Raw genomic sequence first — 72,089 nt, forward strand, 5'->3', positions numbered from 1 at the left:
GTTGTCCATTCACTGAATTCATTATTTTGGATATTACATTTTTCATTTCTAGAATTTTCATTTGGTTCTCTTTATACCTTTTATTTCTTGATTTATTGTGTTTGCATTATTGTTTGAATCCTTGAAAATATTTATAATATCAGTTTCAGAGTATTTCTCTGCTGGGTCCATCATCACAGTGATGTCTGGGTTTATTCTAAGTAAGTGTGACATTTTATGTTTCTTTATCTATCTAGTAATTTTTACTGGATGCTGGACATTATTGACTATATGAATTTTACTGTCTTTCTTAACGAGCGTGAAAATTTGTTTCATCAGAAATCTAATTTCCTTGAGAATCGTCTTGATGATTTCAAGACTTGTTTTTAAATTTCTTTTGGTAAGTATAGAGCAATACTGTGCATGAATCTTCTTGAATCTCTACAGAATGCTCTTGATCAAGGGTACCCAACAGTTGGCCACTGATGCATATAGGACCATGGCCTGATAGGAACCAGGTTGCACAGGCAGAGGTGAGCAACAGGCCAGTGAGCCAAGCTTCATATGTAATTATAGCCCGTTCTATGGGGTGTGTTCCTGCCTGAGCTCCACCTCCTGTCAGATCAGCAGTGGCATTCGATTCTCACGGGCACTCGAACCCTACCATGCACCTCACAAACAAGGGATGCAGGTTGCGTATTCCTTTAAATATCCCAAAACACTCACACTAACCCACCATCACCACCACTGTCACCCTTCTTGCATGGGAAATTGTCTTCCAGAAAACCAGTCTGCTGTTAAAAATTTGAGGGACCACTGCCCTGGATGTTCAGTAAGATCTCTGCATTCTGACGAGTCAGAACTCATCCCTTTTTTGACTGTAGGAATTCTTGGTTTGAACCTTTTCCCTGGCAGTTATTCTTTCCCAGATATTTGTTCCTTGCTTGACCTCAGAGGGTCCCACCTTATACACCCTAGGACGTATTCAGTTAAGAACTACAGGAGACCCCTATGATTATTTCTGGATCTCTGTCTGGGTTTACTTTCCTTCTCCCTGGGACTCTTCACTACAGCTAGTGGCATTTGGACTTTCCAAACTCTTATCTCTGCTTATTCAACTTCTTAAGATTGGTATGTTTTGCTTGGGTTCACTTTCCCTGTGTCACATTCCAGAAAGTATCTCTAGACTGAAAGCTGTTGTATGACCGAAGTCATCACATTTGTTTGCCTTCTTTCATGGAGCATAGTTCCATCTCATTTTAGGATTGAGAACAGATGTATCAGATATGGTATTATATATAATTATGTGTGTATATATATGTATTATATGCATATATAATTCGTTTTGATCAATTATGGCTAGTGAATAACTTCATTGCCTGATATCAATTACAAATATTTTTATAACCAGTTACCAATTATAAATACTTCTATATTTTACCATAGAACAAAGCACATGGGACATTCCACACATCCATTTATACATTAAAATTTGACAAAGAGCTATTAAAGAACAAACAAGTTCCTCGTACTGTGCCTCAAGACAAAGCAAAACAGTAGATTCAGGTCTTGGTTCTTCATTTACTCACGTGGCAACAAGTTAATTTACTTGGTGCTGAGTCTCGGTTTCCTCACTCTTAGACCAAGATAATAATATGCTTACCTTGCAGGATTATTGTCAGTATTAAACATATTGTCTGTAAAACAACTAGCCAATGCTTGGCATGTAGCCTCGGCCTGATTGATTACAACGATTATTTTTATCAAATGTGCCCCTGGAAAAAATTGAAGGGACAATAAATCAATAAATCGTGATGAAAAATGTCTCCAGTGGAGTCCACTAATAACCCTATGTCTGGCAGAAAGGGATAAATTGGGTTACATCCAAGAGAAAAGAGGAACAATGAAAATTGAGAACTTAAAGAAATAAACTTTTCTCTCTTGGTTAGGTAAGGGAGAGTCCACAGTATGCAATATGGGAATTTCAGAATAAATACTACACAGACACTCTCCAGCACTGAAAGGCAGACCAGCAGCTACCAACTGAGGACTCGAATTCCTTAAAAACAGAAACTGGGGCAGCAGGAACAATGGGACCAGTCTGTGTGAGGAAAATCACCATGGAATAGATGAGGCATGCTGGAAAGCAACCACTCTCAGTCAGTCTCCATAAATCAGGTGGAGATTGCATGACACGAAGAAGATTTTGCCAATTCCATGGGTCAGATGTAAAATAGAAGTGTTGCAAGTTAATTAAACTGTGTAGCAAGAACTCTGAGTGTATGTCTTCTTTTTCAGAAATACTCAAGAGATCTGCACGAAGAAAATAATACAGTTGGAGAAAGAACAGTAAATCCTAACTCATAAATAATTCATACAACCAAGGAAGAGAGTTTGAAATGAAGGACTGAATGGTGGGGGTGTTAGACTTTAAATCAGGCCATTTCCCAACTCCCACGCAAACTTAGACTTAGTGCTTTCCATTCCAACACTATTTTTCAAAGTAGCCTCACCAGTGAAGTGTTTAAGTGAATTGACACTGTGTTAATTTCCTTCTATTCAGATTCATCCCTTTCACAGAATGAAAGTGCCTTGAATTTAGTCAATGGCTTATTTTCCTTTACAATACTGTATAAAATACATACTGAATCCATTAATGAGGCCAGGGTGAATGCTCAATAAATATTTTAAGCATAAAATTTTGAGTCAACCAATTAACAGAAAGCAATAAACACATTTGACACAATTAGCAAGAACAAACCAATGAGAAAGATGATCTTTTCTCACAGTTGGCCATTAACTATTAGAACTACAGTTCTCATTAAAGTTAGGGCACATTTTTGGATAAAGCTTTTAAACAAATCCACTCCCTCCCTCTGCCTAATTTATCCATAGAAAATACAGTTATATTTACTGTGAGAAGAATTCTCAGAGGCACCAAGAGCAGGAATAAACCAGGGCAACTTGTGGGATGAGAATTTAATGAAATTTGGGAAATTTTATGTAATATTCTCATTTTGGTTGCTTTTGATTTTATTATATTAAAATTCTTTAGAACAAATGACAAAGGAAACAAATAAATCAGAAAAAGTTTTTTATAAATAACAATCTCTAAGGGAAACTTACTGTGTGACTGTTTTTCTTTTTTTCAGAAAATTAAACAAATTTGCTTAGTGGCATTTCTTACTGCTTCTTAAAATGGACTCTGAGAGTGTCCATTATTAAACAGGATTGCATATTGTTTTCTATGTGACTAAATTTAAGGCAATTATATATGAAATACTAAATGTGACAGTGATAATTGAATTGAACTAAAAAGCTACAAAACTCAGAGCCAAAAACTCTGTCACCTCACCTGTTCTGAATTTGCATCCATTGTCCTTGTTCCACGGCATTTAAACACAAGATGGCTCTTTTGATACCAAGGTTTTTGTTATTCTTTGAGCAGATCTTTAATTCCCAGGGCCACTCAGTTTAAGTTCTAAATTTCTGTGGCTTGCACTCTGAGAGAGTAGGTGCCCTACAGAGACATCCTCTGATACATCTGTCACTATGTACTTACTGTCTGGGACCTGGAAACAGTGTCTTTCATCAGTCCTTCAGTATTGGCCACTCTCTATCTTACGTGCCTCAGTATTCCTGCAATAATTTTATTTGTGTCTAGAGTCAGTAAGTTCCCTGGAATACCTATATTATCATGCTAGGAAAAATGGTTTAAAAGCCTCTTCATGTGAGTACTTAGCTGGAAATCGAACTTTAAAATTTTGCATTTTCCAAGTTAGGCAAAAATAAATGAGTTGTTTAAAGATGGTATTTATAATTAATGCATACTATCAACTGTAAAATAGTATGAACTTTGACAAATCCATGTGTCTGTGTAACTGAACTCCTGTGAAAATATGGAGCCTATAAAGTTCTCTCACAGTCTTTCAGGAATCCTGGACATCAGGGATAGCCAGTCTAAGATATATTTTCAAACATAAACTAGTCTTTGTCTATTAACATTGAATGATACAGAATATACCATTTCCCCCACCGTTTTTCAGCTCAGCGTGGTGTTTGGGTTTAGTAAGTGTTTTGGAGATTCATCCATGAAATTCACTCAGTATTGTATAGTACTAAACTGTAGGAAAATAAAACAGCATGTTTCTTTTCACTTGTTCCTGGACAGCAAGTGTTCTTTTCAGTTTAGGACCGCCACAGGTATTCTCATGGAACATTTCTTTCATTTCTCTTGGAATGGACTTAAAACAGCCACGAGGAAAGTGGAACTGAACGGTGTAGGAGATTGCCAAACCTTTCTATACTGGCTTAGTGGATGCTGTCTAGATTTCCCCTCCAGAACTAAAATGCCCACTCTCTCATCTGCCTGAAGTCTTGGCAACAGGTCTCATGAAATCCTGCTTTAATCTGTGGGGCTTGCTCTCAGCTGAGCATAGCTATCTCACACAGAGGACACTCAGGCACAGTCAGAGTGAGGCAGGAGGGGCTTGGGCTGCAAACTCCCAGGAGCCATTTGGTCTGAGGTTTGACCAAGTATTTTTGCTTCTCTCTCTTGCCAATATAAATTCACAATTTCAGAATGTCTTGCCTTACAATCCTTACTAACTTGTTCTATTATCAGAAGTAAGGTTGCAAATTTTAGTTTTTGCCATGAATAATAACATTCCTGATCTGTAGAACATGATGCGAGTTATAAAAGCAATCTCATGTGAACAGCCCTCGTCATCCTTGTATGAAGCTTTGCAGGTAGAAAGAGACTTAATAGATAACGAAGATAATAAGCGACACTGTCAATAACGAAAAGAAAATTTAAGTCTAAGTCCTAAAGTGTCACGAGTAACAAGTTCAGTCATAACTACCTTCCTGATATGCTACAAGGTCCTTGCTGACAATATGAGTTTGTTTTTTTTTAAGGTGAGTGAATGGAAAATACATGACCATGATGTTACAACTTTCCCTCTGCCAAAATATGAGCCTGTGATGGAGTACACTGGCTTTGCTTTCACAAAGTATCGCTGGAAGCTGGGGATTCTGTAACACTTGAAAATCATTTTTCTCATTATATGTGATTCTGTTTCCTTACTTGGCACTACACTACTAATCAGTAGAACTAGGGCAGACGCCTGTACTTTAAATAAATGGACTAAGTCATTTTAGGAAAATCATATAACTTCTCTGGATTTCATTTTCCCCATCTGCAAAACTTGTTTTCAATAGTTGTGATTTCAGAGATTGTGTGTGTATGTGTATACCTGGGGAGAAAAATCCACCATACTATTTTTCATTGTTAATCTTTCATGTCACAAAGAACAGAACAAAAGACAATTCTTTAAAGTGAGTATATTCAGCTAATGAGATCAATGAAATTTCTTTGTAACCTAACCTGGCCTGAGGACTGGCCAATGGGAACCTCAGTCCCAGTGATCCCTAAGGTTTTTAATGTGTAAGACTATAAGTCTCCTCAAAGGCAATACAAGAGTGTTTGCAAAAAGCATTATCCCTTGGTGATAGCAGGTTAAAATGCTTCTGATTTTCTGGGGAAATTTCATTAAGTGGCTTGCCACTGGGAGCAGGATACCCACAGGACAGGCCTGACCTAACAAGGGCTGCAGACCGGTTTGATTGCCAGTTCATTTTGTTTGAGAACCGTCCACACAGAGTGGTAGCTGAGGTTTTAAGAGTCCCACGTATGACATATGCCCATAGCACTGCCTGCCCATCAAGGCCAGATGTGTCTGCTGCAGGTAACTCCTTTGTTTTTGAAGGGTACAGGAGAAAGCATACCTTTTGTTCCCAGTGGTCACCTTCAGTAACAGAAACCTGAAAGGATTCCTATAGAAATGAAAAAATAAAAGCTAGCAATTGTTGAACCCTCTCTGGCAACAAATCAATTCAACTTTACCTTCTGCGCTTGTGTTTTTTCTAATCTACAATTCTGAGAGTATGGTATAAGGATTGCAGGAATAGGTAAAACTTAGCTCTGCACTTCAGATGTGTAAACACTTTCATACAGTTTTCTCACTTAATTCTCATAGCAATCCATCAAAACATATATGTAGTCTTCCATCATATATATGGAGACGCTGGGGTACACATAGGGGGATCATTTGTACACCACCACATAGCTAGGGGCAGCAGAAATTCAATTATTCCCTTTCCATTACAATCATACTAGATTAAAATTTGCATCCATGCTCTCTTCTGTAGCACTAATCTCAGTTCTCAGCATATGAAAGATAGTAACTTTTTTGAGTGGCTAAATAAATGTGCGAATAAGAAGCCAGAATGTCAGATTAATTCTTGGTCTCAGGCATCTTTGGCTAGTCCTCATGAACTTCCCGAGTGCTTCTGGAATTGCAAACAGTTCCAGAGAAGTCATGATCTACTTCCTGTTTTTATTTGTTCAACACGTAGTCACTGAACCATGAGCAGCACACAAGGCATGGAGTTGAATCCATAGAGGGCTTACAGAGGGATAGACAGATCTAATCCACGTCTGGAAAACATGGTCCTAGTGGACAGAAAACCGTAATTTCCCCATCCCCTCCCCCTCTCCTTTCTCCCACCTCATCTGCTGCCTGCTTCCCACATCAATGAGGCTGGGAAATACAAGCATTAGCCTACAGAGGCCAGGCTCAGGTTTCCCGTTACTCATCCCAGACTTCTATGACTTTCGGATCAACTGTGAAATAACTCAAAGGTGCACCAAATTTTCCATTATGACCATGTTCCTGGTGAACTAAATATGTCTTATAAAGCAAGTGCTTTATGATACTGACTTCCAGTAAAATTGGAGACTTTTCACTTTCATTTTCATCTTTAGTTAGTAATACTTCCAACTCCAAATCTTAAATTAATAATTCCTTGAACACACTCACCAAGGGAGTCCTAAAAACATATAATGCAATTTCCTGACTTCACTCAAGAACCACTAAAACTGAATATCTTGGTTTCGTTTTCAAATGGCTTTTCCACAGAAGAGAACATCGGCAGCAGAATATATAGGTTTGCTAAATAGCAAGCAGAGAAGCAAGGGAGTGGATGGAGGAAGATGAGACACAAAGAAAGGATTGTTTTGGAAGATGAAATATGTAACACTACGCCTATGTCTTGATGGTAAGGAGAGGGAGACAGAGACAGAGACAGACAGAGAGAGACAGAGAATGAGAATAAAATAGAAGGGAATGCAATGATTAAGGATGAATCCTTCAGTGGGTGTAAGGAGATGGATCCAGCACAAAAGGAGAAGAGGTGTTTGTCAATAAGATGGTGGATGTCCTTCTACATCAGAGGAAAACAATCAGAGCATGTAAGATAACAGGCGTGGGGAGACTGCGCAGAAGTTCTATTTTTGATAAGTTGGGAAGCAAGGTCATGAAGAAAATTATGGTGGGTAGAAAGATTTCAGAAGAATGAAATTATTGCCTAGGAGAGGAGCATTGAGACTGAACTGGAAAAAATACAATACAAATATCATACAAATACCATATCACCAAATATAATATTACCAAACAAAAAGTTAATACAGATACCGTATCACCAAATCCCATATCATCAAAACAAGGAACTGCCTTTATGGCGTTCAGAGCCCAGTGATAGAGAAAACAAACAAATTAAACAAGGAACATTTTGTCTCATGTTAGAAAATTAATAGAGGAGGAAGGGCATAATGAGGGCAGGACATTCTCTGTAAAGGAATCAAGGAAAATCTCTTGATTAGTTGACCCCTGGAGAAAAACCTGAATGAACTATGGAAGCAAGATTGTAGGGTTATTCCAAGAAAAGAGAGCCCGAAGTGCTTTGTCTATAATAATACACACTTGATAATAATCAAGGGTTCAGGAACAAATGAATGCTCTGGAAAGGAGCAAGCAGCGGGAAAAATGGCAGGATGGAAAGGTAGAGAGCCCAACGCACAGACACAGATGGTTTTTGCAGAAGAAAGGCGGGGCTTTGAGTTTATTCTACATATTCAGGGAAACCACTGAAGAAGGATAAGCAGGCCATTCGTCACCTGAGTTCTCTTCTACCAGAATCCTCCACTGGTATACTAAGAATTCCAGGTGACAAGTACAGAAGCAGGAAAAACAATTATGAGTGGCTTCAGTAGCTCACTGGAGAGAGAATGGTGGCAGTGGAACAGTAGGAAGCGGTCAGATTCAGAACATTTTTGCAGACAAAACACAACAGGATTTGGAGATGATCGGATGCAAAGTCTGATAAGAGTCAATGATGACTCCAAGTGTGTTGCCTAAGTAATTAATCCATTTTCAGTGCCATTTATTGAGCTAGAGAGAATTAGAGAAAGGAAATCAGTAATTGAGTTTCAGTATTTTTCACATTTTATTTCTGTTATTAATATGTGTGACTATCATCCCATTAGACAATGTCATCAAGATAAGGATTATGCATTCCCAAGAGACCCAGCACCAAACTCAACTTGTGATAGGTGGCAGTTGGTCATTAAAATTAATTGAATAAATCTTGAGTGGTTAATTATTCACCAAAAGTTTATTATTAACATGTGTTCTCTCTAAATCATGGGCCCAAAATGTATTTATATTCCATGTGAGAGGTACTAAAACTGAAAAAAATAGACTTCTTTTAAAGAGGACTTATAAAATAGATGAACTGCTGGCAAGTTTTATTTATAACAGAGAGGATATGACAATAATAAAATAATAAAAATAAAATTATCTATAAATACTTTTTCTGAAAATCATGAGAGTATTGCCAATAATTTTATGTCAAGAAAATTTAAAATTTAAATAGATTGTTCAACAGCTTAGAAAAATACCACTTAAAACTGGGAAAGTGATATTCCTTTACAGTAATTTAATACAAATTAAATCAAAACACTGATTACAATGAAAAAGCAAACTATCTGTATTTTACAGATAACTTCTATCAAACTTAAAAAAAAAAATAGAACAAGGTACATATCATAGAACATCCCAGAGACTAAAAGCTTGAAAGGACCCACAGCTAATTTTTGAGAATGCAAATCCTGACCCATGTTATAGTTCAGATCTAAAATGTCCCTCAGAGATAAATATGCTGCTATGAATGTGGGGCTCCATGGGAGTGGGTCCCCGCTCTCTGCTTCCCAGGCTTCCCCCGCCCTCTGCTCCTTGGCCGCTGTGAGATAAGCATCTCTCCTCTGCCAGACCCCTCCACAAGGCTTTTCCTATCTTGGAGTTGGTCAAACATGGACTGAAACCGTGAGCTAAAAAAATAAACCTCAACTTCAAGTTGTGGGTTTTGTGTATTTTGTCACCATTATAAGAAAGTGACTAAAATAATTCAAAATCTAAAGAAGGATTTATAAGCAACACAGATTATAGATCATTGTTAATTATGAAGAGAAACATAAAAGTTATAAATATGCAAAATAATAGCCAGTGAATTTCAATGAGACGTTAAAAATACCACAACTAAGTGTGTTTAAGGTATATATAAACATATATGTTGACTCACTTTCATAACTCAATAATAGAAGAGTATTATTGAAATTAACAACAAAAATGAAAGCAAATATCACTTTTAATGGTGAATCATTAGACACAGTTCATTTCATTCTCTTCAACATTGTACTAAAGTTTCTAGGCAATGGAATTACAAGAAGAAAATATACCCCTGTATAAGGGTTACCAGGAAAAAGTCAGCCCATATTCACAAACAATGCACTTTTCTAGATAGAAAATAAAAACAAATCCTGGATAAATTTCTCAAAATATTAGGCGCATTCAGCAAGTGTCCTATATACTAAATCAAGAGGAAAAACAATATTATTCTTACCTTTCAGCCAAAAACAAATTTAAGATATAGCTTTTAAAATACAACTATAATAATAAAGATACAGACCTACAAATAAATTTCTAAATTACAGTTAATGTATTTTAGTCCAAAACAATATTAAAAATACTGTTTTTCACATATTATTAGAATAATAATAAAAGACATACAGACCTAGAAACAAAATAGCAAAATGTATTTAATATATTTTAGAGATAATTAATTAAGATCATTAAAGTATCCTCTTTCAAAGACTCAAATGAATTATGGTGTTCTATTTCTGGCAGAAAAGCTATGTAAAAATTATAATTCTCACTAAGTAATTTATATACTATAGTCCTTCAGGAATCTCTTTATTATGAAAATTCAAATAAGAATTTGCAAAACACTTAATAACCTGATTATAAAATACATACAAAATAATAAATGGCCCAAAATAAAAACCAAAAAAATTGAGAAGAAACAAAATGAAGTAGAATTTACCTCATATCAAGATTGGAATAGCATTATACATTGCAGTAGAGAACATACGTCCTAAGATACAAAGAAAATGCAAACTGCTAAATAAAGGATTAAGAAATTTTTCTACATTTAGATAAAAACCTCTGTATGTCAGAAGGTACCTATAAATGAGAACTCAAGCCACAGACTAGAAAAACATAGTCATATCTCATATAACTAACCAAGGGTTATTATTCAAAGTGTCTGATTTGTAGAACATAACAGTTCAACAGAAACGTAGGCAAAAGATGATCACTGGTTCATGGGGATCAAAAAGGCTTAATGGCAAACTTAGGAAAAGACACTTAGATACTAGGTAACAGAATCCAACTTGTTAAAATAAAAATCCAATTAAAATGACAAGATAGTAGCTTACCGTATTAAACTCAGGCAACACTAGCTGCTAATGTGGGTATACACGTGGAGAGAAGAATCTTAGTAAAATAAGGGTGAAAAGTCATACACTGTGTAAGCAGCAATCCCACTTCTAGATTTACATTCTAAAACAGTAGAAAAATCTCTCCCATATTCATAAAGAATCTTAGACGAAGATGTTTATTGCAGAACGTTTTGGAATTGTTACATAGAAGAAACTCAAGCTATTTGTTAGGGGCCCATTTGTCTCCTCCAAGTCATACACTGACATGCTAACCCTTAGCACTTCATAGTTTAACTGCATTTGGAAATGCTGTCTTTTTCTCTCCAGTGTTAAGGGTAACACGCAGGGCTGTATCTATGTTAGCCATAGCAACCTACCGCTGAGCTACCTCCCGGCCTTGGAAATGTGCTTTTCAAGAGGCAATCACGTAAAACAAGGCCAAATTGACCGGTGTTCTTACAAGAAGAGGAAACTTGAACACAAAGAAAGACACACTCAAAACGTATGCACACACAAAGATCATGTGAGGTTAGAGGAAGAAGGTAGGCATGGGCGAGCTAAGGAAAATGATCAGAAAGACAAGGAAAAGAGAGAGAGACAGACAGACACAGAGACAGACACAGAGACAGAGACAGAGAGAGAGAGAGAGAACCTACCAGGGTCTTGATTTTGGTCTTTCAGCCTCCATGTGAGAAAATAAATGGCAATTGTTCAAGCCCCCACTTTGGTGGTAGTATTCTGAAACCCCAGTTCTAGGAAACACATACACTGGAACAGTCTCCGTGCATTACCTCCTGAATGCCGCAGCAGCTCAGTGTGTGGATATTACTAGTTTTTCCATGTTTTGTGCGAGGAAATCAAGACTCAAAGAGATTATGAAAATTGCTCAATGTTATGCAGTTGGTTAATAGTAGACTCAGATTATGAGTCCAGAAAAGCTGATGAGTTTGGTGCCCTATAAGGAATTAAGGCATTTAAAAACATTAATAAACTGAATCAACATAGATCAACAGAGATAAGTACCCAAAATGTAACATAGAATATAGAAAGTTGCAAATGAGTATTTCCATATGATATCATTTCTGATTTTTTTTTTCTGTATCGGGGACTGAATCCATAGCCCCCCTACCCCTAAGCTACATCTCCACCCTATTTAATTTAATTTAATTTTTGAAATTTTGAAACAGGGTCTCACTAACTTTCCTAGAGGAAAATCAAACTTGCAATTCTCCTCTCTGAGACTCTGTGATAAATTTCAAAACATGGGAAATAGAAATTCATACCGGTGGCAAAGGACAGAAATAGAGCTGTGCTTAACTGTTTCTATCCTTTTTCATTTAGTGAAAAATATAAGCAAATATGGAAAAATATGTTTTTCAATCTTTCTTATGAATAATAGGTGTTGTGAGACTATTTCCTGTGCTTTTTATGTATAAAATGTTTCATAAATTTTAAAAAGGACCTATTTAAAAGCAAAGTATATTGCTTTAAACGTCTTTGTTTTGGAATTATGTTGAACAGTAAATTCCATATCCATACAAGAACAGTTAATTCTTAAATGTAGTGAAGAAAATTTGTGTGTGTGTGTGTGTGTGTGTGTGTGTGTTTCAGTTGGAAGATCAAATGGGACGTTTTCTTTAATATATTGACTGCCTTTCAGAATACTCTGGATCTCTTGGGAGTCAGGCTGCAGAGATGATCATATGGAGAAAAGATAAAGGAAATGATTAGTAAGAGATGTGACACTTCAAAAAAACTTCATTATCAAAAGCCAAAAAGGGACAGCAAAGAAAGAGGGCATGGCTGGAGTTACAGTGGACTCATGCCAGTTATCAACTTCAATTCATATGAAAATAGCAACTCATATAAAGATATCAACTTCAATTGAAAAATTAAAAGTCAATTTTGATTACTAAGTAAAAAAAATAGTTTTCAGGAGCTGAGATGTAGCTCAGTGGTAGAGCACTTGCTGAGCATATATAGAGCTCTAGACTTGATCTCTAGCACTGCCAAAAAATTAGAAGGAGGTATGATACACAAATATAGCATGTGCTTAAACTTTAAAATTTATTACATTAAAGACACTTTGCCACAATCCTCTCACTTTGAACACATTAATTCCATTGTACTCGCCACTTTCTGAAATGGCACGGAAGCTCTCTTTCATGAATGTCTTCAGCTGTGTTGTCATAGCTGCCTCAATAACCTGAATCTATTCAGAACCTTTACCTGTCATGACCATTTTGACTTTGGGAAAGAGACAGAAATGGTGAGGTTGCAGATCTGGTGAATAAAGATGATGAAGACCCACAATAATGTTTTCCTTTGGTAGAAACTGCCTTCAGTGTTTGAATCATCTCAAGACATGCCTGGCTGTTGGGTGGCACTTGACAGCAGCACGCACAGTGCTTTTGATCACATCTTATGAAGATACTTTTAAGGAGGAGTTAGAGGACTGCTTCAGAAAATAGTAAGGACAATGGTATAAGCGCATTTGAAACAAGGGGGAATATTCTGAGGGAGGGTTAGTGGCAATGTGTCTTTAGCTGTAATAAGTTTTTAAATTGATACTTTTGCCACATATTTTGATCATATTTCATTACACTTAACATTTTGTGTTAAAATCTTGATTTTTGCAGGGGCCTGAGGATTTAGCTCGGTGGCATAAGCATCTGCCTGGCAAGGGTGAAGTTGTGAGTTTGATCTCTGGTACCACCGAACAAATAAAAACTTTGGGAAATAAAATCTTGATTCTTGCTCTAATGTTTCAGCATTTTTGATCGTTTTGTTATAGTTTTGCTAAAACAAAAGAAGCATGTTGTTGTAAGTAAGATCAACTAAAAGTTGTGAAAATTAATAGGCAAAAGCTTGAGAAAAAACATGACTTCCATAAAATCAAATTGTCTTTCTTATAAAACTTATCAACTGCTAAGAAAAAACCAATAACTCTAGATAAAGAAATTTGATGAGCCAATATTACTAATAACTAATCTATATTACCATCAGTAAGTCAAATCAGCAATGTAATTTCTTTACTATGATGCATTAAGGAGAATGTAACATTATTTTTTAAATTCTTGATAAAATAAGGTGCAATCTCACTGCAATCATGAGAAAATAGCAGACACACCCAAACTGAAAGACAATCTAGAAAGTAGCTAATCCATATCCATCAAAGGTGTCAAATTCATGAAAGTCAAGGAAAGCCCCAGATTGGAGGAGACTAAGGAGATATAGCAACTAGATGTACTGCAAGGTCTTGGACAGAATCCTGGTACAAAGAGGGGAAACATTCATGTTAAAATGGGTGAAGTCAGAAAAAAAAGACCAAGTTGAAATTACCCATATTAATTTCCTATACTTGCTAATTAAACTACAGTTATTTAAGATGCTAACAATGGCAGCAGATTGAGGAATATAAAGGAAATCTTTGTATTATTCTTTCATCTACTTCATAAGTCTAAAATAAGTTCAAAATAAAACTCTGAAAAGTAAATTATGTTTCTTAGATTTAAGAGTTTTATGAAATACAATGATTAAGAGCAAGTTCTCTGTATTCAAAGCCCAGCTCTGTTACTTATTAACTGTATAATTTAGAGCAAGCTGAACTAACGCTGGGATCTCATTTCCTCATTGCACAAAAGCATATCATAATAATACCCAGTTTATAAAGTTTTTACAAAGATTAAATAAGGAAATCCTTGAGAAATGCAAGAACAGAGATTGCAAAAACATCCAGTAAATTGCTATGCCAGTCCAAACAAATTCACCAGTCATCCATCTGGAATGGAAACAGGAGGGTAGCAGGGCACAGGCATGGCCATCCAGGGCATGCACTGCTCTACAGGTCACCAGCTCAAATGCCAGCCAGGGCTGTGCCTGTGATCTCAGAGCATGGAATTGATCTGGATGGGACTGTGGTGAGCTGGAGAGTCCATGTCCACTTGGAGAGCATGGAGTTGATCTGGATGGGATTGTGGTGAGCTGGAGAGTCCATGTCCACTTGGAGAGCGTGGAGTTGATCTGGATGGGACTGTGGTGAGCTGGAGAGTCCATGTCCACTTGGAGAGCATGGAGTTGATCTGGATGGGACTGTGGTGAGCTGGAGAGTCCATGTCCACTTGGAGAGCATGGAGTTGATCTGGATGGGACTGTGGTGAGCTGGAGAGTCCATGTCCACTTGGAGAGCATGGAGTTGATCTGGATGGGACTGTGGTGAGCTGGAGAGTCCATGTCCACTTGGAGAGCATGGAGTTGATCTGGATGGGACTGTGGTGAGCTGGAGAGTCCATGTCCACTTGGAGAGCATGGAGTTGATCTGGATGGGATTGTGGTGAGCTGGAGAGTCCATGTCCACTTGGAGAGCGTGGAGTTGATCTGGATGGGACTGTGGCGAGCTGGAGAGCCCAAGGGGAACAGCTGGGCTCCTGCTGTCACCAGGACAAGCTGGCCTGGTATTGCTAGATCTTCCAGTTTTTCAAGAAAAGCATGAATCTTGGCTTTTTATAAGAAAACTCCCAACTTCTAAATGTTGGTAAATGATTCAAAAACATAAAAACACCCTGGGGCCAAAGCACATAGGCCAAATTCAACATAGAGTGAGCCAGCTGCAGCTGGTGGCCTCCACCTTGAATGGTTACCTTCTTAGAAGGTACAACTGGGGAGAGAGCCAGTGGGTGAGGCCTGGAGGTTAAAATACACTGGTGAAAATTCACTTTCCTGCTAATTAATGTTTCCTACACACACATACTTACACATTCACCCGGCCACACATGTAAGTCACCTCATCATATAAATTTGGTAAACTCAGAAGTAAAAATAAATAAACGTAATTTTAAAGTGGCAATTCACCCAACTTCACGTATGCTCGGCCACACTGAAAATTCAGTTAAAAAGCTGTGTCCCTTCCCCTTTGAGTTTCTTTGGCTGCCAGGCCATTTTCAGAGGAGCTACTCACAGGACAATTGCTCTGTGAAAATGCTCAGAGAATTTCAGATTTGATTTCTGGGTCTTCTCCTTAACCTGACCCTCCTTATTCCTGAGCTCAGCATCAAAATGAACTGTTTCTCTTTTTCCCATAGGGTTGGTTCATGATGAACCTTTCACAGGATTCTTTGTCCCTTGCCAAGGAATTTGGGGTACACAACATGCCCTGTACTTCAGCTGAGTAGGAAAAAAAGAGAGAAAGAAAGCCAGAGACCACATGGAACTGAAACAAGCTCCCAGACTCTGCCAGTTGGTTTTGATTGTTTACAAAGGAAAAGCTAAACAAAAAAGGAGGTGGAATTTATTTCAGTAAACAGCAGTCTCCACCAGGACAGGCTGCCTCAGCTTTGCTGCTGTTAGGATCAGAAAACATTTGCGAACAACCACTTGAATAAAGAAAACATGTTCAAACAACAGAACTGTGGGTTTCCTGAGGCTCTGAGGGTTTGGGTATGTGGGCATGTGTGTGTGTGTGTGTGTGTGTGTGTGTGTGTGTGTTGGAGGAAGGATACACTTGCATACATAATCAATTGTACTTTTAAAAGTATTCGATATCTCAAGAGAGGACAATAAGAAGTTTTTGCATAAAATGCATTTAAGCACTGAGAAATCCAACACCTTATCTTGACAAACATTCCTTAACCATCAAATGATGGAAACAAGTCCCAGAAGGCTGACTAAGTATTTTAAGGACTGGATTCAACCTCATTCCCTCTCCTCTGCTCCTTTCTGTCTCATGTTCTTTCTCCTTTATACCGCCTCTTACAGCATAGAAACATCTTAAGGAAAGGTTCATGAAGTCAATTCCAGTAACAGTAAGACAAACATGGGAAATGACATGGTGAAACTCAAGGTGAGAAGTTAAACTCTACAGCCACAAAATTGGATGGGTATCCAAATGCAGATCTAAGCTGAATATGCATTGTCCAGAGGCAGTGTAAACTGTGAGGATGGCAGTGAGCCTAATCATGAGCATTCATCGTGAGCTCTCTGCCTGGAGTTCTTCCTGTCCCCCTCCTTATTCCATCTCGATTATTCTTTCTGCAGGAAAGGTGGTCCCATCATGACTTTGGGAAAAAGAGAGGGTCTAGAGGCCTAAATACATTTTTGTTCAAGGCTCTGCAGTTCAATGTAGACATGGTGGACTGGCACCCAGATACACTGGACTCCAAACCCTGAGCTGTCCATTATACCAATGGGCAGACATCAGAGGAAGCAATTTATGCCATGTTTTCCTGAAAATAAGACCTAACTGCGAAATAATCAGTCTTGAAGCCAGAAGATTGCTTCCCAGGCAGTCTATCCTTGCCTTTCCCATCATCACTGTCCACCTTCTTGGTGGCTACTCTGGAAGATACTGTGGTATACAAGACTTGGTTGTGTTTAAAGGAAATGCTCGTTCCGGTCTGCTTTATGTCTATGATGTATCAGTCCCTGTGGCCAGCTGCTGATGAAAAAGACCTCATCTGGGCCTCTAAATTGGGGTGGGGCAGCTGAGGGAAGTGTCATCATCTGGGTCTTAGGAGGGCACATGGGGCCTGCCACACTCATGAGAGAGCTCCACAAGGGCATGTGGAATTCATGGCAATTGAGATGGCTTTGTAAAAGGGACAGACTTCTCCACAGGCAGAAGAAGAAAATGCTGTCCTAGACCCAGCTGAAGAAATGGAGAGCAGTAGAGGGTGCTGAGGGAAAGGCGGGTGCAGGGACGTGTCTTGAGAAGCAGAAGGAGAGAGACTTAGAAAATGTGAGGTCCTTGAGCTGCAGGCTGAGTGCTTTGAACTTTCCTTCATCAGTTATGAGAGTGAGGCAGAGCAGATTAAATTTAACCCCTTAACAGTTTGCCTTGACCAGCACTCAGGGAGCACTTTTGTATATACAATGAGTAACCCAAGGGTGGCTAGAGCAAGTATCATTTCATTCAGTTGATTCTTTGTTGAATAAATTTGATAAAATTGTCATTTTTATAATTAAATAAATACAAATGAATAATTTTAAAAATTGCACTTTTTGGTTATCTCATATATAAATAATTGGAGTGGAAACTGGTTAAGACGCAGGCTGGTAGAAATGATCTGCATGATACAAAGGTGAGCCAGGGAAGGATGTGGGTGACCAGAGGACAGTCCTTCAAAGCAGGCCAGTGTTAGGACTGCAGCTCTGCCACCCCGAGCTGTGTGACCCTAGGAAGCACTGGCCTCTTGTTCCTGACTTCCTTATTTGTAAATGAGAGTGATAATAGTAATAATCTGGTATACAAGATTGTTGTGAAGGTTTAAAAATTTCTGCAAAGCACCTTTGAAAGTGTCTTACACATGTGAACCATTATTCATGCGGTGGGTCCCAATTTGCATAATGTTGGGTTTGTCAGTGGTTTGGGCTAATCAAGGCCAAGGACTTCTCTCCTTTAAAGCTTTCCCCCTGGCTATGCTACACAGAGAAGTAGTGGCAGAATGCATAGGAACATTAGTTTTAGTGACTGGCAATCTCAGTTTCTGATTCTGACTCCACTCGTGGTCAGCAGAGCCCATTATGAATGACTGTGGCCAAATATGACCCCTCTCTAAGATCTGACCCTTTTCCACAATGCAGCTGAATGAGCTGATAAGCAGTAAATATTTGGGTTCATCTCTTTTTTCTTAGGTCTGCAATTGACTATTTCTGGAATCTCACTTAAGTAATCCAGGGCTCAGGTTTTTCATTAGAAAAATAGGAATAATAATTTTGACTGGACACTTTATGAGATTACTCTGAAGCTCAAATAGCAGTTGGGATAACGTAGAGTAATGCTTTGTAACTGGAGTCACTTTGCAAACATGTTGGATCATTCTTATGAGACCGGAAAGTGGTTCCTCTGAAATTCTGAGTCCCTGAGGCTAAAAGGAGCCAATATTTAGAGTGGCCACATGAGCTCCAAGGAAGAATAACAATGAAACTTTCATCTCCCAGCCCAATAATCGTGAATAACGATTTACCTTTATGAGCCTATTCATTGCTACCCTGTGAAAACAGAGCTAAATGCTATAAAACAAGGCCAATTAAATCTACACAGGCCTGCTTCCTGCCCCACATCAATTGCACCTTTTTCTCTTTCTTTCCCATGTAATAGCCTCCCCTTTCCCTTTCTTCACAGCGAAGTCTTAAATCTGTGAAGATCATAAAACATAGTACATATTGGGTAAAGTCGCCCCGGTATGTGCACACACACACACACACACACACACACACACACACACACAGCATGCCAGCCTACTTCTCCCACCCTAAAGTAGTATTTACAGGTGGAGTGGCACTGGTGGGACCACTGAGCAATGCTGGTGACATGACCATGCGTTTTTCCTGACTCTGTCCCTCGTGGAGACACACAGGTTCCGAGTGGATGTCCTAAACCCACGTGTCCTGTAGTTTAAGCAAAGTCAGGGTGCTTGTTCCCAGGACCTGTGAGAGTTCGTGGCTGGGGGACTTCCCTTGTGTTTCTTTTCCTGTTGTGGAGAGGAAGAAATATCCCCTACAGACCACCTGTGAATGTTTAATGTCCTGATGTGGAAATTATGTGTTTCTGTTTTTATTTTCACTTTGCTGTTTTGGAAACAGTACAGAAGACAAAGACTTGAGCCACAGTAGAAATGTGTACTGTAAAGTGTGGCCAGTGCAACTGAGCAACTGAGCACCTAGTTTCATTTAGTTTTACCTCATCTGAATCTGGATAGCCACGGGTGGCTGGCGGCTGCTGTGTTGGACAACACAGTTCTAAAATGAAGTCTCTTCATGTCTTGGAATCTGAGATCACTGGTCTGGAGCACATTCATGATCCTGCCACATCACAGGTTTTTTTTCAGATTTTCAGAATGAGAGAAGAACCAGGAAAGCCTGGTCCAGAAACTGTCTTAGTCATTTTCCTCATTACTGGAACAAAATACCAAACACTTAAGGAAGGAACAATTTATTTTGACATACGGTGCAGTTCGAAGTTGGCTGGCTCCAAGGCAGGATGGCGTGGCAGAGGTGCGTGGTGGAGGTGAGCAGCTTACCTCACGGAATCTAGGAATTAAAAAGAGTGAAGGGAGTAGAAAGGAAAGAGATGCAGGCCACATCCTAAAACTCACTTCCTCTGACCAGGCTCTGCCTTCCAACGTCACCTTTAGCTATCAACTCATGGGTAGACTAGCTCATCTATACCAATCCACTGATGAGGATAGGGCCCCATGATCCAAGCACCTCCCAAAGCCCTGCCCATGAGTGCATGGCATCTGGGGTGGCATCTGGATAGAAATCATAACACAAACATAACATAAACTTTGCATTTAATAAGGATGCTGAAAAGGTTAGTGGGTGCCAAAAATGTGAATCTTACCACAGTCCAAGCAAAATGCATGTTAAAAGTCTATGACTGGATTTTTCTCCGGAACTGATTCCTTATGATTGTTTAACTCATCCCAGTTTAACTTGCCTGCTGAAAATGACCTCAGGTAAAACAAAGGCTAAAGAATGTCCAGCTAGTCCAGCACTGTAGGTACCAAGATCCCTATTCCTCTCGGCTCTGCTTACCCTGACATTCTCTCCAACTAGGGGGGTAGCCAAATGCACAGCAAAATGATTTGCATCTGATATAGCCACAGATCTTTAGGAGCTGGACAAAAACATCTCTCCTTCAGGAGAACTTGAGCATCCTGTTCTGATTAATTTGGACTTAACTCATCCGGGAATACAGCCTGACCTGCAAGAAGTTTGAATTCATGCATCTTGTGGTCTCTTTCCCTAGAAACAGGAGTATGGGCTTGGACAACAGATAGACAAAGGCCCCTGAAGATGAGCAAGAGGGCAAGGATGGCAGTGCTAGGTCTGCAACCAAGACTTTACAAGTCCTGTGCATGTGCCTGGTCTGCCGGGGTGGATCGCCTTCCTGGGAAATAGGGGTTTCATGTATTGTGTGAATGTCAAACTAATTGAATTCAAGATAAAGATTAACTTTCTTCACTCACAGACTGCTCCCCTCTGATATCCTCTATGTTTGTAAGGGGCACTGCCACCTAAACAGACATCAGGAGATGCTGGCTCAGAAGACAGGAACTGCAGCCTCTACAAACCCCTTGGCTGTTGTCAACTTGCCTTGCAAACTCAGAAGCTTAGCACATTTTGTCTTCCTGTGACTCCCACTCATTGACCTTGTCAATAATTAAGACTTGGTTTTCTATGGCCCTAGGGTTGTTTATTCAAGAATCTCCTAAGAAGGTCATTTCTTTCTTAGAGCAAAGCCCACAGATGGCAGGGAACATCTTCTGTCCATAATAGCATTTTCCTAGTACAAAATAAGCATGACAAAGTGAAGCTCAGAGATCTTGACCTCGGTATCACTTCACTCCAGCACTACCACACAAGCTGTGATCCTCTATACTACTCTTCTTCACTAGGCTGCAAAGTATTGACTCATCTTTGAGTTAATATTGGCTCCAAGTTCACAGCTTGATATGAAAAAGAGAAAGTGGGTCTGAAAGAGGACATGAACTAGTAAATGAAGAATAAAAAACAGAGAAACTGATGAGGCATGCAGTGCACTGGGCAGCCCTTGCCAGCTCTAGGTATGCTCCTCTAGCTGAAGTCTAACCACATATACAGTCCCAGTCCAGGTAAGATGCAGGAAGAAAACTTCAGGAAGAGCTAATAGTGGAAATTTCTCACCACCCTGTAATTTTCTCTCAATCTCTCTCTTTCTCTCTCTCTCCTTCTTTTCAGTCTTCTCCTTCCACTATTGCATGATTACAGTAATGACTTCAAACACCAAGGTTTGCTATTCAGGTCACTGTGAAAATGTGTTTTTCCCATCAGTTCCAATGAAATAGTTTCCACTGTCTGTTTCCCTTGCAGATAGCCATCAAAATCCGGGTGCAACAATAAAAAAGAAAGCCCAAACTCTAGTCCTACATAGAATCTAAAATTTGTCCTTGGAAAGAGACACCCAAGGGAATATAATCACGAATGCTCTTGACTTGGCCCGGCGCACTGTTGTTGAATAGAGGGTGTGTAGAGTGATCTGTTTCTGGAAGTTGACTTCCGTGTTCTTCCCTCTCAGTCTTCCCAGAAGGCCAAAATAAGAGGCTTTTGAAGAATATTACTCCCTTAAGGTCTCTCGTGGGATCTCTGGGGTAATCGTTTCTCTTTAAATTTCAGTAGGCTTTCACTGCATGCTCTGGCTGGAGCTCCTCAGCTTTACCTGCACTGTTGCCTGAGCCCTGCATTCTCTCAGATTAGCTGACCTTTGCGTCACCAGGTTAAGACCTGGCCCAGTCACTTTGCAATTACATGACTGTGGATAGCTCTGTTACCTCTTGTCTATCTATAAAACAAGAATACTAAAACTCCGGGACACAGGGCACTTGGAAAATTATGCAGTGTAATAGACTTTCAATGGAAACTGGTCCTCAATGGAACTTGGTCCTCAGGACATGTATCATACACCTTTCTTGTCAATCTCAGCCTTCTCCAAATTCCTGTTGTATAGAACCAAACTAACACAGCTTTATAGCCAGAAAGAGCTTTGGAGGTTGTCAACTGAAAAGTTTCATTTCAAATACATAGTATATGGATGTGTATACACATGAACACATGTACACTATCTCTCTTCACACAAAAATACACAGCATTTGCACACTGTGAATACCACACTTGTACACTGCACACATACCACACTACATGCATGCATCACATATGATGCATCACAGACACACTCTCCCATTCACACAAGGAGCAAATACAAGCACACATGCACATACATAGCTGGGCATTTGGGCATCTGCCATTTTCACATTCCAAGGATGGCTTGTTCCTATTGCCCTTTGCTTGTGATTTGGCCTCTGTAACTAGGAAAACATCTCTGGTACTCAGCCTAAAGTGATTATGAGGAAATGCTGTAGGAAACATAAAAAAAGAATGTGTTGTTCTCCCAGGCCTTTTGATCTTTGATGAACTTAGTTCCTATTTCCCATGCCCTTGATGGTTATAAGTAACAAAACCAAGTGTTCACTGTGATTCAGACACCATGTTAGTTTTTTGTTGAATTTAAACTTTACAACATGTTTTGCACCCGCAGTTATTAGCTATTAAGCAGGCAGTGTGCAGGGGAATAATCACCCCCAGATCTCCTCTGCTACCTGAGATCCACCCAAAGGCTGTGCTCCTCTCTAGCTTTGCTCACAAGTGACTACACCAGCAATTGCACCTCAAGCTGGGAGTGACCTGTGATTAATTGGCAATGCAACACGGTCAGCTTTGCTGTGCTTCATGCATATGTGTTCCAAAAATACCCAAGGGTCAAAGCATCCAGGGATTGAGGCCACATGTTTACCATCTCATCTTGTGATAAACACAGCTAAATGTCTGTTGTGCTGACACTAGATAACCTCCCAAAGGTTCATCTTTATTCCGAGCCCTTGAGATGTTTGATGTTCTTGGTTCCACACTAGTGTCAGCAATACAGTTTTTATAAACTCAAAATGCAACGTGATTTCTGCAGAGACCACACCAGCTGCTCTCTGCCAGCCTATGATTGGCCATTTGATGCATAGAATTCAATCCAATAATCCATTTGCAATGTCACATGCAACCAGAGTAGAAGATAGCCATCCTAGGCCCAGAGGTTTATGGAGACACTGGGTTCCAAGAAGCCAAGCAACTAGAATTCCAGTGATACTATGTAGAAAGAAGGCTGCCTTCTTTGAGATAACTTAGCCAAGTAGATGGTAATTTTTTAAACAGCTCTTAATGCTTAAAATATCATAAACAAGGCATATGCATTTGTAAGACACTAAAGATCCTGAAGTTTCAAGTCAATCAAGGCACTGAAAGGAGCAGTCCTGGAAAGAATAAGCAACATAATTTTTTAGCATTTTCTATTCCTTGTTCCAGCTCAATGCTAGTTTAGATAACCTATGACTACCTCCCTCCCTTTGATCCATAATGTTGGCCGTTTCCAATGCACTTTCATTTTAATTGCTGTGTTGGCTTTTCACCATGACCTTGAGAGATGATCATTTTATTTGCCAGATACAGAAATTACGAATCAGACAGGACAAGTAACTTACCAAATATCACACAACCTAAGGTGGCACAGGCAGAATAACAGAGTTGTTGAATGTTTATGCCCCTGCATGGAGCTGCCTCCAGTCAGCCTGGCTTTATCTCCAGTCTGACTATATGCTTTCTGGGTTGACCTGAGGAATCCCTTTTAAGCAGGTACTCTAGAATTTGACACATGCTCTATGAGTGTTGTCCATTGATAAGTCTCAGATAGATGCATTCTCTCATGGTGGCCTTCCTCCAAGTTCCATCTGAGAAGAAGTTTGCCTTTTACATGCTCCACAGTATATAACAAGTCTATTTAATAATGCTGGGTTTATAACACACACTTTCTTCTTTGCTAAGCTCTAGACTCCATAAAGGCAGGGGCCACATTCAACTAGTACAATTCTCAGTATATAGAATGAAAGAGGCGATCATTCCCTTCCTCCTGAAAGTGCAGATAGGCTCAGAATGTCAGCCCAAAAGGAAACTGGCCAGAGGTAGCTAGAAGGAAGAAGTACAGAAATACACTCAACAAAAGATAAACATCAAGTCAAATTATGTTAGCTATTTGCCAGGTCTGTACTGGAGTTGGAAACCAGGGGCTGGACCCCAGGTGAGGGGCCTGGAGCTGCCATGTGCTGCAGGATGAGTCCCCCCAAGCCCCCATCCCAGGGCAGAGGGTGACGTCTCAGCAGCTGGTCCAAGAGAACAAGGCTCAAAGCTCCCTTTGGGGCTTTAGGCACAACCAAAGACTTGGTACTCTGACAAATGCTTTGTTTCTTCTGTTGCATCACGCAGCAGGGGAGAAGGAGCAATCATGAGATTCCCTCCCGACAGACTTTCAAGGGCAGAGATAAGTTAGAGGAAGGTATTCTGCTAGCTACATGGGGAAAAGCCACACTAGAATCAGCAAAAACAGCTAAAATGCCAATAGAAAAGAAGGAAGTAATGGCCATACAAATTAAAAACTGGAATGAAATGAGCAAAACTGAAATATATTATGAAAGTTTTCTTTGTTGGACTTGATAAACAACAGGAACTCTCTGCAAAACTGTTCTTGCCTGACTTGCTTTCTGATATTCAATACTTTTGTATCTTTAACAGTATGTCAGCCCCACAAAAGGCCTGCAAGTTAGAGGGATTAAAAGCAAGCTCAAGTTGTCTGCCCCAGTTACAGGGCTTAGGGTCTCTGGCCTGGGACTGGGTTGCTGGTCTCTGAGTTTTCCTAAGTATCAAGCCATGGTCCGGGTCAGGGTTTTCTTAAGAAATGGACTCACCTCCCTTTCCCCAGCATCACATAGCCTTTGATCTTGTTTATATATTCATTCAACAAACATTTATAGTCATGCATCTTCCAGAAGAGAGGCCCAGATATTCCCATTAGCTCTGGGAGTCTGATAAGAGCACTAACAGAATGCAATGCGTCACACCAGGCTCTGCTCACTGCCAGGCAGACAGTTTGTCATCTTTACTGGTTTTCCTGATTACTGAAGAAATTCCACAGTCATTGTAAAATAGCCAAGTAGAGATACTGAAAAGATTAAATGTGACGTAGAATAATAGAGTAAAATAGGGAACCCATGATAGTGGTCAGGCACTGGGGAAGACATCTTTACATGCAACTTCCCACTCACTGTTCACAGTGGTCTGCAGGAAGTACTGTTTCCGTCTTTATCCTAAGCTGGGGAAACTGAGTCACCCAGCAAGTACCTCTGCCAAGTGCACAGAGTAGAAAGTGGCAGGGGCAGAATTCGGGCCAGGCCCTGGTCCCAGAGCCCACACTCTTCACCACCGCGTGTCAGGCTGCCTTCCTGCACCAAACCTATTTAATGGCATCTGTTTCTTGAAGGAAACCAACCCTCTTTCTATCCCCTGACATGTGTCTTGCATTTTGTGAACTAGAGAAAAAGGGACAATCCAAAATTCATTTCTAAAGAATGGTCAGTTGGTCAAGCAAGCTTAAGCAGATCCTTTCCTGTCACAGCCGGAAACTCTGCCACCTGTGTGGACAGAGCATGATGGAAGTCAGGACGAGAGCGGGCTCTAGAGTGAGGTCTCTTTCCTGGCTGCAGCTGAAGTTGGTGAGCGGTCCTGGGCACGTGCCCTCGCTCTGCCTCTCAGCGTCTATCAGCACAGTCCAGGGCCCGGGCGGTCTCAGAGGACTTCATAGCTGTGACATGTCTGTCGCCAGGGACATCTTGCTATGTGGATGCGACTATTTTAGAAGACCATTTGCTAAAAATGAAGCCTCTGTATTCACAGTAGTATTCAAAATAAGAGAATTCTTGGGAAAACAGAGCACAGTTGTTAGTCTCCTATGGGTAATGTAGTAAATTATTGCAAATTTGGAGGATTAGAACAACAGAAATCAATCCTCTGTTTCAGGGCCAAAGTTTGAAATCAAGAAACAGGTGGGGCTCAGCTTCCTCCGGGTGCTTGTGAGGAAGAACAGCTCTGGCCCTTCCCAGACTGCTGGAGACCCCAAGCATTCTTGGCCTGTGTCTGTCTCTCTCCAGTCTGTGCATCTTGGCCATTTGGGGTTCTGTCTTCACTCTGTATTAAATATCCCCATGCTACTCTCATAAAGACATTTGTCACTAGATGTAGGCTCAACCTTGATTATCTTTGATCCCCCCACCTCTACACCTTCCATTTAACCCCACTGGTGGCAATCCATTTCCTGTTAAGGTAGGAGCCACAGGTCATAGGGTTGGGACTTGCTATCTTTGAGGTTTGTGACTGGGCCTAAGATGGAGGAATCCCCACCACTTGCTTCAAGACATGCTCCAGGGCGTCCTCACCGTAGGGCTATGCGGAAGTAGACACGAAGACACTGAGGGCATTTCCTGTGGGAGGGAAACAAAACAGAAAGAGAGGGTCAAGGAGGCAGATTACAGCATGACTGGGGCATAGCAAGATAATATGTACTGCCTGGTGACCTGGAAGGAAGCCACAAAGGACCAACCGTACCCTGGACAGCTGATGAGCACTGTCCATCCTGCTCCCTGATACACACTTAATTACCTCCTTTGAGAAACTCTGTGTGTGTGTGTGTGTGTGTGTGTGTGTGTGTGTGTGTGTGTCTATGTCTCTCTCTCTGTCTCTCTGTCTCTGTCTCTGTCTCTATCTCTCTCCATTCCTACCAGTACTCTGAATATGCTCCTTCAATTAGTGTGAGATTTTTTACCTGGCTTCCTATTTTGAAAATTCACTCATGGCAAGAAGCATTCTAAAAACTCAGGTCTAAGCAATAACTTAGGAAGCTAAAAGATTTCTACCTTCTTGGAGCTTCCTAGAAAGAAAACTGGACTTACACCTGCTTTCTGCCATGTGGGCTTGGTAAAGTCACAGCTTTCTCTCTCTGGGAGGTTAGCCTCTACTCATCACTTAATCTCTTCCCTGCTGTGGAAAATCATGAAAAATACCTTATTCCTGCTTCTATACTTTGAGCCTTCAGATAGCAAGGAAAAATGGCTCAGGGAAAGTGATAGCTATTTGCTGAGTTCTGTGTATTGTCTAGCACTCTGCAAAATTCCCATAAATCATGGAAATCATGAAGAAATTGGATGCTTAGAGAGGTGAGCTGATTGTACCAAAGCTGTGCAGATGTCAGGACTCACACCCAGCCTGAATCCCAAATCCATGCTCCTTTCTGTACATCCACACTGCCATCCTCATCTCCAGCACTAAGTACAGAATCTAGAACATGGGAGACCCTGGAGGAAGCAGTTGATGCACAAGAAGAAACTTAAATAGGAAATAAAAGAAAGGCTTGTTTACATGAAGCCTATGTTTAGATCCCAGAAAGACCTGAGGTGATCCTCAGTAAGCAAGTGGGGGCAGTACACAGGGTGGAGTCCCTCGCTCAGGAAGGAAGCAGCCCTCACAATGTCCTAGGCAGCTTCCCGGGCAGTACTGCACTCAATCCGAACAAAACTCCTAGAGGCATGAAGTGTAATGAAGCAGATGCTCAGCATCAGTAACAGAGATATGATTTAAGAGGTTCAGTGATTTAAGAGAACCAGTAGGACCAGGATTCAAGCCAGGTCAGAACACTTCTCATACACTGTTCTTCCTGTCATGCAGCACTGATGCCCTCTCCTTGGGCAATTTCCTGGCCTCTCATCCCTTACCAGTTTCCTGCTGAATGGCTCTGAGGCCAGCACCCACCCAGCAGCTCCCAGAATACACACACACGCGCACACACTTGCTCACACACACACACACACACACACACACACACACACACACACACCCCACACACTCACAGCATGCAGGCTTCCCTTTCTTCTCTGTTTACAGTCCCTAGGGGTTAAAACACAGGAATCGGGCCTGAAAATGGGTATGGAATACACAAAGGGCACAGAAGTCAGATTGAACGACATTGTCATTACAGCTTCTCAGGATGTCCTGAAGGTTTTTTCCTCCAATGGTTTCTACAAACAAACTGTATATGTGTAAATATTTTGGGGTGTGACTAAAGACATAACATAAGAGAAGCCATAGATCACTCAACAGAGGCATGCTAGATACTCTTTGAAATGCTCAAATGTCTGACCTGAGTGGGTACCTGGCTCCTCCTTCCACTTGCTATGAGACAAGAGGCCAATTACACCCCCACATGGAAAGGGGAATGCAGGGGGCTTCAAGGATAAAGGTGGTCATCAGAAACATGGCTGACACAGACCCAAGCAGACATCATGATTCCACTTACTCAGCTGACCAGAACTTTATATTAAAGTGGATACATGTGCATCTCTATCCTGTGAGCATAAAGTAACTCTGTACCAGTTCAGCATCTCTAGTTAAGTCATTTTACTAGTTTTAAAAGCTCCTACACATTCTATAGGAATATTTTATAGGAACAGAATAATTTTATTATTAAACAATCTATTCCCAATATACAATATCTGATATTCATCCTGAATTGTGGCCTGGTGGGCACAAACAGTGCCTTGGGCTGTGTGCAAATAAGAATATAAGCAATTACAACTTTTACCCATGGGTATGTGAAAGAGATCTTAGAAGAATCTTTTTGAGTGTAATTTCTAATTCAAAACCCATTTTCCTCAATTGTAGAACACATAAGGATGGCATGGCTTTTATCTAACCCCACAAAATCAAACTTACAATTTTACGTGCTGGATTTATGATTCTTAAATTAATGTGTACTCTACCAAATATATGATGGATCTATGTTTTGCCTGTTCAGCCTTTTTGGGAGTATCCACCAGATTTTCTCTGGGGATTCCCCTCCTCCAGTCTCAGTCTATGTCATTCAGGAAACTGAGCCCCTCTCTTGGTTCCAAGGTTAGAACTATGACCCAGATCTAAAGAGTGACCACCGTAACTACTGTAAATATTTTGGAAATGAGCACATATTAGGCAGCCCCAGGACTCTGACTGGGCTCTTGGAGGAGCAGAATTTGCCTTCCCGCCAGAGATCACCAGATGGGTAAGATGCATCTGGGGATGCCACTGGCCGGTGTATTGCCACAAGAACTTGCTTGAGAGTGAAGGCAGTTTAGAGGAAAGCAGCCAAGACAGGGAAGAGGCAGGTTCTTAAACAGCTCAATAATCATGGCTATTACATCAGCTAATAAATTCCCCCTTTGTTTTTTAAGCTAGTTTCATTGGGCTTTTTTCTCAAAGAGCCATATTTAATAAATGTATCACATAAAATGCACCAACAATTTAAGAAAAATTGATACAAAAAATATAAAATATCATCATTAATTTGTATTGCTCCATAGGATAAGGGTTCAATCATTCACTTTGGAAGAACAACTGGTGTTCGTTGAGCACAGTCAGTATTTATGAGCGCCTTCCTCGCGTTGGGCACTGGGTTGCCTCTGACACAAACATGCCTGTGATTGGCTCACAGGGCAACACACTGAAAAAAGCACCAGCAAATGGGGCAGGTGGGTTTTCCTTCAAAGGCCCATTAAGCTGTCTCTTCTTGAGTCTGGCGTAAAACATGCGAGTGACTCTGCTTGCTTTTATTAAAAAGTGAATGAAAGGTCAGAGGTGAGCTTCCCTTAGGTCTTAATTTCCTGTCGGCATGCGGAGGGCAGGGATGGGAGGCCACAATTTGTTCAACACCAGACGAAGATCCATGGTGGCTAAGAGAGCTGACCCAAGGCACCCAGCAAGCAGGTCTGGAGTCTGAATCTGGGGCTGTGAGAAGAGGTGGCGGGGCGGGTGTAGAAGGGTAAGACTGTCAGAAAAGGATAACGTTTGAAGGAGTGATCTTTTAAAGTCAGGCTTATTATTGAAGGAAATGCAGTGCAAGAGTGAGAAGCAGATGCTCAGATTTAATAAAACCTAAGAGAAGGAGGACAACTTCTGGCTTCGTTCTACTGCACCATGCTCAGCCGTCCTCTGAGGAGTCAAGTCGACTTGGGATGATGAAAGCTGTGATGCTGGTCACTCCTAAGTGATGCCTGGTGAAGGGCAAGCTCTCTGATCTTCATCATGCACATCCTAAAATCAGAGCACCGACCTCCTACTCTTGGTAGGAGAACTCTGTAAGGGTGCATGTGAAATGGCCTGAACAAAGCCTTGTGCATTCACATAACAAATGTAGGCTTCTTAGTTTCTTTCTTTTTCTTTCTTTCTTTCTTTCTTTCTTTCTTTCTCTCTCTCTCTCTCTCTCTCTCTCTCTCTCTCTCTCTCTCTCTCTCTCTCTCTCTTCTTTCTTTCTTTCTTTCCCTTCTCTGCTTCATCTCATTCAGCAAACACACTAGGATGTTCCAGTAGAGCAAGCTGATGCAACAGTACACACCAGTGCTGGCGAACCTTTTAGAGACGAGCGCCCAAACTGTAACGGAAACCTCACTTTTCTGTCACAAAGTGCCAACATGCAGTTAAACCTGAATTCTGAGATTTTAGTTTAGAAAAAAACAACTCACATGCTAATCTCTGAAAAGCAGACAAAATGCATACTGTAGGCTCACCACCACCGGTGTAGACACACGAGTTCAGACCCAGATGTCCGTGTTTCTCACACCTGTCGTTTACAGCCCAAGAGACAGTATAGGTTTCTTTCTTTTTTCCCTCCTCTTTCCTTCTTTCTCCCTTTTGTTTTTGGGGTGGCGTGGCTGAGGATTGACTGTAGGGTTTTGCACATACTAGACAAGCATGCTACCACTAAGCCACACTCCCAGCCCTAAATTACAAGTTTTCTTTTTACTTATTTTATTAAAAATATTGATAAGCAAATAAGAGAATGCTAATAATTTCTACTCTTTATATCATTGTCTTCAAAGTAGTTACTAAATACAAGACCTAAAGCAAAAAAGATTCTTACAAAAAAATAGATAATAACACAAACTTTCTCTTTAATGAACTAAGGTAACTTGTTCATATAAGTGAAACAAATTAGCATATACATTGAAATATTTTTAAAACAATGAATATGTAATTTGTGGAAGTAGTTGAACTTTTCCCTACATCCTATCTATTGTTCTTCTATTTTGTTTTCCCTATCATCTATCTATTATCTATCTTTCTATCTTTATATCATCTCATAGAAGAGAAATAATGAAATACTTTAGCTTGTGTGTCTGGCGTTTCACTGACCATTATATTCTTAAGTTGTACCCATTTATCTATGAATGTCTTGTTTACTTTTTTCATGACAAGATATACTACTCTGTTGTGTATAAGTACCAGATTTTCCGTATCCATTCATCTGTTGTTGAATGGTATTTCCAAGAACTAGGAATTATAAATTGTGCTGCTATAAACATGGGTATAAATTTACCACTGCACATAATGATTTTAAAACTTTTTGGGAGATACCTAGAAGGGATATAATGGGTCAAATGAAATTTCAACTTTTAGTGTTTTGAAGAATCTCAACACTGATTTCTACCTGTAGTTTTACTAGTTTACATTCCAGTCAACAGTGTAGTAGAGTTTCTTTTTCCCCATATCCTCATTAGCATTTGTTATTGCAGATGTTTTTGAAAACAGCCATTCTTTCTGGGCTAAAATGGCACCTCTCTGTAGTTTTAATTTGCATCTCTCTGATGGCCAGGGATGATGAGCATTTTGTCATGCATTTACTGGTCATGCACGTCTTCCACTGAGAAATGTCTATTCATTTTGGTTGCCTATTTTTTTTTAATTTTAAAGAGAATAACACAAAAGAGAACAGAACAAAGCAAACCTGAATAAAACAATGCAAGCAATACAGCACTTCACAATAAGACAACCAGATATCAACAGTAGCTACCATAATGTCTCTTTTCTTTAAAATAGTTGAGTACACCTTCATGCACAATAAAATCAAACATAACAAAATAGTATAAAACCATTAAGAAAATGAAAGTATCACAGGACATTCAAAACCAAATAACAGATAATGAACAATGGCTACTATAATATCTCATTTTCCTTAAAAAATTCGTTTATACTGTCACACATATTAAAATCCAATAAGACACAACATGGTAGAACCAATGGAAACAGAAGAACAAAAGCACGGTAGGGCTTAAAAGCAAGATGATATTAAATCAGCAATGGCTGCCACAAAGTCTTATTTTCTTCAAAGTAGCTGCTCATACCATCACACATAATAAAATCAAATAGAACAAAGCCATTCCAATCAATGAATAAAAACATTATAAGACTTCAAAACATTATAATGGGAAACCATGATTAGCATAAAATCTTACTTACTCTTACCTTTGTTACACTAGGGTGACTATACAGTATTTATACATGTGAGTTTGATTTATTTCACTTATGAGTATGGTCTCAAGTTGCGTCCATTTATTTATAAATATTTCAATGTGATCATTCTTTATAGCTGAGTACTACTTCATTGTATAAAAATACCACAGCTTTTTTGTCCATTCCTCAGTTGATGGACACTTAGGTTGTTTCCAAGATCTGGCGATTACAAATTGTGCTGCTATAAACATGAGTGCACATATATCACTGTGGTATGATGTAATGAGTTCTTCTGGGAATATGTCCAGAAGTGGAATAGCTTGGTCAAATGGGACTTCCAATCCAGCTTTTTGAGGTATCTCCAGACTCACCTCCACAGTCGTTTCACCAGTCTACACTCCCACCAACAGTGCAGGAGAGTTCCTTTTTTCCCATAGCTTCTCCAGCATTTGTTGTTGGTAGTTTTCTTATCCTGGCCATTCTTTCTGGAGTGAGATGGAATCACAGTGCTGTTTTAGTTTGCATTTCTCTAATGACTAATGATGATGAACATTTTTTCATGTATTTATTTGCCATTTGTATGTCGTCATCTGATAACTGTGTATTCATCTCAGATGCTCATTTTTTGGATTGGGTCTTTGAATTTTGGGGCTCTGATTTTTTTAAATTCTTTATATGTTTTAGACAGAAGTCCTCTGTCTGAGGGACAGTTCACTAAGATTTTTTCCCAAAATAAGAGAGAACAAAGCCAATTGAGACAATGCAGTGAAATTGGCGCAGAACTTCACAGTAGGATACTGGGATGGTAGGAATAGGTACTATGGTATATCTCGTTATCTTCACAATAGTTGTCCAGTCAATTAGGTACAGTGAAATCAAATCAACAACTGAACATTATAAAACCAATTAAAAGAGAGTATTGAATAGAGTGAAACAAACAAAACAAAACAGTGAAAACAACCTTTGCCTTCAAACAGAACATGGAAGGAAATAACCCATATTTGCTATATTGTATATGGTCATCCCCCCAAGAGATGGGGATGGGTGAGTGGTATTTGATTCTCAGCCCATGTGCTGGTAGGCTCACGAGAGCCATTGGTTCACCTCCTGGCCGTGCAAAAACTCTTTAACAGGACGTGATTCCAGTTATTCATTCTGGGAAGTATTTCCTGTGCAGTTTGATTCTTGTTCATGAACTCTTTGCCTACCCCTATGTCTTCAAGATTTGTACCTACTTGGTCTTCCAACACATTTGTGTTTTCTGATTTAATATTTAGATCTTTGATCCATTTAGATTTTAGTTTAGTACATGGTGATAGGCATGGGTCCAGTTTTAGTTCTCGGCATATGAAATGTCAATTTCTCCAGCACCATTTTTTAAAGAGACTACCTTGATTCCAGTGAACATGTTTTGCCCCATTATGAAAGATAAGGTGGCTGAGTGTGTTTGTAGTTGTAGCTGTATCTTCTAATCTGTTCCATTGATTTTTCAGGTCTGTTTTTATTCCACTACCATGTTGATTTTATTACAGTAGCTTTGTAGTATAACTTCAAGTCAGGGATTGTGATGTCTCCTGCTTTGCCTTTCTTGCTTAGAATTGTCTTTGCTCTTCTAGGCCTCTTCTGGTTCTAGATGAATTTTAGGAGTGATTTCTCTATGAGGTATGCTAGTGGCATTTTGATTTAGATTGCAGTAAATCTGTATAACAATGCTGGGAGAACGGCCATTTTCACAATATTTTTTCTTCCTATCCATGAACAAAGGATGTCTTTCCATTTTCTGAGGTCCTCTTTGATTTCTTTTTCAGGATATTATAATTTTCCCTGAATAGATCTTTTACTTCTTTCATTAGATTGATTCCTAAATATTTCAATTTTTTGGATGCTATTATGAAAGCTGTGGCTTCTCTTATTTCTCTATCAATGGTTTTGTTAGTGTATAGGAATGCTATTGATTTTTGAGTATTGACTTTGTATCCAGCTACATTACTAAATTTATTTATTATATCTAGGAGTCTTTCAAAGGAGTTTTGGGGGCCTTCTTTGTAGAGTATCATGTCATCTATAGATAATAATTTCACTTCTTTTTTTATCCTTACTCCTTTTATTTCTCTCTCTTGTTTAGTTGCTCTGGCTAGTATTTCCAGCACTATATTGAATAGGAATGGTAATAATTCACATCCTTATCTTGTGCCTGATTTTAGGATAAAGGCTTTCAGTTTTTGGCCATTTAATGTGATGCTGGCTGTTGGTTTGTTATTGATGGCCTTTATCATATTGAGGTAAAGACCATCTATTCCAATTCTCTGTAAGGTTCTTATCATGAATAAGTGTTGGATCTTATCAAAGCCTTTTTATGCATCTAGAGAAATGATCACATGATTCTTATTTTTGGCTCTACTGATATGGTGGATTACATTTATTGATATACATATGTTGAGCCATCCCTGCAATCCTGGGATGAATTCCACTTGGTTATGGTGTAGAATCTTCTTGATGATTTGCTGCATTCTGTTTGCCAATATTTTATTGTGAAATTTTGCATCTATGTTCATTAGGGAGATTGGCCTGTAGTTCTCTTTTTTAGTTGGGTCTTTCTCAGGTTTTGGTACTAGAGTAATATTTGCTTCCATGAATGAGGAAGAACTTCTCCCCTTTTCATTCTTCATTAAAGAGTCGGAGGAGTGTCAGCATTAATTCTTCTTTGAATTTCTGGTAGAATTCTGCAGTGAATCCATCAGGGCCTGGGCTCTTCTTTATTGGTAAGGATTTAATTAGATTTTCAACTGCATTAATAGAAATTGGGTTACTCAGCAGTTTTACATCTTGACCCAGCTTTGGTAGTTTATATATTTCTAGGAATTTGTCCATTTCTTCTGTGCTATTGAACCTATGAGAGTAGAGGTTTTGAAATAGGTGTTGAGAATCCTCTGTATTTCCACAGAGTATGTAGTGATTTCACCTTTTTCATTAATTATTGCATGAATTTGAGTTTCTTTCCTTTTTAAAATAAGGTTGGCTAGGGGCTTATCAATTTTATTTATTCCTTCAGAACCAATTCTTTGATTCATTGATTCTTTGTTTTCTTAGTCTCTATTGCATTAATTTCTGCTCTCATTTTTATAATTTCCTCCTTTCTTTTGGCTTTGGGCTTGACTATCTCTTCTTTTTCTATATATTTTAAGTGTAGAAACAGATTATTTATTTGTATTCGTTCAGTTTTCCTGATGTGGGAACTCAGTGCAATAAATTTTCCTCGGAGGACCACTTTATTGCATCCCACAGATTCCAGTAAGTTGTATTTGTATTTCCATTTGCTTGTACATATTAATTTCTTCTTTGATTTCCTCTGTGATCCACTGATTGTTCAGGAGTGTATTATTCAATTTCCATGTATTTGTTGGGTTTTTGCAGTTTTTTATCATTAATTTCTAGTTTCATGGTGGATCCCATGTTCTGATAACATGCATAGGATAATTTCAGTTCTTTTGTATTTACTTACTTATGTTCTGTGGGCTAATATATGGTCTATTTTAGAGAATGTCCTATTTACTGTTGAGAAGAATGTATATTCTGATGTTGTTGCGTGGAACACTCTGTATATGTCTATCAATTCCATTTTCTCACAGGTGTGATTCAATTCTTTTCTTTTTTAATTTTCTGTCTGGCTGATCTGTCACTTTGTGTCAATGACATGTTAAGGTCTCCAGTTATAATTGTGTTATTGCTTATTTGATTTTTCATTTCTGGCAATACTTATTTTATATAGCTGGGTGCTCCCAAATTTTGTGCATATATATTTAAGATTGTTACCTCTTCCTCTTGAAGTTTTCTCCTAACTAGTATATTGTGACCTTTTTTTTTTTTATCTCTTCAGATCATTCTTGGTTGGAAGTTCACATTGTCTGCCAACAACATAGCTACCCCTGCTTTTTTTTTTGAGTTCCTATTGCATGAAGTATTGTTTTCCATCCTTGGACTTTCAGTCTATGAGTTTCCCTTTGGGTCAGATGGGTTGACTGTAGACAGCATATGGTTGGATGTCATTCCTTAATCCATTCTACCAGTCTGTTTCTTTTAATTGGTGAATTGAGGCTATTTACATTAATGGTTATAACTGATACATACTGGTTTATTTTTTACATGTTATCTTTCTGCTGTTGCTTCTTTACCTTTTCACTCTGTTTCATTGTCTGCCTTGCTTAGTGGTTGTTTCCTATGTGTATCTAGAATGCCTTTCAGTATTCTTTGCAGGGTTGGCTTAGTGATCATGGAATTATTTAGCTCTCCTTTGCCATGGAAGTATCTTATTTCTCCATCCATTTTGAAGGACAATTTTGAAGGTACATCTGTCTGGGTTGGAAGGCATTTTCCTTTGGGATCTGAAATACTTCATTCCATGCTCTTCTTGACTTCATTGTTTGTGTTGAGAAGTCTGCTGTGATTCTGATAGGTTTTCATTTATAGGTGATCTGTTTCTTTTCTCTAACAGCTTTTAATATTCTGTTCTTATGTTGGATTTCTGTGATGTTGATTGTTATATGTCTGGGTATAGTTTTATTTTGGTTATGGCTATTTGGAGTTCTATATGCTTCACTGATCCATAAGTCAGTTTCCATTCTCATGTTTGGGAAATTTTCAGCTATTATTTCTGTAGATAGCCTCTTGATATCATTTGTGTTGCCCCCTTCTTTTTCATGTATCCTTATTAATCTTATGTTGTTTTTCTTTGCATCATCTTGCAGCTGTTGAATAGTTATTGCCTGATTCCTTGCTATTTTTAAAAGATCTTTCCTTTCCTGTTCACTAGCTGCAATCTTGTTGTTGAGGTCTGAAATTCTATCTTCACTTTCACTGAGTTGGTTTTGCCAGCTTTCAATGGAATTTTTGATTTCCTGTATATCTGTTTGAATCTGCTTCATGCATTCTGTTTGTTTCTTATTTTGTTCATTCAGGGCTTTCATCTTTTTGCATTGTTCCTCTAATTTTTTAACTATGTAGTCTTTAGACATCTAAAGCATTTCTTTCATTACATTTATCATTTCTTCTTTACCCTGGGGGAGACTATTTCTGATTTGAGTTCTTTTATAGCTTCCTGGAGTTATTGCTTTATTTCAGTTGTTATCATTTCAGCATTTCAAGTGTATGGCTTATATTTTCTTCTATGTACATGGCTCTTAGGCTTGCTTGGGATGGCCTGGAGGTTTGAGATTGCACTTTGGTCTTTTGTTTTGTCATTTTCCTGTATTTCCAGGTTTCAAGTGATGTTCCAAAGCTTCCCATGGACATGCTGGAAATCACCTTGCATACCCTCAGCTCCCCAGGACTCATTGGAGATTGCTGGGCATGGCCTCGTCAGGCCCACAGAGACCTCCTCTGCATCCTCTGGTGGTCTAGGATGCTGGGTAGGATCGTAACTACTGTTACAATCTCTCTCAGAAGGAGCACAAATGCACAGGAAATCACCTTGCACGCCCTCAGTTCCCAGGGCTCAGGGGAGGTGGCTAGGTGTGCCCCGTCAGGCCCCGTTGTCTATTTTTGATTGATCTTTTTATTTTAGCAGTTATAATTCTTTTAGAGTTCTTTATATATTCTGTCCATGAAATAGTTAGCAAATATTATGCTTTCTCTTCACTCTTCTGGTTGTTTCCTTTGCTGTGCAGAAGTTTTGAATTTCATCTGATTCTATTTATTGATTCTTGTTATTATTTCTTTTACCATTGGGATTCTATTCAGAAACTCTTGTCTATACCCATACCTTCAAGAGTTACCTATTTTATCTACCAGCAGATTGTTTTTATTTCAACATTTACATCTTTGGTCTGTTTAAATTTTTATGTAGTACATGGTAAGAAAATTTGAGTCTTGACTCAATTTCCTGCATGTACTTATCCATTTTTTTCCACATCATCTATTAATGAGGCTCTCTTTCCTCCCGTGTATTATTTTGGTCCCTTTATCAAATATTAAATAGTTATATGTGCCTGATATTTCTTCCTCTTTTTAATTTCTGTTCCAGTTGATCCATGTGCTTATTTTGAGGCCAGTACCATGCTGTTTTAGTCACTGTTTTCTTGCAGAATAACTTTAAATCTGAGATTGTGGTGCCACTTGTTTTGCTTTTGTTACCCCGGATTACTCTTGCTCTTCTATATCTCCTTCGATTGTATGTAAATTTTAAGATTGTTTTCTCTAGCTTTTTCAGAAATAACATTGGTATTTTGATTGAATTTATGTTAACTCTGTATATCAGTTTTCATAGTGTGAACATTTTGACTATGTTGTTTTTGCCTATCCAGGAACAGGGGACATTTTTCTACTTTCTGATATCTTCCTTGATCTCCTTTATATGTCCGATATAATTTTCACAGTAGAGGTCTTTCATTTCCTTAGTTATGATAATATCTCAGTATTTAATTTTTTATGTTATTGTGAATAGTATTTTTTCTGATTGCTTTTTCCATGAGTTCTTCTCTTGGGTGTTGGTCTCTGTTGTTCAGTCAAGTCATTATGTTGGTTGTCACCTCTGTTGCCCCATGCTGTAGCAAACCCAGGGACTGGAGGGGAGTCCACAGTCCCCAGGTCCTCCTGGCAGCAGTGTAGGGCCCTGAAGGTGGCTGCAGCTAGGTGTGGAGTGTGCAGTCCTCAGGTCTAGAATTTCTCATCATTAAAATGAGCATAATGACTATTCTTCTGTCTACTTCACAGCATTGTTTAAAAAAATGAATCGATAAATTGAAAACAGTTTTGTAAATTAATGTAAGTCATACATGCACACATAAACAGTACTGTGTATACACATCGCACTTAGTGTACACATATAGTCACATATATAAAGTGGTACATGTTGTAAAAGATGTGCTCACCATTTTACATACATTGAAAATAGATTAATTATCACAACCTGGAGTCTAACAATAGTAAATTCTTAGCTATGATACCAAAAACATGAGCAACAAAAGTGGGAAAAAATAGAAGGGACTTCATCCAAGTTGAAAACATTTTTCTGCCTCCAGACATTAAAAGGGAAACTGAAAAAAAAACCTTCAGTTTGGGAGACAGTGTCTGCAAATGACACATCTGAGAAAACCTAGTAGCATAAATATCTAAAGAATTCCCACAACTAAATGGTAAAAAGACAAAACAGCTATTTAAAGGTGAATAAAATAGACGGTTATGCCAGAGCCACCATGCATACGAGAAAATGATGAACATTATTCGTCATTAGAGAAATGTAAATCAAAGCCACATGAGACTCCACTTCACAGCCATTATGAAAATGCTGCTAATTTCATTTTTAAAAAGAAACAGCAGCAGAGAGGTGGAGAAACTGGAATTCTTATCCATTGCTGTTTGGAAGGTAAAATGTTTCCTGCTGTGAAACGTAGTTTAACAGTTCCTCAAACAGCAAAACACAAAATTACCATGTGCTTCCCAATTCTGCTTTTACATCTATACCCCCCAAAATTGAAAACAGACATGTAAACAAGCACATGGACATACATTCCTATTAGCACCATCCATGAGAACTGACAGGTGGAAACATTCCAAATAACATAGGAAGGGGTAAACAAATTGTAGTATAAATCTTCAAGTGGATGATTATTCTGTCCTAACATGAATGGTACTGATGCATGCCACAAGATGGCTAGACCTCAAAACCATACCGTGAATCTGGGCATGATAGCGCTTACCTGTAATTTCAACATGCTGGAGACTCAGGTAGGTGGACTGCAGGTTTGAGCCCAGCCTGGACAACTTGTGAGATCCTGTTTCAAAAAAAAAAGTTTTTGCAGCTCACCGTGAGGGCCCTGGGTTCAATTTGCTGTATTGCAAAAACAAACAACAACAGCAACAACACAAAGCCATGCACTATGAAAGAGGCCAAACAGAAAATATTCCATACCATGTGAATGCAATTTCCTGAAATATCTAGAATAGATAAATTTAGAGAAATAACTGGTGACTGCCAAGGGCTAGTGAAGAGAGGAATGAGGAGCGTGTTTTTCTTTGGAGTGATGAGAGCATTTAGGAATTAGATAGATAACGGGTTTTATTCAACACTGTGAATATAAAAAATTCCTTCAATTGTTTACTTTACAATGTTCAATTCATTATTTAAATTTCATCTGAATAAATTATTTTAAATAGATTAATAACAAATAATACAGTATTTTATTCTGTACAGACGGTCATCAAATAATTATTCTATAAATGTTTTTTAAAATAAAGTTAAGTACATCAACAAATCAATTAATAATAGCATCTTGGAAAAATAGGCTATTGCAAGAAACAGAGAAACCTCCAAATAAATTTTGAAGCAACATAGTAAGATCCTTGCCAATGGTGTTACTGTTTTATATAAAACTATTACTAAATGAAACAAAAAAAATTAAAACTATCCACAAATTTGCCAAGATAGCATGCAATACTATGACATAATGGCAAGGTTTTCCAAAGTATGTTAGTTGTTTATTTTATTTTTGATGACTCTTATCACTCTCTCTGCTGAAGAATGTTTTCTCTTCAAATTCAAACTAGCTAAACACCATTTAAAAGAACATTTAATGACAACATTTATTTCAACTATGAAGTTTAGTCAGCTGAAAAAATAGTTGAAAACATTTATATTTAATCTTGCTATTGCTAAATAGATGCCATCCTAAGTTTATTTATAATTTTGAATTACTTTATATTGATGAGATACTTTCTTTTTATTTTATGTTTAAAGTTTCGAAGTTTACATGAAAACATTACATAGTTTAAAGAAATTCTATTTGATAATCAATACAACTTGGCCTGCATGTTTATCTACCAGTCAGGATACAACCTGTTCAAAAGAACTGCCCCAACTGTCTAAAGCAGAAAAATTTAATATAATAAACTGATTACATGGATGAGGGAAGGACGAGAAGTCAGGAGACCACAAGGTGTCCCAGAGGCTGGCAGTGGCAGGCAGGAGCGAGATGCCTGAGTCAAGCATGGTTGGTGGAAACTGCAGCCAGAGGCCATGGAAGATTCTGAGCTACTACTTGGCTCATAGAAAAAACAAAAGTTCTGTGCTTTCCCTGCCCACCACTTCCGGTCTCTCTCTGGCATATCTCCCTGGGGAAACTGAGCAAGAAAGCAGCTGGATGACATAGGAACCTAGCTAACAGAGACTTCTGGGGCAACATCTCTCAACAGAAAGGCAAGCAAGAAAAAGGTAGAGATGGGTATGAGAGCAGGAGGGACAAGTCTCAACAGCGAAGGAAAAATTAACCATGCAAGGATGAGCACAATAGCATATGAATTAGAGACATATGGCAATTTATATTTGGTCTCTGTCTTCAGTAATTTGACATCTTCTTTGGAAATAGGCCAGGGGATAATTAGCTTATTCGTATATAGCTCATTACTAAATATTTCCACAGATAACAAAAATAACACTTTACAACTTTACAAAGCAATTTCACACGTGCTTTTTTGTTTGTTTGTTTCTTCTTCTTTTCTGAGATGAAAAAGTTAATGCTTGGAGAGATGCCGTGAACTTGAAATTGTTATGATCCTTGATCCCACCACCACCCCGTCAAACCTCCTCATTCACACCGTCACGGAGTCTTATTTTTCTATTTAATTTTCAAATCCATCCACTTTCCATCCAACATCCTTTACTCTGAAGCTACTTTTGGCTACAAATAATTCCCGTCTCCTCCTCCCATTTTTTAACAATCTCGTTTGAAAGCACTCTAATTTTTTCCTATTGCTCTCAAGTTAAAGACCAAAACACTTAACATAACCTAAATCTCCTTGAAAATTCTGGCCTGTGCCCAGCTCTTCATCTCCTTCTCCTGCCATGGTTACATAAAATCCAATCAGACAAGCTTTGTATGTCAGTTTTTCCAAAGTAGAGAGCTCCTCTTACCCCTGGGACTTTGCATGTGTAGGTCTTTATGTCTGGAACAGAGTCCTTATGTCCCTTGGCCTCACCCTATAATCCAAGTTAACTTCTACTCATCCTTCAAGATCTCAGGCCAAATATCTCTTTTACAGGGAATGCTTCCCTGACTCTCCCTCCCTCTTCATAAAGGAAAGTCTCCTTGCTATACAATCTCAATTCACAGCTCTTTTCACAGTTTATAATTATACATTTATTATACTAATTATTGGATTGCTTCTCTCTCTCATATAAGATTTATGAGGCAAATTCTATGTCTTTTTGCTCACTACTATATCTCTATTACTTTTCATGATCTAGGAGAGCTTCAAAATGGAAAAAAAGGACAGGGAAAGGAAGGAAGGAGGAAAGGAAGGGATGTAAGATAGGAAGATAATTGCCCAAGGTTCCCAGATCTTAAGTGACAGGTGAGGTTCAAAACTCAGATTCCTAACTCCACCAAAGTGTTTTATCTTATGTAAAAGAGAGAAAGCATGAGATGCATCCCAAACACTAACTAATCAAACTTGCTGCCCCCTAACCTGCCATTACTATCTCCCTTGCATCAGTCCTTTTGATGGTCCATTCAACAGTCTAGCTTGTTGGTTCTGGCCCACTTCTCTCCAAGTGACCATCTTCACCTCCCTGTAGTTGCCACCAGAGCCTCGGCACCTCCAGCAAATGCACTACCTCCTAAATCTCATGCTCAAGTACCCTGCTTTCTTTTCTGACTACCACCTCCATCCTCTCCTGCTTACTTTTTCCAGCAGTTTCCCTCAACAATTCATCACCTATGCAAAGTGGTCTTTAATCCACTCACCAAACTTGTCAAGCTTTCCATGGTTTACCATTTTACTAATTCCTCAAATGCACCTCCTTTTTTTCCTTCTTCCACAAGACAAAAACCTCAAACTCTGACTGAACCCACCAGTTATCTTCTCCCTGCTCACTCTTAAGAAAAATTAGACAATTAAGAGCGTATCTCATTTCAGTATCGCGATCTCCAAACTCATCCACTCAACACTAATCTCAAAGAAACTTATTAGCTTACTTACCACATCTGCAAGTCATGTATTTCACATTTTTGCCCTTCTTAAACTTTATTTGTTTACATTCTTCACATTTGATGCCCTTGGCCGGTGTCAGTGACAAAATTAAAAAAAAAAAAAAAAAAAAAAGCAAAAGCACGAAATGGTAGCGGCTCCCCATTTTCTCACCAAGTCTGTTAATACTTCTTTCTCTGTTTCTACTGCTGCTCTCCTTCCTCCTTTTGGGGACCAGCTGCTTCCTCTCACCCAAAGTCTCATCCCTTCTTCCTGCTCACCACCTGGGGTTCCTTGATTAACCTGCCTCTCTCCTGCTGCATCAGTCTCCTTCTCTGTGTTGAATCCTTCCCCTGAGTACATTCTCAAGTGCAATCTGGAAAAACCTTTGATTTCACATCTCGTGCTAGTGACTGTCACACTATTTTCCTTCATAGCAAAGGCTCAGAAAGGAAAGTGTAGAATACACATCACTGTCTTTACTCTTCCTGTTTCACTGGTCAGTTAACTCTAACCAGCCCAGTCCCTACAACCTCAATGGGACTTCTATTACATTTGCCAGCATTTCACCTTCTGCAATATTGGCAGGCACTTTGCTGCATTTAATGCTTAGTAGGATTTGAGCTATCTGACCTGTGTTTTTTTATTGACACAATCTTTTTTGTGGCTTCTGTGATACCCTGAAGTTTTGATTTCTCTCTCACCCTCTGGGCCATCCTTTCCATTTCTATTTGCATTTTCATGTTCCTTTGCTCAATCCCTAAATGCCATGGTCCTCTCAGTTCAGTGTTAATTCTTTTGTCACTTTTCTGAGAATGGTTTCTAAGTGACTTCATCCAGTCCTGTGATTTCAACACCATCTGGGGCTGATGCATCTCAAGTTTGTCCAATGAAACCTCTCTTCTGAGCTTCATGTTTGCTTGTACAACTTACCTACACAAGAGCCCTTTATAAGCATAAGAAACATGATAGCTGTTCTTGACTTCTGCTCCATTTTATTGGGTTGTTTCCCTTTGACTGTTCCAGGCTCACCTTGTGTCAAAACCTTTTTCATTTCCTCTTTGCAGCATTCTCTTCCTAGTCTATGTGTATGGCTCATTTCTTATCATTCAAACACAGCTCAAAGGTCATCTATTCAGACATTTTTTCTGATAATCCTATTCTAAGTAGATCTTGAAAATTCTTTTCTTCCCATCATTCCTCTATCAATATTTTGTTATTAGATCAAATGTAAATTTAGCTAATTATCAATGTTACTAAGTTAATGAATAAATCATTGCTGTAGTCAAGGTTTATAAGAAAACAATTTATATAAGACTCATAATTTATAGTATTCTTTTATAATAGTCAACCAAAGAGTTAAATGCAAAAAGTGAGAGAAATCTGTCCATACACCAGGACTCAAGAAATCCAGTTTAGGGCCCGGATCCCACAATATCCTACGTAAGTCCAGGTGAAGATCTAGAGCCCACAACAGTGACTCCTGCAATTCTATTTCATGGATCTGTACTTGAAAGGCCCAAAGGTCAGTGGTGGAAGCCAGAACATCTGTTCCAGCAGGATGAAGGATCTGTGCCAGTAGATTGAGGGTTTTGCAGTGGAACCAAGAAGCAATGCTCAAAGTAAAGACCAGGGCTTCTCTGAAAAGTACCATAGCCATCCTCAGTGACAGTGAGGTTCTGAGCTCCTCCAGTGATAACAGCTGAGGTCATATCAGAAAGTCAGCATGACAAGCTTCTCCTGGAGATTGAACAACAACCATCTTCCCCTCCAGAGCCAAGAAGTGATGCTCAAAGTAAGGACCAGAGCTTCCCCTAAGTGAACCACAGCGATTCTCAGGAACAAGGTCCCGAGCTCCTCTGATGATAATAGTTGAGTTCATATCAGGAACAAGCTCCTACAGGAGAACCAACAACAACACAGAGAACCGATAACACTACTTCCTCTCCTGTTCTCCTTTTTATGTTGGTAACCATCCTCAGGTGGGCCATCTACACTCATCACCATGCTGATTCAGTTCAGCTGGTACTACTAGTTGACCACCAGTTATCAATTCACCACAATCATTTTGCAGAAATTATAAGACTTTGTAATCACACATGCATTTTTTCCATTAGGTATAACATTCCTCTAACTCTCATAGTTGCTCCATCCAACCCTTCCTGCATGAACTGTCATATCAGTAAAAATCACAGCAATAGTAAAGGCAAATGTGGTACTACTTATTTATATTTGTAAAGATTTCAGAATTGCATCATCAGACCCTTACATTCAAGTTGGCAACAAACATATTGTCAGTGTTGTGTGGCTTCTGAAAGCCTGACCATGAAAGAAAGGAAATTTGAAACCATTTGGCTCATAGTGTTATAAGATTTCACCCTCTTAATGCAAAGCCTTTGTCCTGTTTTCTTACTAAAGATCTTCAGGAGTCTTCCTTATATGAGTCCCCCAGTTGGCCTTCTTATTGCATCAGGAATTCTGCAAAAATCACTACTATAACATGGAATTTACACACACACAACAGCTTTGATGGGGAAGACTAAGCACTCACACTCACCATTCCAGCTCTGTGAGAGGAGAAAGTGCCTGCACCAGGTGTTGGCTGCTCTTCTTCAGAATCACCTACTAGTGGGCATGATTAGCCCTCTACCAACCCCTAAGGGGCAGAGAACACTATGAAAGAAGCTCAAAATGTTGCCCATACCTCCTCACATAATGCAGAAGATCCCAGATTTTCAGTCAAGCGGAGAAGAGCTCAACATCAAAGTCTGCCGCTAATCTTCCTGTGTCTCCTAGGATGTTCTCTCCAGCATGGTAACGGCTACTCATGGAGGCTGTTTTAATATAAGTTCATTAAGATTAAATAAAGTTATATATCTAATTTCTGTGTTGCCCCAGCCATATTTCAAGTGACCAATAGTCTAGTAATTACTGTTTTGGACAACACAAATAGAATAGTCCCATTACCTAGAATTCTATGGGGTCAGCAGTGATCCATAAAAAATGGTTTTGTCCCCTCCATTCCCATCCTGTCTTCTCATTTGTTAGATGAGATTTTATATATACATATGTTGATCTCCAGGGGTGTGTGCTCCTTGGAGGAAAGGATTGCATATAATCATATTCATCTTTCTATTGCCTTGTTAGTGCAATGTCTGACCCCACAGAAGGTGCTCAGTATTTGTTCAACTATATTACATTTTCTTTCAAAGCAAACTCTAACATGTTCTCCCAGCACATTCATTTGTTTTGCATGGCTACAATGAAATAGCTAAAGTGGACTAATTTTATAAAGAAGCTTATTTTGTTCAGAGTTCTGGAGACTCAAAGGCACTGGGTTGGCACCAGCTCAGCTGTAGTGAAGGCCCTCTTGATCCACCATATCATGGCAGAAACCAGTTTCTGAAGAAAATATCACACTTCCAGCAGCATGTCAGAGAGTCTGGGGTCCCACAGTCTTTCCAAGGTCACTTTCCTAATCATCCTCAAGATATCTCAGTGTTATGGATTAAAACTGGTGGTCAGCTTAATGCCAGCTGGATTACATCAGCATGGGCGCTGAGTATAGATGTCTCACCTGAGGAAAATTGTCCGCATAAATAGAGATGTGGAGAGGAGAAGCTATTGTGTTGAGGCGTTGAGGCACTGTGGGTTTTCCTATGTGTTGCTGCTTGAGCCATTGGTTATTCTGCAGAAGCTCTGGTCCTCACATCGAGCATTGCTTTTGGCTCCAGAGAGGAAAATGTGTGCCTCTTGGTCTCCAGGATGAACTCATCATGCTGGCTTCCTGGCATGTACTGAACGGTGCTTGTCATCGGAGGAGCTTGAGGTCTCTGTGTTGCTGAGGATGGCTGTCGTGCCTTTCAGGACAGCTGTAGTCTTTGTTGTGAGTGTGACTTCTCAGCTCCAGCATAGAACCCTCATCCCACCAACACAGCTCCTTCGTCCTGCTGGCATAGACTTCCTGGCTTCCATCACTGACCTTTGGGCCTTCCAGGCACAGATCCATAAAAGAGATTGGTGTGAGTCCTTCTTGTGGGCTCTGGACCTCCAGTTGGACTCATGGGAGTCATTATCATGGGCTCTAGGTCTTCATCTGGACTCATGTGGGACATTACTGTGGGATTTAGGCCCTTGACTAAATATTCTGTTTTTGGTGTTGCAGATAGATTTCCTGCAGTTTCTTGTGTTCTCTGGGTGACCGTCATAAAACAATATTATAAACTCCATGTCCTGATTCTAATTGTTCTCTGCACAACCCCTGACTACAACACTCAACAAACCTTACACCCCCAACCAATGCAACCATGCAAGGGGCCAAGCTTCCTTCACATGAGCTCTTGGAAAGCAAATAATTGCTGTACCATAGCAGTCATCATCATCTGAAGCAGGGATGAAGGGAAGGTGACTTTGTACATAACAGATACAATGCCCAGTGTTTATGGAAAGAAGGAAGAGTAGTTGTTAACACTTCTGCACGCGATGCGAAGTTCTCATCTTCACTATTTCATTTACTACTTCTAAAACTCCAACCTGCTGAGGCGGTGCATGCCCACAATTCCAGCACTCTGAGAAACTGAAGCAGGACTGCAAGTTCAAGCCCAGCCTGGGAATGGTGGGACTATAATGGTTGATAGATCATATCAACTTGAGAAGTCTAGAAGCTTAACTAAGGAACTCAGTAGTTCTCGGTGCTGGAGCATAGAGGATATGCCCTTACAATTTTAGGATGTTGTTCATTGCATCAACTTGAGAAGTTTAAAAGTAGAACTAAGTGACTCAGCAGGGGACCAGATTCCTCACTTTGTAAATATCCTGTGCCTGTGCTAGAAGAGGGTATGGAAATTGTGAGTGCCACACCCACCCGAGGGTGGCTAACTTGCATATGATATAAGGGAGGAAAAGAGGCTTATGACTCCCTCTGCTCTTGCTGCTTTCTCTGTCTTCTGCCACCTTGAAGTGTTGCCCCTGTGCCAGGTTACCCTGCCTTGGAGCCAGCTGAAACTTCTACAAAGTATGAGCAAAGTAAACCTTTTCTTCCTTAACTTTGGATATCCAGTATTTTGTCTCAGCAATGAAAGAAAAATAACTAAGACAGGGACCCTGTTTCAAAACCAAATAGAAAATTTTAATGGGGCTGAGATTGTAGCTCAGTGTGAGGGCCTGAGTTCCATCCATAGTAAAAGAAAACAGAACTCAAGAAAACGCTATAACGTGACATTTAAACTCCCATTTTACTCGTGAAGAAATACTCTGAAATTCAGAGTCAAAATTCAAGCCCATGTCTGAATTCAATGCTTATGCTCTCAGCTATCGTAACACTGTGACCTCCTGGTGATAAGAGAACAAGAACTGTATCTTGTCTTCTCCAGTTCTCTCTTGTGATGAGAAAATGAGATAATATATATGAACATTCATTCACTCACCGTAAACTCTAAACATTTATGTAAACAACTGCTACTCTTATGTATTTACCACTATTTAGCAACCCAACTCTAATACTTTACTTAAAACACAGGTAAATCATTTAATCTCTGAATTCTTACTCTCAAAATCAGCATAATAATAGTGGAATAAAAGTACTATGCATGTCTAATAAGATTATTATGAAGATTATATAAATTAATGTATTTAAGAGGTTAGGATAGTTTCTAGCACATCTTTAGCTCCATATAGAAGCTGTCACTCTTGTACATTAAGGAAGCAGGAGTAGAAAAATCTTAGAATTGAAAGCTGTCCTGAATAGATGTGGAGAGTCTAGTGTCCTCCTTTGGTTTGTTTTCTCCTAAGTCAATGTAAGAAAAAGAGTTTTGAATCATTACATCTGTTACTGAGCCAGAGCTCTTAGGTGGGACAACCTATCTGGAACTACTCTAGCGTTTTGGAGACGGTAGGAGTCAGTCACCAGCCTGGAATCTCATTGGTGCCACCAGGCAGATGGAGGTACCTTAAGGCACTGCTGCAGCCTGTCAGGTGGAGGCAGGGTCCAGTGTCATCACAGCCAGGGAACAGAAAGGGAAGCATGGCACTGTGGCCAGCACCCACGGTGCAAGCCACAAGGCATATTTTAGAAGTTTCTGGCCATCTGCCTCAGCAAGAATCAGGTAATCCCCCTCTGTGGTCTTCTGCAAGGCCCAAAGCTCTTTGTCAGTAGTAAGAAAGAATTAGAATCTATTGTTTATGGTGATGTTTATTATTTATTGTCTTCTATTGTCTCAGAATAACTGACTGCACCAGGATTTCTGACAGCTTTGCTGGGAAAGTTTGCAATTCACTTTACCAGGGGAAGGGTGTGGAGGAAGAACTTAATTCCATTTTTACCAAACACTTGTTTGATGACAAAGAATAAACTTCAGGGGGTGCTAAATCCAATTTCTGAAAAGAAAAGACCTCAAAAGTTAGAGATAGACATTTGGAATAATCCACCTCTAGGGGATTACCTTCCTTTCCTCCTTTACTTAAATATGTATAGAAAACATCTCTTAGTAAGATGCTGCCTTAAAGACTTTGCCAGCACTCTGGCTCTGATCAAGTCAGAGGAAATAAGCACCGGGTTTCTTAAAATAGTAAGTCATTGAGAATCAACCTCACAGGTAGAAGAGACTTAAAATGAGAATCAGTCTGCAGGAAGACGCTGGATGAAAGATGTCTGTGCCTGGTGTGATGGGCTCCATCACGGAGAATGATGACTGGCAGTTGATTAAGTGAGGTGACAGGGGTAAGAGCTTCCAGGAAGAGCTACAAGACTGCAGTTAGCATTTGAGAAGGTGACGTCACTTGCTGGGGGTCAGCCTGAGAAGAAGAAAGTAGGGAAGAAACAACCCAAAAGGAGAGGGTAGAAGGGGGAAAAGCAGGTTCCACTAAGTGCTTCTGCACGACAAGGGCTAAACAGTACACACTGTACAGATTGCGTCCTTTCATCTTCGTGAACCTGTAAGGCAGGTATTATTGTCTTCATTTTACAGCCCTTAAAATTGAGGGTCACAAAGTTAAATGGGCTGTATAAAACGTTGTGATTATTAAGAATTAAGACAAAATTTGAGCTCAGGTCTTTTCTTGCCTTAATCTGTTACATCCTTACTGAATCCAGGATACAATCACAGAATCCACTATATATAATATATATAATTTTATAATTATATATAATTATATTGATAGAACTGTGCGGGACTGACGGCGGCTGAAAAGATAAGAAGTATGAAATATAAATGACCTTTATTTTGAGAATGTGGGGAGAGATACACCCGATTCCCTGGGGCGCGGCATCTCCACCCCGGGGTCTGCGTTCTCTCCGTGGAGCGCGTGGAGTGAGGCACATAAGTAGCCTCAGTTTGGGGTGGAACCTCAGGGGGCATTAGGGATACACAGGTAGCCCATTGGTCTTTGTTTGGCGCCATAGGTAAATTCCTAAGGGTGGGGGAGATAAGAGCTCTTTGGCTTTACCGGCTACAGTGTCCTGTCTGGGCCAAAACCCTTTCAATATAATACATATAATTTTACAAATGAAGAAACTGCTTAGCTCATAAACAAATGGAGAGAGCCCAGCACTAGAGACACAGATATCCTAGAATTAAATCCCACTTATATTATATATTAAGTATCTTAGATTATTCTATTCCCTTCTGTGATGGAAAGATGATCACAAGTGCTTCATGAGGTTCCAAAGAGGCAAAAAAGTGTAGCACCTAGCACAGTGCAAATTCTCCATAAAGGGTAGCTGCTGTCTGATCATCACCCCCAAACTCACATTTCTCTATGAATAAAAGGAAAAACGCTAAGTGTTATAGCACTCTCTCTGATATGGATTAGCTATTCAAAAATGATATTCCTCCTTTTGCTAATCAAATGGTTTTTGAAGGTCCGTCTCCAGATTTTAGAAGTCTTTTGAGAGGCCCCTCCCTTGCCTGCAGGCAGGCATGGGCACACTTTCTTCCAGGACAAACTCTCGGAGCTCACGCAAGGCAGCACGATCTCTGCCCTGGCACGCTGGTGGCCACAGCACTTCTGCCTCTCTCTGCACACCTCCCCACGGGTGCAGGGCAGAATAGCACCCCTGTCCTTCCTCTGAGGGTTGTAAGGCAGCTTAAATAATTAACTATTGTATGGAGATTTGGAAAGAGATTACAAAACACCATAAATCCCAAGAATTAATACATAAAACCAGTGGTGGCCTTGGAAATTACATGTGTCATATTTGTTCAGCTGTAAGAATGGAATGAAACGTCACAGTGTGGAGTGTGGTCCAAATCTCCCAAGACCAAGGATTTCCTGCAACTCTAGATCAGCTGTGTTCTCTACAGCTAACACTGTAAAGTACCAGTCTCTTAACACAGTGTTAGGAAGAGTTGTAACTATTTTTTCAGCCTCTCCTCTCTCAGACCCTACCTGCCTAATGATCTCACCATGGAAAGCAAGGGGCACTCAGCCTGGCACTCAAGACTTTCAGGTGGCATCACTCTGTCAAGTCTGACTCTGTCTTCTTATCAGTAAGTTTCCTTCTCCTTGAGAGAAAAGAGAGGTGACTGTTCATGCTGACACTTTAGGTTGTTGTCGCGAGCTGAGGAGATAATGCCTGTACATTAATTCATGGGAGTATCTTATTCAGTGTCAGTGAGATTATGCCATAGGAATTTTAAAAAGGCAAAAATTCCATGGTCTTAATAGTCAAAATAGAGAAATAAACTGAGGATTGCTATAGGGTGAACTAAGACCTTCCCATTCCAAAGGCAATTTAGAGATCACCAAGAGCAACATCCTCAAGCGTGCCAAAAATGCAGAATTTCAGCCCCACTGCACACCTCACTGAATCAGAATCTGTAATTTTTTCACAAGATCCTGGAGTATTTTTATGGGTGTTGAATTTTGAGATCTGCTGGTATCTGACCAGTGCTAAGGAAATTATAGTGTACTTGGGGGGGGGAATTAAACTACCCAAATTATAATGTGGTTGTCATCCAGAGGGATGGTGGTGGGCAGGTGACGTGGACTGTCAGGCACTCAGTCCAAGGGGAGAAATATACCGAAACGCACAGAGGTGTAAGCTGCACTGTGCTCTCAAGTTACCCTAAGGAGCTCACTATGTCAACACTGGGATTAGAATTTCTTAATTAAAAAATGCTCTTGATAGTTGTGCTTATTTCTCCAGTGTGTCTCCTAACAGCAACTAAGATCCATTCCACTCTGGTCATTCGAGTGCACATGATATAAATATCTCCCTGCACCTGAATTTCTCCCTTCACTACAACTATGTCTATCATGTGACCTGTAAATGCACAATTTCCAACAGTAAAGAGCTCAGATTAGATCTATAATTTGTGAACCCTTTCAAATGTGTTTGGTGTTTGAGAGAGAGAAAGAAAGAGGGCAAAGGGAAAGAAAAAAGAAAATGAAAGAGAAGAGACACAATGTCTTTCAGATTACTTTTTCCTACCTCTTGCATCAAAAAATAAAGAAAAGAAACCTCCTGAAGATTTTGGAGCTTGACCATTTATCCTTCATGCTGGAGTTTCTGTTCTTACGGGCATTTCTGTCACTTGGATTTAACCTTTTTTGCTCTCCTGGCCATTTACTGACTTCAATTTTGTTTTTTTCTACACATAGTTTCAGAGGCACCCAGCATTTGTTCAGTGCATTTACTGTTGTAATAATATTTTTTAAAAGACAAAGTGTCCTTCCCAAAAAGTACTCGAATTCTCTTGGAGTTCTTTCAAAATATGCATTCCTCTGCCTCCTGCCCCTTTAGCCTCAGTAAAATCCTTACTCTTCAGTGGATAGTTGTTGCAGCTGTCACTGTTTAGGACTATTCTGTATACACAACAGCTTTACTTACTCTTCTCTAAGTACTTAGAAGGCAACCATATTATGCACTTAAATCCTTGTCTCGAGCTTTGTTTTCTAAGGAACCCAAGCTCTGACACTTATAATTTGCAAAATATCTTTGCACTGATAAACTCATTTTAACTTTTAGCTTATGTGGAGTTGTATATACCATTACATTCAAACATTCTTTTAAGAATGAAGGCATTATTTGAAAAGAAATGCAAGATTGTTATACTACTAGTTACTTTTAATTCATTGAAAGGAAAGTTTTATGCTAATATAGTTTGGAGAATTTTCATGCCTATGTCTCATACTGTGAGTAACTACTTTGCAAATAACAATAAGTGTATTAACTATTGTTATTCTTCTATTATTTTATTATGAAATTTTTATTTTACTTTTTCATTAAAAAAAGCCCAATTCATTTAGCAGGTATTTATGGAGCGGCCACTCTCACCTGCCTATAAGCTAAGACTTCACTCTCAGAGGCTCTTTTTGTGTCTGGGATTTATTCTCCATCTTGTGTGTCCACGAGCTCTCAGATTCTGCTGACCTTTGCAGTCATCTCCTCAGCCCTGCTTCACCCTAGAGAGCCCTCCTTGGTCGGCCTCTGCCTGAGCACTTCCAATGAAGGAAGAATTACTTCCTCACGAGTGTTCTTTAGAGTGTATTTCATCCTACTGAGCAGAGTCCTTCCCTCTGCGCCTGCCGCCGCTCTCCACTCCTTCACAGAGGGCAGCTCCCCTCCCTTTAACTCGGCAGGATTATCCCACACCAGCAATGACGGAAACTCCAGCACCGGCTTCCACAACTTCCTCAGTTCAGAACTCCGTGCAGCGAAGGACTTGTCAGTGAGGAAGCCACATACTCAAATGCCTGCCGTGGAAAGTTCCCTGGTGCTCTTCCTTCGGAGCCTCTGGTTTCTTATTCTCCTGGCTGATGGATTCAACACACTAATTAGCCACTTGTACGCACTCCTTGTATGGTGTGTGTGTGTGTGTGTGTGTGTGTGTGTGTGCATGTGCTTTTGTTTTTCCCTTTGCTTTCATTTTGAAGAGACATTAGACAAAGTTCTAACTCTTTAATATGGCTAATTAAAATATAAACTGTTCCCAAACTAATTGCTAAATTAGTAAAATATTTTGCCAGTTTCCATTACAAATATGTCTTTTAAATAGAAGATTTATTGATCCACTAATTGATCTTTCATTGCATTTGAGGTTCTGGAGATCACAAAACAGATGAAAGCACAGTATCTGGAGAAGCTTAAACAAAAACTCACCTGGAGCTTGGGAGGCGGAGTAAGCATAAAAACGTCTAGGAGAGAATCATACCTCTCCCAGTTATTCATTAGACAGCTCTGGACAGGTTGTCTAACTTCAGCAAATCTCTATGTCATTATTGGTAAAACGAGGATATATGATACAGCATTAGTCTCCACTTATTTTAATGATGATTAATGACTCAGTGAGTTATAGCCATCATTATCGTTATTTTAATTAATAAACATTCTGTTAACAAATGATGATTGTGTTTTCCCTAAGAGGCAATTCGTTATACATGGCTGACACAGATATGAGCTGCCCAGATTCTCTGGAAGAAAAGGTTTCCTGGTCAGCTCTGAAGGGTGTAATATGTACACAGCTTTCAGATGCCAGCAACATCTGGGCTTGATCCCCTCTCTTGGGGAAGTCCATATCACCAGACTGGGCAAGCAGGATGTATAAAGGTCCAGCCATCTGCGCCCAAGTTGAACCAACTGAAAGGGGCAGTATCCACCCGTGCACGGCCCTGCCTCTTCCTGCTTCCTCGCATGCAATATCTCTATGGAACACATTGTATCCCAAGGCCTATCTGCCTCTGCCTCTGCCCCTGCCTCTGCCCCTGCCTCTGCCCCTGCCTCTGCCTCTGCCCCTGCTTCTGCCTCTGCCTCTGCCCCTGCCTCTGCCCCTGCCTCTGCCCCTGCCTCTGCCCCTGCTTCTGCCTCTGCCTCTGCCCCTGCCTCTGCCCCTGCTTCTGCCTCTGCCTCTGCCCCTGCCTCTGCCTCTGCCTCTGCCTCTGCCTCTGCCTCTGCCTCTGGAGAACTCATCATGTGATAGTTTTGGAGCTGGATTGCCTGGGTCTGAATTCTAACCTCTGCTCTCTGGGTTCTCTTGGGAAAGTCAGGTCAGTAAATGTGCCCTTGGTTTCTTCCCCTATAAAATGAAAGTTATTGTTAACCTCTACCTTACAGAAATGTAGTAAGATCAAACAAGTAAGCTATATCAGTTGTTATTTTCAACTTGACCATATGTGGAGTTCTGGGAGCTCAGAGAAAGATGGGGTATGGCCGGGTCCATGAAGATTCTATTTGGTGACTGCATGTGCTGAAGAGAAAAGGCACTGTAGTTAAGAAGTGAATTACTATGTCAGACCCTGGTGTGATGTGCGTGCCTCTAATCCAGCGCTGGGAAGTCTGAGGTGGGAGAGTCACATGTTTGAGCTCTGTCTGGGCAACTTAGCAGCTTAGTGAGACCCTCAATACAAAAATAAAAAGTAGCTCAGCACAAAGGCTATAAACTCAATCGCCAATGTCACAGAGAAGGAAGGAAGGGAGGCCAGAGGGAAGGAAGGGAGTCCAAAGGGAAGAAGAGAGGAAGGACAAAGGAAGAATGAATGGAAGAGAGGAAAGAAAGATGAAAAGAAGGAAGAGAAGGAGGGAGGGAGGCAAGGAGAGGAAAAGACAGAGAGAGAGAAAGGGAGGGGAGGGGAGGGAGGGAAGGGGAGGGAGGGGAGGGAGGGGAAGACAAGAGAAAGGAAGAAAGAGAAATGTGAGGATACAAACTCCTCCTGATTTGGGAGGATGTGGGGAGACCTAGTCTGGGACTGTTTTATCCAGGAGACACCACACTCATGTGCAAACATGGAGCAGAAGTTTGAAATGAAATTCACGAGAACCCACAATACACAACCTCCCTTCTCTCCTATCCTGGGGAGTAGCGTGTGTTACTAACACCTCATACTCCTACCTTCCATCTCCTTCCAGTGAGTTGCCTTCTGAATCCCACAGAGAGCAGTGCTCTGCCAGCCTGAGGTTTCCTCCTCAGTGTCAAGAGAGCTCTACCACTGAGCCTGCCTCACAGCAAGCAAGATACACATGTTAAGTCAGTTGAATTTCTTAGTTTCACTCAGCAAACCCAAAAGTCACCTTCCCTGAACTTATGCCAAGGCTCCTAGACAGCCTGAAGACTGCAGGAATTTCTCCTGTTCACATGTTTTCCTCAATGGGGGTAGCTAAAAATTAATGTGCACAACACTTACCCCTCTAAGATACATTTCTCATAAATTTTATTTATAATGCAAATAAAAAGACAGCACTGTTGTGCTCAAACCCAAGCAAAGACAGAACAGAGTGCTTGCTACATTTTATTACCATCTACTTGACTTACATATTTTAATAAATGGACAACATATACATATTCTCCCAAAATTCACAGAGTATCATGGAAACTATAAATTACATTTGATATTAACCCACTTGGTATCAACACTGTTACATGAAAACAAATGACATATTCAAGTTTAATTTTTAGTTTACCTTGGTTTAAGAACTGAATGGGTAAGAAAAATATCATAAAGGAAAAAATGTGTTTATTTAATCATCACAAGAACTTCCACGAAATAGAGAAATCATTATTCTCATTTTACATAGGAGAAAAAAATGAGGCTCAGCGCACAGAGAGTAGAACAGTCAGGCTCAGCACAATCATGGAGAAAGCAAGCAAAAACCTGCCTTTGAAGACTGCCACATTTAATGTAAAGAGCTCGCATATTGGAACCCAGAAAACCCCAGCTCACGTCGTAGGTCCGTTACAATTATTTGTGTGGCTTGGTTATATTTATGTCTCTTGGCGACCCCATCACCTCGCCATCAAGTGGTAACATCTCTCTTTTGGATTTGCTGTGAAAATCGAATGAGGTAAAGTAGGCAATGTATGTTCCACAACCACTAAGGCTCTGTTTCCTTTTTACCATTGGATACCATGGTCCTCTCGCCCCACCTGCTATTGAGGGGTCACTACCCTCAATCCTCCAAACATTTATGAAGTGAAGGAGTGAGTGAATGAATGAATGAGCAGGCATAAGAACGTAGCCTGTCATCCCACCCTACTGATTGGATCACTAGAAAAAGATCTTAGTGTCAGATACACAGTGCAACAAGCCCAGAGCCATAATTTTGCCTCCCTTCCCCTCTTTCTTCAGGGAGAGTCTGACTCAAACCCCTGAGACTGGGATTTCTGGATTCTTGGCAGTGGAATGGCCTCCCTGCACATCAGCATGGAATTTCCCCAGAACATATCCTGAGCACCCCTCACTCCTCAGGGTTCTCTCTGGTGCTGCCGCAGCACAGCACGTCTGTTCCAGGGGTCCCACTGTCCACGCGCGTGTCATGGGAGCAGCAGGCCACACCCTTTGTTCTCTACACTGACTACAATTTCCTTTCAGTGGTAGATCTAAGCAGTGTATGGTGGGATCGGTGCTCTACAAAACACAATCCCATTGACACGGCCTCAACTTTGATGTGGAGAAGGCTTTTAGTTCACCTGGTCTCTTGCTAAAAACCTTAAGCTCTAGAACCCTGGAAGTTCTAGGTGTTGATCATCACTGAGTCCCATACTCTCATATTACTCATAGGTAGCGTAAGGCTCAGAGATGACATTTTCCTAAAACCAGCCAGTAGGTGGTGGGAAATATAAGTTCTGAACCCACTTCCCTGAGCCCCATGCAACGCTATCTGTCAAATCACAAGCATGGGCCACAGATTGGAGAGAAGTCTCCATCTAGGGAGATTCTTTTCTGTGTGCAGAAAAGCGTGTATTTTGTCTTTTCTGTGTGCAGCATGGGCCACAGATTGGAGCACAAGAATTTGCCTGACACTTTGTAAACCACTTGTTCATTTACAAATATTCACAGAACACTTTTTCTTTGTGGTACTAGGGATTGAACCCAGGGCCTTCACACTGAGTTACACCTCTAGCATTTTATATTATATTTTTGTTTTCAGTTCAGACAGAGTCTCTTGATAACTAGCTCACTCAGTTTCCCAGGCTGAGGTCCAACTTGTGATCCTCTTGCCTCAGCCTCCCAGAGTGCTGGGAATACAGGGATTAAGGGATTACAGACATGCACTACCATGCCCAACTCCAGCACCTTCTTGATGCAAAAAAAAAAAACATTCAAGTGCTGAAGAAGTTAATGCCCTGATCTCTCCTTTCAGGGGTTCACACCATAAAGGACTTAAGACACATAAACTTCAGTGTGAGCTCTCAACCTCCTTCTGCTCTCAGAAAGGCAGGGTCAACAAAGTAAGATGACAAAGAGGTAAAAGGAAGCTTCCAGAAAAGAGGGGCTCCAGAAGGGGAAAGAGGCTTCTGCATGCTTTTAGGGCCTGGGAGGAGGACTGGAGAGCGTGTCCAGCCCACAGATGAGGCTATGCACAGGCACAGAGACGTGGGCTAGGATGGTGCTTCTGCAGTTGCCAAAGCTGGTGGTAACTGGGTAGAGAGGGGAGGTTAATGACTTGTGGCTTACATTCTTACACCTGCTCACTCATTCATTTGCTCATTTATTCACTGCATAAATATTGGTTAGCATGTACTGTGGATTCGGGACATGGGGGATCCAACACCAGGTCCTTTCCACCAACCTTCCCCACGCCTCTGCTCATCGCTTCTTCATGCACACATGCATTAATGTTCTCACTCTTGGATTCATAAGCACAGTAGAAGACAGTAACTGTTGGGAATGCAGGCAAATCTCTACTAGTTAAAACTCTCCATGGCCTGATAAAACTCTCTGCTAGCTTTTAAAATCACCTTCCCCTGGCTCTGGGCTGCTGTCACAGTCATAACTCACTGCAGCTGCCTTCTCTTTCCTGGGACCTCTCCAGGCTCATTAACTGCCTTTCAGTTGGTCACTGTTTTTCCGCTGCATGAGTGTGCAAGGAGCGTTCCTGCTCTATCTAAAGTGCAATCTGTAGTACTCCAGCTCCTTTTCACAATTCCAGAAATGCACTAATAGCTGAGACCCAGTTCCTTAAGAGACGACCTGTCTCTGAAGTTTAAAGACATTCCATCAACCTTGAGATGCCAGATCTTCAGTTTCCTTCTAAGAATTGACTTTGAGGAAACAGAATGTGAAGTGCCAGGAGAGCCCTAAGCTCAGAGAGTGGAAACTGACTTTCCCTCTAGTAGCTTATTTTACCTTTCTGCGGCTCCATTTTCTATGTCCACCACACAGGGCTGTTACTTGTTGAACAAGTAGCTCGGCTCAAGCGCCTGATGGGTAACTGGTACCTGGCGATCACTCCAGCTCTCACTGTAGCTTCAGCCCCTCAGTGTGTCTGCTTCCTGAGCTAAGCTAGGAGGTCTCAAGTCTCCAAGGTAACCAAGGACAACAACATTCTCCTTAGAAGAAAGTTTAATAATTGGTTCAAGGACTATCTCCTAAAAGGGTGACTCATGAATGTATCTATGAAGTAGGTATTACAATTCTTTGTGGGTCAAATTACAAAGGTTGTTTACCTGTGAAAATTCCTCATATAATTCCTAATTTATTAATGAAATTAGAATGGCTGTTTTGTAGCTAGTTATCTACTTGAAAATTCCACTTCTTACAAATGACAGTGGGTCTCTGGGCAGGTAACTTAAGCTCCTGACTCTCAATTTTCTCAACATCATTATATGTGTTATAGAAATATCATAAAGAATAAGAAAAACATAAAAAGCATAATTCTTCTCACTGTGATTCCTTTAGCGATTAAAAAATGTAATAAAAAACCACCCCTATCATCAGTTCAGTAGTGTTCAAGAAAAGCAACACAAAGAAAAAAATAAAGGAGAAAACAAACACAAACAGTTCGCTGTGAAATAAAGAAACATTCATTATGAATTTTATTGCTCCAACTACTGTAAACCGTGTAGGAATCGGAGCTGCAAAGCTACCCATTAAACTGTCTGCTCCTTCCTGTTTAAACAAGGCCCCTCTTGGGTCGTGGCAGCCTGGGCCTTGGTGAGTCTGCATCCAGGAAGGAAGACGTTTCTACGGTAACCACGGAGGCCTGCTCTGGAGGTTCTCCGGAGAGGCCAGGATCTGGTGCAAGTGACAAACCCCAGCTCCCTTGATTGCATACAGCAAGGTAGCAGCCATGGTGTCCAGCGGGAGCAGAATGAGAGCATTCAGGCGTGAAATCCCTTTCAATCAGTCGCTTGTTCCCCTAGATGGAGACTTCTCTTTGTGCCACTCTTGAAAAATGGCCAACCTAGGCTCAGTGGTGTATAAATAATAAATATTCCACAAGGAAAGAGGTTTTTTGTGATTCGGGGAGGGGGGTGATTGGCCTGCTGTCAACATTTGGTTCCAGTTTTGAGAAGGCTCAAAGTTGCAGGAAATCACAGAGAAGAGTCCAATAACAGCGTTATAAACTGTATTTTATAAACTGCGTGTCTATGCCCAGATCAGGAGCAGGGGGTTGGGGACAGAAGACGGGCCAAAGTCACAGAGCGAGGTGGTTATATCAAAACACAGCCTAAGCTTCCATGACATAAAGCCTGAATTGTAGGAGTTTCACTGTGGCTGTGGCGTATGGTAATTGCTCTCATGGACAGCTGGACAAGAAGTGGTGGCAATATTAAAGAAGAATAGCAGAGGCCACCAGTGAGAGAGAAGGGATAGAGCTCGAGCCGAGGACCAAGAATGTGTAAAAGCTGCTCCCATTTATTGAACAGAACAGTGTCCCTGAATACTTATATGTATTATCTCATTAAATCTTCACAGCCACTCTCTTAGATGAGTACCAATCTAGCCACCTCTTCCTGATGGAGAAATGTTCTGAGGGTTTACTTTTTTCCCTGCTCGTAGGTGACAAGGCCACAGTCAAACCCAGAGCAGTTGGACTTAGTATATTCTTTCTATTGACTACTAATGCCCTCCTATAAATAAACACAGGCTTCTGCTATGGGGGAGTTGGGAGTGCTCTGGGCTGAAAAACTAATGCAAAGACAGGCAGGGGAGTGCGGCGTGCGCTGCATCCAGCTTACACCTGGCTGCTCTTAGTGAACCTACCAATGGCCAAGCCTTGTGGTGGGTCAGGAAGCCTTGGCATTGCTCCGGAACCCTGAGAGCATGGCTTTGTCCATCGTGGGCCACTGTGTGACTCACCAACAATACAATCCCTCACACAGTTGGTGGCCTGAACGTATCCCCTGTACCCTTCTGGAACGTGGAGTAGTAAAGTCTGTAATAAACCAGTCCGTCTTTTACAACTCACTTTTACAGCCCACGGGTTTCTGGAGGCTCTAAGCATTTGTATCCCCCTCTTTTTGGACACACAGAGTATAAAGAATTTTCATCTCAGCTTCTTTCCATGGGGACGCGTTGACCCTAGGTTCCTAGAGCCAAAATGGTTCCAGTTCAGTGAACAGTCTTTCATGGAAAATCCATGGTTGAAGCTGATGGAAAAATTGCCTACCCATGAGGAGGCCATAAGAGTCTACGCCAAACAGAGTGAAAAATAGAAAAGGTCATCCAGAGGTCAAGGCCAAACTGGCCACATATGGATAGAGACTCTCCAGGATGTAACAGCCAGTCTCACGCTTGCTCATAAAAGGGAGAGAAGTGGGGAAAGAGAAAGGGAGAGGGAAAATGAGCTAACGGAGCGCACATTTAAAATAGCGTGTCATATCCTCGCTATGATTGCTGTTCGCCATCGAAAAGCCAAGGGTCAGAAAGGTAACAGTGTCTATAAGGCCATATATGGAGTAAGGGGTCAAGCCAAGACTTCTATACAGAGCTCTCTGACCCCAAGCCTCCACTGTCTCCATGCTACTTCAAAATGGTCAATTTAATGTTCAGTCTGAATTAAATTTTTTTCCACTAAAGCCCATGTTTTGGCAGATGAGACAGTACAGTGAGACATATTGTCTGAGCCCTATGATTGCCCAGAGTGGGACACTTGGGAATTCCTTTGTTCCATAGGTTTGTTAGTCAGGCAATTAATATATTCAAATACCAACTCTGTGCAAGGTACGATGCGAAGGGGTGAGCAAAAGGTGAAGACTACTCCTCAGAAACATTTTTGCACTGAGGCCAGTGCCATGAAGAAATAGAACATGGAGCCCCAGTGAGTGATAGAATTGGAGAGAGAGGAGCTTGAGGTCAGAGAAAGTTCCTGCAAGAAATGATAACTATAGCATTAACAAGATAGACCAGTGTGATCATCAATTGGGATATGTCAACCTGAGCTGAGTAATAATTACCTAACAGTTCTGGGCGTGGCACAGATGATTGACATGGAAGCCAGCAAACTGAGGGAGGAAGACCCCTCCCAGACATGGATGGCTCGTAGTTTGGACAGAATAAAAAGGGAAAGAAGAAGGAAGGGTTTCCTTTTAGGAGAAGCTCCAGTCTTTGCTGTCACCTTTGGACACTAGTCTCCACTGTTGGCCTTCCAATACAGACCCACACTGGCGACTCCAGAGTGAGCTCCCAGGACACACTGAGTCCTCAGGCTCTCCAACACACAGCCAGCATTTTGGGTTTTTCTGCCTCTGATCCCACAGGCGGCCATTATCACTCGTATGCTTCTGACCCTGCAAGCCTACCTAAAAGGTCCCTTTCTTTAAATGTACATAATTTATACTGATTCTGCTCCCCCCAAGATGCTAACTGATACAACTGGGATAACAGCTGGGACAGGGAAGGTTATGGGGTGAGGTGGGGTGGGGTGGGGGGAAATGTGACTCAGGTAACCAGTGCATGCTTCAGCTGTGTGACAGGGTGAGACAGAGCTATGGAAAGAGAAAGGGCAACTTACCTAACACGAGGAAGAGGGTGATCAGAAAAGGTGTGATATTTAGGCTGAAGGATACACAGTAATTCGATGGACGAAAGATTGCTTGATTGTGTACACAGAAGAAAGAGAATGAGCAAAGATTCAGAGATGAGAGAGACACAGATGACTTGTCTGTTTTGGGGAACTGCAGCACTTGCTTATGTTAAGGAAAGAGAGAGGAAAGGGACAAGAAGGAAGTGAGTTGTCAGAAACAGCAGAATTATTGGCTCACAACACTACGACTGAGGGACATTATTGAACCTGGGCATGAGCAGCAGATTTGCTCTGATGTGGACATTAACAGGGAGATGGCCGCATCGTGAGAGGGAAAAGGAGAAGGAAGGGGAAAGGAGCTAATTCAAGTAAGACTCCATCCCGTAGACAAGAAAACTGAGGTACAAGGAAGAGGAATCTGGCCAGTCTCAGGGCTAGTTAGTAGTGACCAGACTCTTCTTTCTGACTTCTGGAATCCTCCTGTGGCTCTATTTCCAAGATTTTCTAGTTCTCCGTGATTGTGACCAAGTAGGTAATCGAAGTTAACGAACAGTAACTACATTAATGATGACCTGATACATCAATAACAAAAGCTTAACTTCACTTCATTAGTCAGAATTGATCAATGTAATTAAGAAAATACTGATCATTAATCATGCAAAGGATTGAACCTAGACCCATATCTCTCACCATGTACAAGTCTAAAGTCAAAATGAGTCAAATATCTAAACGCTAAAACAGAAACATTGAATCTGCTGGATGACAAAATAGGTCAAACTCTTGAATTCATAGGGATAGACAAGGACTTTCTGAACAGACCACAGGTTGCACGCAACAAAGCACTGAGTCAACAACTGAGGTCATATCAGATTGAAAACATTCTGTGCAGTATAGAGAAAAACAATGAGGAAACTACCTACAGAAGGGGGAGGGTTTCCAGGTACTGAGAAAGGACTAATACATGGAATACAAAAATATCTCAGAAAAATTAGAGCCCAAATAAAAACCTAATGTGGCCTGTATCTAGAAGCCCCGCCCAGAGCCTCATGCAGTCATGGGAGTGTTTTTCAGAGGTGGCCAGATCTTGAGTATGGAGATAAAGGATGTGAGACTACTAAATCTGTCCACTGGCTGGTTTGGCATAGTTCTGGCTAGAATGAATGTCTGAGTGCTGCCCCCACCCTAGGATGGCTGGGCTGCACAAAATGTAAAGGCAGAATGACGGCTAACGTGCTTCTGCCTGTCTGCTTGCCTGGACTATTTTTCTCACTTGCTCTGCTCCATGCCATGTTTTGGAGCCAGCTGACTACGGACTGAAATCTCTTGCAACTATGAGGCAAATAAACCTTTCCTCCTTTACCTGTGGGGCATAAAACTGGGTTACAACAACCCATTCTAACTTTTCTACTGTAAATTTGTACTTTAGCGTAATAGTAGCTGGCTGTGCATCTCAGTAGCTGTGCCTGGAGTACACAGGAAGCAATCTTTGTGTTTATTCATGCAGTATGATGAATAGCAAGCTGTGTGCATGTGTACAAAGAGTGTCAAACTGGATTTTGGCTCACATAACATGCCATCTGACAGGTTTTGCAAATAATTGCCTCAGCATCACAGAGGGTAAAATATACCCTCATCACTCTTATACTCTGTTAACAGGTATTTTGCCATAAATAAAATGTGGATGTGACTCACAGCAGCTCTGCCTGAGGAAAGCAAAAACATCTGTGCATTCATTCACTTGACGGGTGAATTTCAGAGATCCAAAGTGTTAGGTTGTCCAGCACAATAGAGAGGCAGAGAGAGAGAGAGAGAGAGAGAGAGAGAGAGAGAGAAGACAACTGGAGGGCTGGGCTTCTCCTCTGGCAGGAGACAAAGCAGGCTGAAGAGTGGGCTGGCCAGAGGTGGAGTTTCAGGGGAAAGAGGTGGTGATGCATGAAGTACTGATTCGAGTTTTCTTCACACACAGGAAAGTAAGAGAAGTTATATTCAAGACTGAATATATTCAAGACTGAAGGAAAAGTAAGTGGTCATCAAAAAAGATAAGCTATTGCTTTTGTTTTTGCCCTCCACTGTTTTAGAACACTACCATAATATTCAATAATTTATATTAAATTTATAAAGCAGCAGCAGGTGAGTTCTACTCATGAAATTCTGATTGTTAAACTGTTGTGCATTTAGGATTTTTAAAAAAGGGTTTCTTTCAATTTTTCTAGTAAAAATAGCCCAATTCACCACAATGGTACATGAAAAACAAGGTCGTAAATTTTGAGGAGGTTGAAAGTGAGTTATCAAATCATTCATGTATGGATGATGAAAATGATAATGATTTTGGCACTGGTTGTGTGAGCCAAAGTGCCTGTAACAGTGAAAAGGAGCAAGAATCAACCAATACAGTCACAGAGAACGCAGACCTTCTTGATTCAGATGACAAGGAGAGGAGCCATGTTAGTACAAGTTTGACTAGTAACAGTGGAACAAAATGGGCATGTAATCAAATAGTATGATCCACTTCATATAGGGGAATGAAACTACCAACCTACACGATGTCCAGTAAGAGTTCACATTCTCTAAAACTGAAGAATGAATTTTAGGAACAACAGAGGTTAAGAGTTGAGTATATTTACTGAGAGAAAGAAAGCTGTGTGGGAGAGAGAGAGAAGGAGTTCTGAGTAGGTTATCAAAGACTGTTTTTTCTAGGGAATTTTATGGAGCAAAGCCACAAGGTGTGACGGATTCAAGATGGGGAAAATATGGGAACTGGGGAGGTAGGCAGGCATGAGGTGGGACAGAATTGTACTCAAACAATAAGGTAAATCGTTAAGATAAAATTGACCAAATCAGTGACAAATGGGGCAGTGAGTCACATAGCAAAGGGGCATGCTTAAAGAGCTGTGACTCTTTCTGTAGGGATTTGGGATAGTGACTCGGCTACCTCAAGGTGATCCATATCTATTTAGAATATCAATCCTTGATGTTTATACTTAGGTTGTGGTTGCATTTGTTTTGCCTTTTGTCTTGAGGTGTGGCCCACAGCAAAAGTATCTGTCTCCTCTAAAGTTGCAAGGTATTCTGTACTGGTCGTCTGTACTGGCTCCTTCAAAGGCCCAGCCCTGTCTGACTGTCTATAATACTTCTAACTAACTCAGCTGCCTGTAACACAATGTTAGAACTTAGTCTGAAAATATAGTGTATATCTTGTCAGAGGTGAAATTATTGAATAGAATGGCAGCACTACCATTCAATGTTGGAAATTTGTAACATGAAGTGTTACAAAATGTGAAATACAAAAATGTTGAAATGCTAGTAAAATGTTCTGTATGCACCAATGGCTATACTAAAAAATGCATTTATTATGACACCTCATGAGCTGAACTGAAAGCATTTGTAGGTCTGCCTTACCATGAGAAAGCAGAGCTTTCTCATGGTAACTGCAGGAATATAAAAAAATTCAGGGAAATGCAATGACTGGGGGCTTGAAGTTTATAGATTGACAATGACACTGAGTTGATTTGGTTCCCTGCAAAATTGCCTGAAGTTTGACGAAAAAAAAAAAAAAAAACCCACCAAGAAGGAGAAAGAACTGATAATATGGCTTATGTATGCTTGTGGTTTGAGAGATTTGGGGTAATTGTCAAGCAATTTACACACTATCTGAATAGGTGGCTACTGATGAACATCTTGCTGCACTTGATGGTTACTGTAACTTCAGGCAGTACCTTCCCCTCAGATCTTCAAAATATGGCATTAAAACTTATGCCCTCATATGTGTGAGGACTTATGCTTTCAATTTAGAAATTTATCCTGGAACTGAGCCACTAAGTCTTTATTAACACAGTAATAAACCAAATGATGTTGTGAACAGACTTGTTTCTCCCTTCTCACAAACTGATCAAAATGTGACATATGACAGCTGGTTTACCAGTTTCCAATAGATGCACCATTTGCTACCAGAGAAGAAGTTGACCAGCAGGAACAAGGCAGAAATTCCATCTGTGCATTTCTTTTGTTCCACAGGAACAAAGCAGAGATTCCAAATGAAATGTTACAATTTCAAAACAAAGAGTTATATAGCACAATCTTTGAATTTCAGAAAGATTGACATTGGCCTTGTATATGGCCAAGAAAAACAAACTGGTCCTGCTGATGTCAACAATGCACCATGATGGAAATAGTGATAGGGAAAATGACAAAATGGAAGCCTGAGATGGAAACTTTCTACAACAAAATCAAAAGTGGAATAGAGGTTGTTGATGAGTTATGCAGCAGTTATAATGCCACTTGAAACACAAAGCCTTTGATAATGGTTGTGTTTTAATCTTAAACATGTGTGGCATAAATAGTTTGATACTTTACAAACAAAATAACAGTGCACCAGGAAGCAAGCCCAGGCTGGGAACCAGTACCAGGCACGGGCCACAGCCAGACTGGAACAGACAGACCCCAGCTCTCCCCATGAGTCAGTACCATTTGTGGACTAGGGCTAGAGAGAACAAAGCCACATAAGCAAGCAAGCCCAGTCTGGGAACCAGTGCCATGTGTGGGCTGCTGCCAGAATGGAACAGCCAGGCCCCAGCCCCTTCCTGTATGCAAGCTGGCAAACAAGAAGTATCCCACCTCCCCACCGTAAGTGACCAGCTTATCCAGAGAAACACAGGCTGTGATGATAGCTATGGGGCTGAAATGCAGTTGGATGCCTGTGGTGCTTTGGTATTTCACTAACACTGCAGTTCTAGGGCCAGTGGTCTGATAATAGGTTCAGAGGATAATGGTACGCAGTGTGGCATCTAGGGAGGCTTTCCTTCTGAGGGTTGCAACCATTGTTGATTCCCTGTGGTCTTGTTTTGGAAGTCCTATGTTGTTTCCATTGTTTTATTGGGTTGGGTTTTATTTTCTTTTGTTTTGTGTGGTTATGTCAAATCTAGTGGCAGGAGCAGCTATTTCAAGGATGGCAAGAAATATTATGGTAGCAATTTTGGATTTGCTACTGGCTTTTTTTGAAGTCCTTTCTTGCATTCATTGTTTTGTTTTTATTATTTCTATTCTATTCTTTTGATTTTTATTATGTTCGAAGTTATCTGTAGCTATTTTGAAGACCTCAAGAGGCATTATGGTAACCATTATTGATTTTGTAATGCTTTGAAGTCCTGTATCTCTTACACTTGTTTGTTTTGATTGCATTTATTGTTTTATCCTCTTTAAAATAAAAAAGACAATAACTGCAAAATATTATGGAGAAATGTTCTTAAAAGATTGGAGCTGAAACTCATTAGAAATCATTTATAGTACTAAAAAAACAAAATGTTTCTGCCTGATTAACTATGCAAAAAAAAAAGTGTGGAGCACACTTTCAAGCCAACAGGTAAATAGGCAGGTGCGGCATCACAAAGACCTACTACAACAGAAAAAGAAAACATATGTTAACTGTGCCCCAAAGGAAAATACAGGAAAACAAAACATACATGCAAAGTGTAAGCAAAACTTGTATATGGAACAGGTAGTTTTAATATGTGAAGACTGCCTTGGGTGTGACATTGAAGCAAAGCTTATTTCTGTGGTAGACTTTTGTGTGTATTTACATTGTAGTTCACACAGGCTTTTATTCTTAATGTTATCTTCTCGTTTTTGTAAGCAAGTAAAGAGCTGCTGTGAAAATGTTGATGCCTATTTTAAGTGCTCATTACATATTTGATATTTCATTTTATTGATATTTTATTTTCCTGCAACGTACACATTATACAATATAGTAGTAAGTTCTTGACAAAACAGGAAGACAAGAGAGGTGACAAGAACAGCCTGCCGCATAGAAAGGAAAGTTAGGCACACCTGCTGTCAGTGGACGCAAGATGTGTGCATGGAACACGCAGTTGTCATGTGTGAATACTGCTTGTGTGTGACAACCGAAGCAAAGATTATTTTTGTTGTAGAGTTCTATTGGTATTTTCATTGTCATTCATATAGGAATTTATTTCTGATTTTATCTTTTAGGTTTTGTAAAGAACGACACAGCTAATGTGAAAATGTTGATGGTTACTCTAACTGTGCAATATATATAAAGAATTTAATACTTTATTGATATTTCATGTTCTTGTTAACTACACATTGTGTAATATAATAAGAACCTCTTACAAAACAGACAGAGCAGCAAGGCTTACACTAAGCTAGGAAAGCAAAACACATGTGCTGTCAGTGCAAGCAATCTATGTGTCAGGAATGTGTGTTAGTGTAAAGACTGTCTTAGGTGTGATAATTGAAGTAATGATTGTTTTTTAGCGTGCTATTAATATTTTCATCGTTATTCATGTAGGAATTTATTTCTGTTGGTTTTTTTAAACTTTGTACACCAAAATATAGCCAATGTTGAAAATGTTGTGGCTTGTTTTGTAAAAATAAATATTGAAAATTCAATACTTTTGATGTTTTCTATTAAGTACTCATTCTTTAGTATAACAAAACATAAAATTAATAATTCATCAATAGAAATATTCTAAAGAATAAATGTGGGTATTATGCTCCCATAATAATACTCCTTTATGACAGAACTGAGGTTATGGGTGTCAGGTATTTTATCTCAGCAAGGAAAACAAGACCCAATCAAAAAATGGGCCACTGAAATGAGCAGATATTTCTCAGAAGAAGTAAAAATGGATAAGAAACACATGAAAAAAGTTCAACATCTCTGAGTAATGAGAGTTAAAACACCGCTGAGATTTCATCTTGTTACATAAAGAATGGCCATCATCAAGAAATCAAATATTAACAAATGCTGGAGAAGCAGTGAGGATAAAGCACCCTTTTACATTGTTGGTGGAAATGTAAACTTATACAACCACTGTGGAAATCAGTATGGAGATTTATCAAGAACTAAAAGTAAATATTCCATTTCACCCAGCTATTCTCCTTCTAGGTATCCTCCCAAACGAATTAAAAGCATCATGTTACACTGGTACACGTACACCAATGTTTACAGCAGCACAATGCATACTAACTACATTTTGAAGTGCTCTGTATGTCCATATGTGTGGCATTTACACATAACTGCTGTGCCATAAAGATAAACTTGAGTCATTTGTAAGGAAACAGATACACCTTGAGACCTTAATGATAAGTGAAGTAAATCAGACGTACAAGCTTAAATAGCACATGGCTTCTCTTATATGAGAAATACAAAATGTAAATAAAGAGCAATATGAAAGGCAGACAATAGGAAAGAGGGAACTAGATCTTTTATAAAAGGGAAGAGAACAAGAGATGGAGAGAGGGGAAAAAAGGGAGAGAGGATGACAAAGGAACTAAGATGTGTGGTGTGCATGGACCAACTTCCCATGAGGAGTGTAATCATGTACTGTAAACTGATACTAACAAATAAAAAATAAAAAGCAGAAATCCACCTGACCTTCAGGAATACCACAGCCCACTAAGATCTGTTCTCTTATCTAACCCAGTGACTTTCTTGCTCCTTATATGAGGCAGGTGCATGATTATCTACAGCTCTGGAGCCTCAAGTCTCACAGTCTCCATCTCTACCAAACAACTCACTGAGTTCTGAGACTTCAGTTCAAAAAAAGATCTCTAATTGGTCCCATGTGAGTCAGGTATTTACCTGACAACCAATCACCTATGAGCAAGCACACAGCCAAAGCAACTGGAAGGGACTTACTCATCTATTGAGGGTCTGTCTCCAAAATTCTGAGTTGAATGGTTACTTTAAAGGTATCCACTAAGTTAATGACTGAATCTCATTGATGGGAAGTAACAAATGCAGTAGACCCTAAACTAGGGGAGATATAGGTTCTCTCCTTATCTCCCAAGACTCTCACAATGTACAGGAGAGGTGGTGATCATTTCCACGCAAAGAGAAGGAAACTGAGGTTCAACAAGGATTGCTTGTCCAAGGTCTCACAGCTGGTGTTGTAGTCAGGGGTTGTGAAGAGAACAATTAGAATCAGGACACAGAATTTATATTAGTTTATGATGATCACGCAGAGTTAAATATAAGAAAATGTAGGCAATCTGTCCAGAACACTAAAGGCACAGAATATTCAGCCAAAGGCCTAGAACCCACAGCAGTGTCCTGTGTGTCTCTAGAGGAAGACCTGGAGCTCATGATAATGCCTCCTACGAGTCCAACTGGAGATCTAGAGCTCACAAGAGTGATTCATGCCAGTCTGTTTTACAGATCTGCTCTGGGAATGCCCAAAGGTCAGCAGTGGAAGCTAGAAAGTCTATGCCAGCAGGTAGGTTGCTGGTAGGTTGAGGGTGCTACATTGGAGCTGAGAAGTCACACTCAAAATAAAGACCAGAGCTTCTCTGAAAAGTACTACAGCCTTCCTCAGTGACACAGAGGTTCTGAGCTCCTCCAACAATGTACAGTTTAGCACACGCCAGAAAGCCAGAGTGACAAGCTTCTCCTAGAGATTAAACAGCACATGTCTGCCCCTCCAGAGCTAGGAAGTGATGCTACATGTAAGGACCAGAGCTCCCTCAAAGTGAATCACAGCCATTCTCATCAACAAGGTCCCCAGTTCCTTCTGATGATAATGGTTGAACTCACACTGGGGAAGCTAGTCATGACAAGCTCCTCCCAGAAAACCAAAGACTCAAACAGCAACACTTAGAGAAACCATAATGACTCTCTCCTCTTCTCCATGTCTCTTTTTATGCTGGCAACTTTCCTAGGGTGGGCCATCTACAGTAAGCAAGCACCACGGTGATTTAATTCAGCTGGTGTTAAATTAACCACCAGTTTTTAATCTATAACAGCCAGTGAGCAGTGGAGACAGGCTTAAATCCTGAATTCTAACTCCAAAGGCATGCACTTAATTCCTCTGCTTGCTACAGTCTCCTGCCTGTGCCTGGTGCACCAAATCCACATCCAATATAACATGAAACTCCTAGGGTGCACCTCGTAGAGGCCCCTGCCCAGCTGTGTGCAAGGACTAGAAACAGTAATCCCCACCTGATCTACTTGCATGGTAATGAGATTGAGACTACAAGTGAAAATGTTTAGAAAAATTTCATGCCAAACAAAAGCTAGCTAGTCCTATTTTATTTCTCACAGTCATCATA

General features: G+C 40.2%; 2 long non-coding RNA genes across 2 annotated transcripts; one reads left to right on the forward strand and one right to left on the reverse strand.

Annotated features, from left to right (window-relative positions):
* Positions 1 to 19,570: 19,570 nt before the first annotated feature.
* LOC106026305 (uncharacterized) lies at positions 19,571 to 56,307 on the reverse strand. Its single transcript, XR_001199924.2, has 5 exons — positions 56,167 to 56,307; positions 46,044 to 46,173; positions 40,075 to 40,149; positions 26,503 to 26,547; positions 19,571 to 19,684 (listed from the first exon to the last, which is right to left on the reverse strand). It is a non-coding gene; the product is annotated as an uncharacterized LOC106026305 (long non-coding RNA).
* On the forward strand, positions 51,606 to 54,674 carry LOC134473082 (uncharacterized). Its single transcript, XR_010043199.1, has 3 exons — positions 51,606 to 51,825; positions 53,588 to 54,125; positions 54,379 to 54,674. It is a non-coding gene; the product is annotated as an uncharacterized LOC134473082 (long non-coding RNA).
* Positions 56,308 to 72,089: the final 15,782 nt, after the last annotated feature.

This window comes from Cavia porcellus, unplaced genomic scaffold, assembly GCF_034190915.1.
Source record: "Cavia porcellus strain 051 isolate PalLab524CR breed Dunkin Hartley unplaced genomic scaffold, mCavPor4.1 scaffold_25, whole genome shotgun sequence".
In the NCBI taxonomy this organism is placed as follows: domain Eukaryota; kingdom Metazoa; phylum Chordata; class Mammalia; order Rodentia; family Caviidae; genus Cavia; species Cavia porcellus.